Source organism: Rhinolophus ferrumequinum, chromosome 4, assembly GCF_004115265.2.
Source record: "Rhinolophus ferrumequinum isolate MPI-CBG mRhiFer1 chromosome 4, mRhiFer1_v1.p, whole genome shotgun sequence".
Taxonomy (NCBI): domain Eukaryota; kingdom Metazoa; phylum Chordata; class Mammalia; order Chiroptera; family Rhinolophidae; genus Rhinolophus; species Rhinolophus ferrumequinum.
The window spans coordinates 35,668,852-35,740,940 of NC_046287.1; the positions used below are offsets into that span (position 1 = coordinate 35,668,852).

General features: G+C 34.5%; 1 protein-coding gene across 3 annotated transcripts; it reads left to right on the forward strand.

Moving 5' to 3' along the window:
• The first annotated feature begins 25,350 nt into the window (after positions 1 to 25,350).
• SLITRK5 (SLIT and NTRK like family member 5) lies at positions 25,351 to 32,813 on the forward strand. Of its 3 annotated transcripts, none has more exons than XM_033105158.1 (2): positions 25,351 to 25,476; positions 28,572 to 32,812. In XM_033105158.1, exon 2 carries the CDS (start codon positions 28,580 to 28,582, stop codon positions 31,451 to 31,453), a length of 2,874 nt encoding a protein of 957 aa, XP_032961049.1. In that variant the 5' UTR covers positions 25,351 to 25,476; positions 28,572 to 28,579; the 3' UTR covers positions 31,454 to 32,812. The 3 variants fall into 3 exon arrangements, with proteins under 3 accessions (XP_032961049.1, XP_032961048.1, XP_032961050.1); XM_033105157.1 differs by lacking the exon at positions 25,351 to 25,476 and adding an exon at positions 25,783 to 26,060 and having other exon boundaries at positions 28,572 to 32,813; XM_033105159.1 differs by lacking the exon at positions 25,351 to 25,476 and adding an exon at positions 26,690 to 26,735 and having other exon boundaries at positions 28,572 to 32,813.
• Positions 32,814 to 72,089: the final 39,276 nt, after the last annotated feature.

The following is a 72,089-nucleotide window of genomic DNA, read 5'->3' on the forward strand; positions in this document are numbered from 1 at the left end:
TATAAATGTGTACAATTTTACATAAATTTTTAATCCAAAGAAACCTTAAATTAGGTGCAAGTTAAGTTACAGAAAATGTATCAAGTTTTAGAAAACATATCAGACACTTAGAATTTTCAAAATTACTAACGTTAATCATTTAAAAGAAGTCCTAAATCTAGCTGTCAATGTAATTCAATGACATAAATTTTAAGCCCAATGTGTATTTTAAAATAAGTCTTACATGATAGAATCCACTAAGAGTCACTAACCTCTAAAGATCCATCCAATTAAGACTGCTTGTACAACTTCCAGGTTCATTGCCATGGCTATTGTGGACATAATTGTCCAACATTCACGTACGACTTTATTTGCCAAAATCTTAATTCTCAAAATGGTTTCTTGTCTGTCATGATCTGTTCCTATGCCAATATCTGATGTGTGATCACTTGGTGTCATCTAATTAGCAAAGAGGAAAACATAACTTTGGGTTTGAACCATGGATAGAGCTTTGGGGTTAGAATACAAAAGAGTTAAGTTTGAGCCCTGACAGCATTATTGGGCAATAACTCAATATCCCTGAGTCTCCACTTTTCTCTTTTGTGAAATGGTGATAAACATATTTAACACTTGTAATTTATGCTCTGATTTATTGAATTTTCATCCAACAAATTTATTAATCCTTTATCATAAACTACTTATAAATTATTCTGATTTTCGAGACATGATTTTCAATAAACTTTAAAATTCAGAGAACTTATGTTAGAATAAGGCACTAAGACACATAAACCATTATGTCCTGGTGTGACAAGTGCAATCACAGAGGTATGCACAGTGTCTCTAAAGCAGATGAAAGACAGATGTAAATTTTATGGGAAGGTCAAAGAAAGTCTTCCCATGGTTGTTGATTAAGTTTTGAAGGACACTTGAATGGTAGAGTTAGCTAGGCAAAGATGTGGAAAAAAGGTACAGACAAAGCTGAAAGCATATGAAAAGACATGAAAACCTGTCCTTTGGAGCCTGAATATTAATTCCTAGCCTAGATTCAACTTCATTATATATTTTTATCATTCCAAGACACACATTTTTTTACATTTTCACACCTTGGAAATAAGGGTGCATTTACAGTGTTATAGTCACTATCAGATCACTATTTTTGGAAAGTTGTGTAAAAACTTCCATTGATGCTACTATTAAGATCAAGCAAGAACCAAGATCAATACAGATGGAGATGGAGATGGAGATGGAGATGGAGATGGAGATGGAGATGGAGATGGGAGAGAGTAAAGGAGAAGGAAAGGAAAGAGAGGAAGAGAGAGATGAGATATATGCTGTCTCACTATGAATTTCTAAGAATTTTATTTCTGCTATATTTCTCTTGTTCCTTGTTATTTACATTGGTTTACTTTTCTCCTATCATTCACAAATAACTTTTTAACACTTTCTGATGAACTTGTGTGCTATTTTCATCTTAAATTGCTCATGAAGAAGAATGTATTATACCCACAACAAAGTAACATGCTTCTCTACAAAACAAATGACAAATTAATTTAAAATGCAAGGTAAAACTTTGTTTCTTCCAGAATGCTGATTTATAAGTATGTGTATAATTAACAATTGACACATCCCCTGATGCTCACTGAGCCTCAAATCCTAGATGGTATAAACCCTGTTAAAAGTGAGGGCTTTGCTTCCCTAAAATACCCAACCCCAGAATTTCTTCTTCATTTAATTTATAGCAGAAAATGGAATATTCTGGTTCTTCTATTGGTTCATAAATTATTGGAACTTTTTTTTAATGATTGGAAAATGTCTAATCAAGATTTACTTTTAATTCACACTCTTGTCAAAAGTTTGTCTTTTTTATACTGTATTTCCCCGAAAATAAGACCTGGTCTTATATTAATTTTTGCTCCAAAAGATGCACTAAGGCTTATTTTCAGGGGATGTCTTATTTGTTCAAGCACAACAATATACATGTATTCATTTATTCATGTACAAAAATCTACATTTATTCAAATACAGTCATGTCATCTTCTTCTGGAACATCGTCATAACTCTCCAAACCCCAAATTCTGGCTTGAATTTCTTGTGGCTCTGTTTCCTGTAGAACCATTGGCCCCAATCTCTCATGTGCAGAAATAGAGTTCTCCTTAAATGAGCACTTCTTGGCCATGTAGCTTGCTCATAGTGCACTGGCAACACAGCTGTCGGTGATTTTATCCTATGAATTTTTTTTTTTAATTTATTGGGGTGACAATTGTTAGTAAAATTACATAGATTTCAGGTGTACAATTCTGTATCACATCATCTATAAATTACATTGTGTGTTCACCACCCAGAGTCAGTTCTCCTTCCATCACCATATATTTGAACCCCCTTACTCTCATCTCCCACCCCCCACCCCCCTTACCCTCTGGTAACCACTAAATTATGTTCCCTAGATTAATTTTCAAAACGCCGTGGCCATTTTGTGGTTACTGATTGTTTTCTAATCCCCTCACCTTCCCCCTTACCCCCACCCCCCCGCCCATCTAGCAACCCTCAGTTTTTCCTCTTTGTCTCCAAAACTGTTTCTGATTAGTTCATTCACTTATTCTTTTCTTTAGATTCCGCATATAAGTGAGATCATATGGTACTTATCTTTCTCTGTCTGACTTATTTCACTTAACATAATGTTCTCTAGGTCCATCCATGTTGTTGCAAATGGTAAGATTGGAGTAATACGCAGCTATCCTATGAATTTTTCACTCAAGTCACAACCTCTTGCAGGCTAGGCTTCACAAAGTTTCCATGCTGATTTCTCTCCATTATATTTTCAATGTAATCATTGATTTCCATGTGCAAAGGTTGTTGAATGGCTTGTTTATTGCAATATCAAGAGTCTGGAGATAAGCAGTCATTCCTGCGAGAATCGTTATTTGATCTATTCTTCTCTCTGCAAGGAAGTTCTTTATGTCTTTAGCGCAGTGAATGATGGCCGAATCCCAGACTAGCAGACCTCTTTGGACACCTCGCAAAACAAGTGACAGCATTAAATCGACCTACTTCCTTATAACTGCTTGTGAGCACCAGGCTTTTTTGGTTTCAAGAACATAAATGCTTGAAACACATTCAACCTTATCTTTCTTGCCCTTAGTGATGATGAGAGTTGGGGTTTTCTTTCCATCCAGATGAGTTGTCAAAATACAGGTAACATGTGCATTTTTGTAACCAGTGGAGGGAATGTAGATTGATGAGGCACCCCTCTGAACAATTGTCATTTGAAATCCTTGGCCCATAAACACTGTAGTTTCATCCATAGCAATCACGTTGGAGAGTTGGTATTTAGAAAAGTCAATGCTATCAACAAAGGACTTGAATGCAAGTGCACATTTAATAACTTCAGTATCTTCCAGCTTGAACAGTGTTGTCAATTTTAGAGACAGTTCATATCACTGAAGGAAGTCATCCAGCCAGTGTTATGATGCTTTGATTTCTTCTGGGGGTATTTCTAACTGTGGTGCCATTGCAAGGGCAAATGCTTGACTGTCAGCCCTGCATACAACCAAAGCCTTTGCTCTCCTGTCAGCAATCCATTCACAGATGATGTGTTCCAGCTCAGGAAGTAATGGTTGCCGACCCAATCCACACTTGCACGTCTTAGCATTTCCCTCATCTACCTGTTGCCTGAGGTTATCGTACTCTGCTCGCCATTTTCAGACCATTCGGAGATCCAACTTCTTCTCTGCAGAAAGGCACAAGATTCTTGCCCTGGGAGTCCTCCACAATTCCTTTCTTGTACTCAATGGAATAGCTCTTTCTTTTTGCACTCATCTTGTCTGGGGGTCAAAATATTATTCCCTTTAAATCTACCATTAAATCAAGTGTTAACTGAAGACTCATGAGACAGGAGTGGCAACAAAAATGATGACATTTAAGAATAACGGTCCACACAAAAGCGAAAAAAAAAAATTGCAAACACCAAAATTCAGAAAACGTTTTTTTATTTCACATGCGTGCATTAAGTACGTCCGTCACCACACACAACATATTGAATTATGAAGATTCATATTAGACATAACCAAGTCCATTCATTATCAATTGCACACGTTATTCGTGCGTTATGTCTGTACTCCAATTGGTCATTCAGCGATAAGTCTCGAGTCCATCTGTTTACATAGGCATTTGCCTCTCATCCAAAGGAGCCCGTTGGGTATTTACAAATAGTTAATTATAATTTATATTATCATTTAAGTATTAATGTCAATAATATTATTTATTTACATTTAATTATATACTAATATTTTGTAATTCAATATGTCCTTCATGTGTTGCAATGGACATACTAAATGGGTCCGTCTGGGTGACGATCTTAACTGGGGTTTATTTGGGGAGTAGGGCTTATATTACAATCATCCTAAAAAATCACGCCTTATTTTCTGGTTAGGTCTTATTTTCGGGGTAATAGTTGAACTATGAGTACACAATTCACTGTATTTTAAATATTTATTTTTGTGTATATTTCTCTAATAGACTGCAAACTCCCTGAAGGTGAGATTTTATCCTTCTTGACACCATTTGTTTCTGAAAATTGACAAAAGACCTTATGTATGTTAAGAGATTGATAAATGATTTTTAAATATTTAAGTATATTACAGAATTCAATTTTTGAGAATATTATTAAACATAAGCGGTATTACTTGATAAAGAATATATTAGAAATTCAGAGATTCCTAAGTTAAAACTGAGAATAAAGATATTTTTTCATTCATTTCACAAATAAACACACAATAACAGTATACATCTAATCAAATCACCTAAAACTGAAGATATCTAAAGATAACAGCTTTAATTTAGGTAGGAATCAGATGTGCAGATATTAAAATTTTACAAATTTCAATTACTTATTAAAAGGAGTAAAATAAAAAAATTAGAAAATAACACATGAACCATTGATAATGTAGATTTGACATTGTTCACATGAATAATTATACATAAAATCTACTTGTATTATTCACATAACACATAATTTAAAAGATAAATGACCTGATCATTTAACATTTTTATCGCATAAATAAAATAATTATACACGTAATAATGAAGTATTTTTATTTGTGGGGTCTATAAGTGTTATCTGATACTATTTCTTTATTTATTTTCTGTTTGGATGATTTATCCAAAGCTGTCAATGATGTATTTAAGACATACAAATGGCAAATAAACATATGAAAAAATGCTCAACATCACCAATCATCAGAGAAATGCAAATAAAAACCACAATAAGATATCAACTCATACCAGTTAGAATGGCTATCATCAGCAAGACAAATAGTAACAAGGGTTGGAGAGGCTGTGGAGAAAAAGGAAGCTTCATACACTGTTGGTGGGAATGCAGATTGGTGCAGCCACTATAGAATGTTGGAGGTTCCTCAAAAAATTACTAATAGAATTACCATATGACCCAGCAATCCCTCTCCTGGGTATCTACCCAAAAAATCTGAAAACATTTATCCATAAAAGACACCTGTGCTCCAATGTTTATTGCCACTTTATTTAGGGTGGCCAAGACATGGAAACAACCAAAGTGTCCTTCGATAGATGAATCCTTCGATAGAAAGAAGTTGTGGTATATATACACAATGGAATACTATTCGGCGGTAAGAAAAGATGAAAAAGGACCATTTGTGACAGCCTGGATGGATCTTGAGATTATTAAGCGAAATAAGTCAGACAGAAAAAACAGAGAACCATATGATTTCACTGATATGTGGTATATAAATTGAAAACAACAAAAGAACAAGACAAATAACTGAAAGAACAAAAATTCATAGGCATAGACAATAGTTTAGGGGTTACCAAAGGGTAAGGGGGGTGGGGGAGCAGGGCTCTAGAAGAGGATAAACGGGGTCTAATATATGGTGATGGAAAGAGAGCTGACTCTGGGTGGAAAGAGAACTGACTCTGGGTGGTGAACACACAATGTGAGATATAGATAATGTATTACAGAATTGTACACCTGAAATCTATGTAACTTTACTAACAATTGTCGCCCCAATAAACTTTAATTTAAAGAAAAAAAAAGCAAATTTAAGAAACGAGGTCAGATTAAGGGTGAGCTGTGGGGTTTTGTGAATATGCTTGAGAGGTTCATATTAAAATCAGAAGAGGCAAGAAGTAAAATCTCCACAGGACTTCCTCTTCTAAGTTAGGCAGTACCAGGTTTTAGAAATATCAGGTTAGAAAGATTAAACATTTATCATTCCTAAAGCAACTAATGTTTGAGCATATTTTGAATTTGACCATTGAATTTACGAAAATTTACTTCTTTTGTAATCATTTTTGTTCCTAAATTGCATTACTTTCGCTAATACAACAGACTTTATTAAAATAATAATAATATATTTGGCTACTGACTAAGCTTCCTCTTAAAGTGTAAATTTCTTTATATAGTTTGCATGTGTTGGCAGTCATCAAACTTATTTTGTATCACACAATCAAAACAAATCAAAACACACAATCACACAATCAAAACAAACAAACAAACAAACAAACAAACAAACAAACCAAAACCCATTTCAGAGTGTCTCATTTTCCAAAAACATTCATCAGACTCCCCTAACAGCTCACACTGGAAATTCAGGAACTCAGGAGGGCAGAATACTTTAGCATCACATATTGCTCTTAGCAGGCAAGGAAGAGTTTCTAGAACTAATTGCTCTAACAGATGCCAGAGTTTTCTGCACTCTTTTAAGCTAAAATAAAGTGAATTTAATGGTCAGCAACAACCTGCCTAGTCAACAGATCAGGATTTACATAGCTATACAATTCTGAAGGGTTTCTTCCTTTAGGAGCCTTCCTTCAGGATTATTGAAGGAGTTCTTGGGCCTCAAAAGCTACAGTTACTGTGACCCCAAACTCCCCCTCTTCAGTATGCTCAAGCTCTGACCCCTGGATTATTCTACATTCTGTAAAATTATGGCCGGGGGTGTAAGAAATAAAATTTTAAACAGAAGAAAAAAACAAAAAAAAACCACACACATCCTTCAACTCAGGTTTTAGGACGTAGCAAAGAATAGATGAAACATGCTTAGGAACTGTGACTAAACCTGCCATCTAAATAGTTCCGTTACATATGACCTTGGTATAGATCATCAAAGCAACAGAAATATTTTATAAACATATGAACCCCCCAAAATGCAGTAAAATCTAAATCATTGGATTTTTCCCAGCGAAAAGTGCCTATTAATCAACATTTGGACATAATAAAACATTATTTGAAATGAAAGGCAATGTAGCAGATCATAATCTTTATGTGAAAGTCATCAAGTAGCTTGACTGCTGAGAGATATAAGTATTAGTACAATATTGTTGCAACCTACCACCAATGTAATTTCAGATTAGTGAGAAGAGTTTATTTGCATACATGTGGTAAGTGTCTTTTGAAATTGGCAGCAAGAAAAGAACAAAAACAAAAACAACCAAAAGAACTGTTTTTAGGATGACATTCATGGTGAGTGCATTTATTATGCTCTGATATTTGAAAATTGGGTACTACACATATAATATATACATTTATCATTTTCACTCACTTTCTGCTAGCATGTGCATGTATGCATGTATGTATGTTTGTGTGTGTGTTTGTGTAGAAACTCCATCTTCACAGCTATGATAGCAAAGTTATTACACAGATTGATGTCATGTGCAAAGTAGTATCTGTAAGTTAAATGCACCAAAATTAATCTTAGTGGAATTTTTCTTCAAAATATTTTCTTCAAGAAGGAACACATTTTTTTCTTATATGTGACTTTCAAGGTCGTAAATTGCGCTATAACAAAAGTATGTCTTTAATAGGGGCTTTTAAAAAAATAAACATATTAAATAACAAAATTCGAAGTTAGTAAGGGTGTGTACTTAAAATACAAACTAAAGGAGGACAAAAATCATTCAAAATATACAAGCTACATATATATATATATATATATAATAACAATGAAAACAACATTTCTGATATATATTTGGATGCATACAGACAAAAATTAATGGATAATAGAGCAACGTAATAATTTGAATTAATGCTAAGCATATATAATGTTCTATATGCATGAAAAACTAAATAATTTACACTAATGTTTAATATTCCTAGTAATTTAAATTGGCTGTCCTATATTTCTCTATAAAATTAACCTTCACTTTTATATCTCAACATGAACTATGGTACTACAGACTTATTTTAAATATATCCAAATTATATATTCATCATGAAAACAGTTATAAAAATTGCTTTTTAATTTCTTTAGTGTATCAAAGTATATTTCACATTCAAACCTAACTTAACTTCCCATACAATTTCATTACAATTTTTCATTGTTTATGATGTCCTAAACTCAATATACAAAATTTTAGTATACTACTCTGTCCTCTAGACTTTTGAGAAAAAAGTACATGCATGAGTTTTATAAAATTCATCATAGGAAATGTGGTCTGGCAAGCACTCCCATTTTCTTTCTCCAGTAGCCAAAAGGAGATGGTGAAACCTGCAAGCCAGCAGCCACTTAATCTATGGCAGTCTTGGTGCTATAAACCCATAACTAATCAGAATCAGGTGATAATGAATGCAATTTGTCCTGAGCAACGTCTATTCTGAGGGAAAAACTCGGCTGCAATCCTGTGTGGCCTCCTCCAACTCTTTGCTTTAAAGCATTGACTTAAACTATGTTGGTGCCTGTAACACCTAACAATATAACAACAAAACAATAATGATAGCTAACACTTAACTAATGCTTACAATGTGCTGGGAAGTGTGCTAAACCTTTCATATGAATTATCTCATTGAATCCTCACAACAAATGTGGGATTTATCTGATATAAATCAATTAACCAATATTTTAAGCAGTCACTAAAAGGCAGAGATGGACTTGGGGTCCTAGGGAATGTTTATCTAACCTTCTGTTTTTACTCACTGAATTGTTTGTGGAAAAGACCATCACACAGTAAAAAGCAACAATGCAATAAAAAAGGACACGTATCTCTGAAAACATGAAATGGATATATTTTAATAAGGAATTATTGGATAAAAAAATGCAATGACAAACATGTCTTTTTAAACCTATTTTTTCCTAAACAATGATTAAAAACAAAACAAAACAACCACTATTCACTTCAGATTTTTGTCCAATCTCCTTAAATAATCTATCCTGAATGCTATTTGGAAAAGCATTCTGCATTTTAATTATGTCTTCTGTTAAAATGTTATCAAATTCACTCAAAAATCCAAAATATAAAGTCCTTATAGTCATTTAGATATTATCAGAAATGTACAGATATGAGTCCCTGATAAGAATAAGGGTCCCTAAGCATCACCTAACTAACGCGCATAACTTAACCAGTATTATAGGACACTTTCATCACAGGCTAACTTCATTTATCTCCACAAAGTTAACCGTCCTTGTGGCTTGATTTCTTTCTGTCAGTGAACATACATGGTAAGACTACAACTTAATAGCTTACCTATTGCTCATCTAATATGACGAAGTTCTTCTATAAACCAAATGGACTTTTTAGGATCATTCAATATATGAAGTTCTTAAGCAAAAGGCATAGAATGCTGCTGAAGTAGCATGGAACTAATGGTTGTTAGTGTTATATTTTTATTTTGTGCTTCTCGGAATAAGTCAATTATCAAGTTAACTCACACTTAGGTCCAGTCTAATGTACACTGTCTAAGGAATCAAAAAATTGGGGGACCTATCTAATTCTTCAATAACCAGAGGTGAACTTTGGTTAAAACATTCAAATTGTCTGGGTCCTTTAAATTAGGGTGTAGTAGTCCATGATTCCCTACAGCCACTGCCAATTTTTGAAATTAAATGAAATAAGCTTTCCATTTGTATTCATTATTTCTCATACTCACAATTACAAAAACATATTCAAAAACTGACATTTTAAAAAGCTTCTAATTGATTTTACTTTTAGATGTGATTAAAAAAAAATTTCCCTTCAATCTCCAATAAGTCACTAGATTTGAGGAACCAGATTTTTATATTTAGGTACTATTGATCTGCTAAGTGACTCAAAAATTAAAAACTGATACATTTTCAAATGGGTTTCTCCATTCAACCATAAAGTTGAATAGTTACCAAATGATGAGCTAATCCACTTACCTCCATTTGGACCTCACCTAATCTATTACAGAAACAAAGACTTATAACCTTTAAAATTTTTCAGATAATTTCTAAAAGTATATGAAGCTTTAAAACAAAAAAATGATTAAAAGTCTGAATAACTTGTTATCTCCATATGGACATATGGATAAACATTTTCAGCATAGTAATCATTTGTCCTGAAAACACCTGATAATAAATTGGGACAGATCATCCCAAATTGAAAACCTTGTTTGCAAATTTACCTTGCTTTTTCTATTACTCTGCTCAGTTACACGACACATTTCAGAAAAATAAAATCAGTTCATTCATTTTATCAAAAGTATACATGGAAACACAAAATACCTGTTCATGCGTGCATTTCCTCACTCACGCATGCTCTAACACACTCTGTCGTGTGGGGCGGCCTGCGGGGGGGTTCTCAGCTCCTGCTCCCCACATAAGGACGCAGCATGTGGCTAGGCCAAAAAGGAACACCCACGGAGCCATAGGTAGGGGAGTCATACCACTATAGTCTCACTGGAGGCTGGATTCACACAACGTGCAACCTGCTGTCCGCTTTTCTGCCTGCCAACCAACCAACTCCACTCCACTCGACTCACTCTCAACTCACCAACCAGCGCAGCTGTGGCAGCTATATCAGGGGCCAATTGGCTAACTGGCTACAGCTGACGGCCAACTAGCCACAGCCGATGGCCATCTACTACCCGAGTCAGCACCCGTCCACATGAGGCCGAGAGCCTGGAAACTGCTCTCTGGGGCTCTGTCCCCACACTCCTAGCCTACAGGGTCTTGCCTCACAATCTACATGACAAGCGTGTTCTGCACGGGTCCCTGTGCGAGGAGCCTGGAGGTGAATGCAGTATCCTGGACACAGCCAGGGCTCTCAGGGCACTGCCAGTCTCTCTGGGCACAGCCAGAGTTTCTCAGGGCACCACCAGTCCTTCAGGGCACAGCCAGACTTCCTGGACTTCTTAGGGTACCGCCAGTCTTCTCCTGCCCTCCTGGCAGGCGCTATTATTGTACTGTAACCACACTCCAGGGCTGTGGCAACACTTGAGGAGGGTGGTGAGCATGCCCGTGTGTCACCGCTTTCACCACCCAGATCCAGAGACGGAACTCTCCTACCGACGTCTGTAAGCTGAGGCCATGTAGCACGTCCACCCCTAGAATATACTCCGGAACGGGGGAGACATAAACCTTGTAGGTACCAGGGGGAAGCCTTCCTATACCCAGTGGTAGGGAAACAGCTTTCACAGTCACAGTCTTTCCCCCGTAGCCATCAATGCAGATTGCTGGTCCAGGGAACAGTTCTGGGTTCCCATATACAAGACTGCAGTCTGCGCCAGTGTCAACTAGGGCCAAAACCCTCTGCACATTAGAAGGGGACCAATGTATGGACAATTCCACGTGGGGCCTCTGGTCCCTGCTCGTCCCCTCTGACCGGGTACCTTGGCCCCACCCCTAATCAAGCTGGAAGGAGTCCGCATCAAGTGGCTGCGTGAAGTCCTGGAGGGACATGGGTCGCGCTTTCCCAGACTTCTCCTTTAGGCTTCTCCGGAATTGCTGTTCAGGATGCAGCTGTTTCCAAAGTTCCAGCAGGAGTGCATTGGGTTGTCGGTCTATTTTCTTCTGATCCACGGCTGCTGCCATGAGATCATGCCACATCTGTGCGTGTGTTACTCTCTGAGGCCCGCTACCTTTACCTTTGGTTTGGGCTTCCAGGTCTCAACTGCACGGACCTCCTGTCTTAACTTCCTTCGCCTCCGGCTTTCAACATCCCCTAGGGTGGCCATGGCAGTTGTAACTTCATGGATCCGCCACCCAACATAGGGCGTAAGAATGGCGACCAAGGATCCAAAAGGACTTGCAGATGCAGAGATCTCTCATGCTGGCTGTAAAAAGCTCGTCATCTGGCCCCTGCATGTTAAGGTTAAAAATAGAATGTCTGATACCCATTTCACGGATGATTTGGGTAAGTTCTGTATATGACTGCCATTGACTCACAGTGTCTGGCAGCTCTCCAGCCTGTCCCCATACTGTGCGTACTGCAGCAGTGAGCCACTCCATTAGAGAATGGTTGCCTTGGTCGTGGGCCAATTTATGGCAGTTCTGTAACCTTTGTTGCAAGGACGGATGCACTGTCACGAAGGCTAGCTTTTCCATCTCGCCTGTGGAGCAGAGAATGTTGTCTGCTCCCTCATCCCATAAACGTAGTAGCCAAGCCGAGACTGGCTCTCCAGGGCTCTGTCTGTACCCCCTCCACAGCTCCTGCAACTCAGTGGGAGTGTATGGGGTATAGGTTGTGAACTCAGTAACAGCTGGGTTGTCGGCAGCAACGCCCCTGGGGCCCAAAGGTTGCTCACATTTTACCCTTTGCTGCAAGATTGGCCGGGCTTGGGGTTTGGAAGCTACATTGTCTCCACTCCCTTCCTCCGCCTCTGCCTGAGTCTCCACTGTGGAGCCCCTCTTCTAACAGGAGGACCCGAACTTCCAGCATTTCCAACCGGGACACCTGGTCCGGCACCTGGGCCATTTCATTAAGCGCATTTTCCGTGTTGAGACTCAAGGCCGTGAGGAACATTCAGCCCATGTGGCCAGCTGTAGCCTTCTCCTCCTCCGGCAACCTCTCAGCCAGAGCCTGCAGGGCCCTCTCCACGCTGGCCGGAGAGCTGTCCATGTCCTCCCACCTCTCCTTGGGGGTCCAACTCCTAAAAACAGTGGCCACCGGGCCCCACACACTGTGTGGGGGCCACCTGTCCTCCTGCCCAGAGTCAGACTCCATTCCTACCTGGACGGAATCTTGCTCATCGTGCCAGGTGTCTGAGTGGGTGGAGGCCTCCTTGTAAGATGTCCACAACCCTCGGAACCCAAGGCCGCAGCAGATCACCAAAATGAAGGCAACGCCTTCCATGGCCAAGAAGGTGGTGTGCCAGCTGGAGGCTTGAGTCTCCCAGGCAGACCGCGCCTCCTGTTCCCTGTGTCGCTCCTCATGGGCCTCCCAAACCTGGGCTCTCACACGTACAAACCCTCCACCATGCTTTGGTAGGTTTTGGCTGGCACCGTACCCTGCTTACAAAACTGAGCTTTTATACGTATAAACTGCTCCAGTACATTCCGGAGGGTTTCGGCTGACACCACACCCTGCTCACTGCGCCATTTGTCATGCTGGGCGTCAGGCGGGGTCTCAGCTCCCGCTCCCCACACAAGAACGCAGGATATGGTGAGGCCAAAAAGGAACACCCACGGAGCCATAGGTAGGGGAGTCATGCCGCTATAGTCTCACTGGAGGCTGGATTCACACGACATGCGACCTGCTGTACACTTTTCTGCCAACCAACCGACTCTCCTAGACTTCCCTCCCGACTCCACTCCCCAACGCAGCTGTGGCAGTTCTATCAGTGGCCAATGGCTAACTGGCTACAGCAGACAGCCAACTAACCACAACCTATGGCCATCTACTACCCGAGTCAGCAGCCCCTCACGTGAGGGTGTTAAGCCTGGAAACTGCTCTCTGAGGCTCTGTCCCCACAGTAATGCAGGACAATGATGCTTCATCTGCTGCAAATACATAATTATTTATTACCGGTCAGGCAAAGATTAATCATTCTTCTGTGGTTTTTTTTTTTCATGGAAAAACTAGTTGTCAAATTCTAGTTTCCACCGATATTGTCAGTGTACTGGAAGGACTGCAGCTGTACTATGAGTCTCATGGACATTTAACTTCTGACAGCTGTGAATGCTTCTTTGTGAATGCAGACATTGCTCTTTGACAGAGTTTCTGGAAGAACTCCAAGATGCATTCTCAAGTGCTGCTGCAGGCTCTCCGAGTGCATATTAGGAGAAGGTGGTCAGAAACGTCATGAATTGCTAAAGAATACAAGGTACTTGTATTCTTTCTTTCTACACACATACTTATTTCAGCATAGTTATAAATAGATGAAGTGATAGTGATGAATCTGATATTTACAACTTGGAATGCTTGGAAATTCATAATTATGCCAAATCATTCCATGTATAACTTTCCTTATACTGAGGAAATATATACTGACAATTTCCACTGAAATATTTTCTTTGAGTTTGATGGCGATACCCATGTTGCATTTGTAATAAAATTCGACTCTTTAACTAGGACGATCAATAAGGTTAAGGTCAGATTTTTTAAAATAATAAAATAAAATGTAGCTATTTGGAGTGGATGTTAGTCAATTGTGATTAATATTTTCATGAACTAAAATGATTTATCAATTAAGAAATTTAGTCATGAGCTTGTCGTTGTGTGCATTCCTTTGAAAAAAATTAGAAAATATGTCACGTCAGTTTCAATATTAAATTATTTATATAACATCCATGTCACAAAGGGGTAAAGGGTTGTATCCCAAAATTTATGCATGTAAAGTTTGATATGATCCCTCCTCAAAGGAACCATTTTAATATTGATTTTTTTAGGAGGTATATAATGCTTGCTTTGCCTACTGTTTTATTAAATATAAAATAGTAATTTGTAACAAATTCAGAAATAGGAAAGAACTATTATTAGAGACATTTTCTACTTCAGGAAAAAGCATACTGTATATATTTAAAATGTATTGTTTTATGAACCATATGTATTCAAGTTACTATGACGACAATTTCTGAGAGTTAATAATGTTTATGATATTTAAGGTAGGTCAATATAGAAACAGTTTATTTATAAACATATCTTATAATCAGTTTAAGATATATATTATTGCTATAATAGTTAAAAGAGTAATATTATGTAGTATTAGTAATTTGAAATGTATTTCTACTGTTGACTTTCTCAGAATACATTTGATATTATATAAAGCATGAATCACTTAGAGTGTATCTTTATTGACCCTAATTACTAAGTATTGATATATACAATTTCCACTTTTCCTTTAAACTTTGGTAAAAGTCCAAAAGTGTGGATTTGAATTGGTATAGTTAATTCAAAAAGTGAATACTGAGAGTACTTTTCATTCATATCATAGTCTGGATTTTCTATATACTGTTTGTATGAAATATGGAATATCACCAACTACCTTAAAACTCAGTTTTCTCATCTGTAAGGAAAAATAACACCTCATGAAGTTGTAATAATTCCATGAAAGAATGAGACAATTTTATAAAATAGCTAGTAGAAGGAAATGATTATATGTGTGATGTTTTATGTATGCACACATTTTATTTACCTTTGATTTTGAATTATAAATAATGTGTAAATTGGCTGCTGATGCTTGTGTTAACTGTGGCTGGTAAATCACATTACAAAATGAAAAATCTCATCATTAGAGATCCAAGATGGCGGAGTAGACAAACTCTGTGTGCATGCTTCTGTGAACACATTCAAATTGCAACTAAATTATAGAATAACCAACCTGGAGAACCATCTCAAGTCTAGCTGAACAGAAGTCTTACAACTAAAAATATAAAGAAGCCACGGCGTGAATGGTAGGAGCGGTGGAGACACAGAATGGGCCCAAACCTCCCTGTGGCGTTGAGAATCAGGAGGGATATCTAGGCTGCAGAAGTTTCCCCTACAGAAGCAAGGGACCCCAGCTCCACACACCAGGCTCCCCAGCCTGGAGTACTGATGTCAGGAAGAGGAGACTCCACACTTCTAGCTGTAAAAAACAGTGGGGATTCCAACTGTTTGGGTGAGACAGAAGGCTGCAGAAAAAAAACAGATGTTCTCTTAAACAGCTCATGCACAGACTCACTCACTTGCAAGCACTCACCTTGGGCTCCAGCGAAGGGATTGTGACTGGGGTGGAGGGGGCTCGGAGACATATGGGGGGCAGACTGAAATATGTGGCTTCGTGGGGAGTACTGGAGGACAGTCACCATTTACCCTCTGTGAAACCCTACTCTGTGCAGCTGGCAGGCAGGAGGCACCTTTATTGTGTTTAGCCCTCCCCCACACAGCCAAATCTGAATCTGATTGGTCTGATGAGCTCTGCTGCTCTGCTCTGCTGACTCAGCTGGTACTCAGCCTTACCTAACTCACAAACCACTGGAGGTGCTTTCTCTGCGAGCAGACAGTCCCTCAAGAAAGAGCATTACACTCTTTCTTGGAAAATTGTCAGAGGAAAAATATATCAAAAATATGAATAATAAAATGGCAATAGCTACTTATGTATCAACAATTACTTTTAATATAAATGGATCAAATGTTCCAATCAAAAGACATAGGTGGGCTGAATGTATAAGAAAAGAATACCCTTACATATGCTGCCTACAAGAGACTTCAGATTGAAAGACACACACAAATGGGTGGAAATAGGTATTTCATGAAAATGGAAATGAAAAAAACAAAAAATCAGAGTAACAATACTTATACCAGGTAATATTGACTTTAAAACAAAGGCTATAATAGGAGACAGAGAAGGACCCAGTAATCTCACGTCAGGGTATTTATAAACACCACTTCAAGGAGTTATGTGTATCCATATGTTCATTGCAGCATTGTGTTCATGTGCAGCATGATGTGGAGGCAGTCTGGATGTCCATCAACGGAAGAATGGATAAAGAGGAGGTGGTCCATATATACAATGAATACTTCTCGGCCATGGAAGGGAATAGGTTCTTGCCATCTGCGATGGCATGGATGGACCTGAAGGGGGTTGTGCTGAGTGGAGTAGTATATCAGACAGAAAAAGACAGACGGTGATGTGATTTCACTTATATGTGGAATCTAAGAACAAAATAAACAAACAAAACAGAAACTCGTAGATACACAAAACGTTTTGATGGTTGCCAGATGGAAAGGGGTTTGCGGTGTGGGTAAAAGAAGGGGAAGGGATTAAGAAGTATAAATTGGTAGTTATAAAATAGTCATGAGGATATAGAGTAAAGTATAGGGAATATAGTCAATGATATGGTAATAACTACGTAGTGCCATGTGGGTACTAGACTAGTCAGGGGGATCATTTCTTATATAAATGTCTAACGACTATGCTGTATACCTGAGATTAACATAAAATAATGTTTAATGTCATCTGTAGTTGATCATTTTAAAAAGGGGGGGAAGGGGAAGGGAAATAACACAACCAAATTTCCAGGTATAAAACAAATAAGTCATGGGGATGTAACATACAGCATGAAGAATATAATATTGTGATAGCATAGTATGGTGTCAGATGGTTGCTGGACTTATGGTGATCACTTCTTTAGGTATGTAAATGTTGAATAACTATGGCATAACCCTGAAACTAATATAATATTGTATGTTAGCTATATTTTTAATAAAAATCTTATAAAGAAAAAAAGAAAAGTCTCATCAAATAGATTCCTATTCTTTGGGAAAATTCAATTTAGGTCTCCCTATCTATATGTACTAGATTACTTCTAAATGTTACCATTACAACATTATAATGAAATATTTTTAAACATAATAATACCTAGAAATAAATTCATGAGTATCTTCCTACCATTAAGTGGCAGTGTAGTCATTGATCAAAGTCTATCTGCAAAGAAGTCACTACTTACATAATATAGCAATTAAAGACATGGATTGATTGTACAATGAATTGTGCATATCATACTGATGATTCAAATTTGAACTGGTTATTTGTTCATTGGGATATGTCACAATCAATTAAAATTCCAGCAGACATTGTAATATGTCATATGACAATAACTACGGATCTAGTATCACTATAAAATCTTCATTAGATTGATGAAATGTTTTCGATCATGACATAAAAAATGCATCATGTAATATTAAACAAAAACTGAGTTGCCAGAGATTTGTTTTTCACAGAAGGTACACCATTCACAAGTTAGCATTCGGTTACCAATATTTGTGTAAATGAAGATACTTTACATTTCAGGATAAAGTAAATAATTTAAAATCTACAATTTAAGAGCAAAAATTCTATATTATTTTTCTTCCAAGGGGAATACATTTTAATACTTATCATTTGATTACCCAGTGTGGTAGTCATATGGTCCATTAAAGAGAAACTATAGTAACTTCTTTACATATAAAATATGTGATGGACCTAGAAAGGTGTCTCATAAATGTAAGTGCACAATTGATGCAAAACCAGAGTTAAGAATGGATTTGAGATCTCAGAGAGTTACTCTACTTCTCTGGATTGGGTAGCTTCCTATTTATTTTGGAGTTAAGCCCTTAAGCAATCAATGCTCCTTTATAAGCTATATTGATTTTGCCCATAGAAGAAGAGTAATAATGAAAATATAGGTCAATTTTATTACTAATATTTAAGATACATTGATTTTAAACAAACAAAACCTAATCTCAAAAATTACACTAATTTTCTCATAACTGGGACTGGTCCAAGCTATTAAACTTTGTTTCAAATCTATAAATTTGATTTTATTTAAACTGAGATTTATTTAGATGCTCATGGAAATTAGAGGCCATATTTGCAGTTTTTAAATTTATTAATTACAATTTGTTTTTTAAACTCTGCCCATTCTAATTGTACAAAGCTCCACTAAAATTCAACATAGAGCTTTTGTATTCAAATTGATGGAATGCGAGAGTTCAAGTTTTGTTACTGACTGAGAGACTTCTCTGCACAAAAAGGCTATTCTAGATAATTCTTGAAGCAAAGTACCCATTTAAGACTTTCTTTTCCAGTTCCACTAACATCCCACTGTGTGATCTGGAAAAACGTGCTTTAGAGAGCACTTCATCGTACATAAAAAGGCACTTATCTTCTAATAAAAGTCTATTGATAATAAAATAATCTACCTTTCCTTCTTAATAGGGGTGTAATGATGATGTAATAAAGAAATTTGAACTGACTTTAAATGCACTAAAATCTTTTTAAAAAACAGTAAAAGCCCTCAACCCAATGCAATTAAAAGAATTGACTAGAGACCCTTAGCAGAATGTAAATCAGTCCCCTTGCCAAATGTGAATCATAATTGTCCTTATTTATTGAGGGTGTTATAATTACCATCATTACTTACAAGTGTAGCAGTTCATATTGATTGAATTTCCAAGGTATCCCAGAAATTGCACAAGAAACATAGTTTTAGCATTTATAGTCTAAATCTGTGTTGACCAATATGGTAGCCACTAACCACATGTGGCTATTTAATTTGAAATAAATTTAATTTTTGTATTAAATTGTATTTCCTGTGTCACACCAGACACATTTCAATTGCTCAATAGTCATTTGGGGACAATGGTTATCAAATTGGACAACACAAATATAAATTACTCCCATCACCACAGAAAGTTCTATTGTAGAGCATTCATCTCAAGGCAAATATATGATACAAAAAAATATTATTCAAATATACAATTTATGCAATAGCATTTTTATATATTTTCCATTTGTTTTGACAAGAGAATGCAGGTGATTTGTCAGAAAGTCAAAACGTTTCCGAAATCATCCAACTACCCTGTCATGAATTAACTAATTATTTAATCTCAAGCATAATAGGGTTTACACAATACAGATATTAAGTAAATATTTGTTGAATGAATAAATTCATAAACAGACAAGCATTTCTTCTGTGTACAGAGTTTTTTGGAGCTCATTTTCTCACTATTGAGGGGTAACAAACACAATAAAAATATTTTCTCAATAAAGACTGATAATTTAGGCCAGAAGAAAATGATAACTTTACGCAGGAAGTGAAATACTGTGCTAGATCAAGTGCTAGATAATGAAGAGAATGTGTAAGATGAGGAAGTTCAACGTTGGTTAGTGGATAGGGAAGATTTTTCTATGAAAAGAGGATTTACGGTGAATACTCCAAAACAAGAGATAAAAGAAAAGTGAAAAGCCAGTTAGATGAAAGGGCAGTACAAACCAAAGTTTCGAATTAAGTGAAGGAATGATTTATTTTGAAGGGATAGATTATGGGAATCTCCTGTTGAAACAAGGATCCAGTTGATAAAAGTTGAATAAAGTATGGTCAATTTAGGCTTTCTCATATACACAATGCTCCTTCTGAAAATTCTATGATGAAACTGTGTTTTAGGATGATTGCTTTTCTTTGAAAAGCCAAAAAGGGTACAGATAATACAGGCATAATATGAAGCCTGTTTGAACTTGTTTCCTAAAAATGACTAAAGATGCAAGAATCAAGAACTGGTAAATCCCAAGAGACAAATCACAACTCTAATAGAAAGATACATACAAAAGTTAATCTAGATATATAAGGAAACTGCCTTTTTCCAGTGGAATATGCATATTTCAATGTAAGTATAAGCCAGATGGCAGAAGCCTTTGTTCTAACAGGGTCTAATGATAGTCTGTATATTTAAAATATGTCACAATTACACACTCACTTATTTTCCTGCAGATAGCAATAAAGATCTGCTGCTGACAATTTCAAGTATAATCACTTATCTTCTGTAGAGAACCATTTTGATCTTTTCTTTCACACACCAGAGTATCAAATAAAACTAATGTCACTACACAGCATGGTTCTGTATAGTGAAGATAATGGAATCTAGCTCCTAATAATTATTATTTCATTAATTAATATAGGCAGCTGGAATTAAATGTCACATATAAGAGCTATGAATTTTTTAAAACTAATCTATACTCATATATTTAGATATTCAGTGTCTCCATTGATAGCAATGTGTCATAAAAAATAAAATAGTTTTGAGAAATATGAGACAGAGATAAATTTGGTAAGGTCATCTTCAACTCTTCATCATCTTATCTATCTTTTTTCCAAATAATATCTTCATTTTTCCAGTACAAAACTTTCTCTTTATTTTTTTTATTGAAATGTGCATGTAAATTTAAATTTTAAAATAGTAAAAAATAAAATATATGATGAAAAATAAATCTCCATTGAACTGAAAACTTCCCAGTTTTCCCCCAAAAAGTAACCATCATTACTGAACTTATCTTTCCAAAATAGAGAGAGATTAGATATTAATGTAGATATAGATAGATATATAATGCTATAAACACTATTAGTAATGACAGAACCATATTCTTATATGCACTGTTATTAAGGCACAAGAGTATTCCAAGGTATACATGTATATGTACCACTTTTCATTATTCAGACATGTAAGCTGTTCTTAGCCATTTGAAAATGCAAACCACTGTTACAATGAATATCTTCTTACATGCTGTTTTATACATTTTAATTTGGTACACCTGTACACAACTTTCTGAAAATACAATTGTTCAAAAGATATATGCAGTTTAAATTTTGGTAGATATTTCTCATTGGCGCTCCAAACAGGATGTTTTAATATATAATTCTAGCAGAAGAATATCATTGTGTATTTAGAAGGAATTTTATGAGGCAAGGAAGAAAAATGTCTATTTTATGCACACTTTTCTCTTATGCCTCTGAGAACATATTTCTAAGACTATAAATAACTAATTAATTCTATAAGCAAATAAATAATCTTGTTGAAATTAGTCAGTTCAGCTGGCCATTTTGGATTTCATAAGGATCACTGAATGATATATATTTGATTGTTGTAATCCCAGATGGATCAGACTGATTAAAAACATATGTTATATGGTTATTTAATTTAGACATTGCATAGAGAAACAATCATAAATGATTCATGTTTTACCCTCCAGGAGAAACTTTTCTCCTTTTAGAGATATGTGGTATATAATTTCAATTTCAAAGACATTAAAAATAAAATTTAGTTCTGAAAATTAATGTTCAATAAATATGGTTTATATAAACCTCTTAGCTATTACTGTCACAAAAGTAGTCCAATAGAGCTAATTTTAGAGGAATCTAGCACTATATTTCTATAATCTTACCTTACCAATTAGGCTAACAAAAAGAAATACAAGGTCTACTGGCTTTAGATTTCAATGATGTTGACTAGTTCTCGTGAAATCTAAAAATTATTACCAAAGAATTCCTTGATTATAATCTCTGTTAGATTGCTTCATGAGGGACTATAATTCTTGACTAAGCATTTTAGTATTTTAAAGAAACCACACAATGATATGTAATATGGTGAGATATTTTAAGAAATGCATTTAATATACAAATTCCTCCAAAGAGTTCATAAAACACTAAAACAAGAATTTCAGATAACAAAGATGTATTCATATATTTCAATTTCCAGTGACAAGTATGCTGATTGTGGTTTGAATTCACATTTTAATATGCAAGTATCAAGTTATGTCCATAATTTGCACTAATTATTGCCAAATATATTAGCATATATGAAATAAATTATAATGATGCTACATCATGAGCTAATTACAATATGCATAAATATATTCACAAACATTTGGACAAAGAGTCTCAGCTTTTCATATCCAACTCAAATAATGTTTAATTTAGTATTAATGATTTTAATTCTGGAGAAATTTATTTGATCAATCATTTCAATTTCTAGTTTCCATATGTGTTTATGTAATCAGGGTGCATTCATTTGGGTTCTGTGTGAAAGCAGGTAGACATATCACACAACTGTATATTGTTTAGTATGGACTGAAACATAAATATGTTTTTCTTGTGGGTAAAGTCTTGGCTCAAATTTGATACCTGATACATGAGTTACATATTTCATTTCTAGGCAATAGTCAACATTTAAAGAAAATAGTAGTCTAAAGACTAATAAAATAGGCTTTTCCTTATTTCTAGGATGTGTTCCCTCCCAAGTTCTTCTGTGGTCTCTTCATTTCACAGTATTTTGTCAAAATTCACTTTCCTGCAGAGCAGCTTATAGAGACACCTAGTGGAAAATCATAATAGTGGTTTCCCAGGACATCCTTAATATTGAGTTAATAGTAGAAAGTTGTCATCATTTATTTATTTGAGCCACAAGAGGCAAACTGAAATATTTTTAGTGTCAGTGTTTCTGACAAAACTATAACCTCAATAAATTGCAAATATGTTTAATACATCTTAGCTTAACAAAATTTATTTTAATCAGGATAATATTTAAAATAAAAATAACAGGAACCATAAACTGAACTAAAATTTGATGTTGAATGCAATTGTGAAGATTTAGGAAAGTAATAAAATAATTAAATAAAGTAGCTATATTCAGCTATTTTGATAAGTCCAATAACTGATTAAGCCAAGTTACACCCTTTCAGAGCCTCTATAGCTTATCAACATTGAAAATTGTGTCTATGGTAGAACTTAATATCTATATACCCAAAGTTTCTAAGTGTAATTAATATGCGATTTTAAAATTATGGTACTTTAACACTGTCATTTTGAAAATATAGAGGTTATTTTATACTTGAAAAAATAAATTTTCTAAAATATTAAAATCGTTTTAGAAGATGATGACTAAATAAAACATACAGTAACAAGACGTCTGTGGGTGCAGTTTAAGTTGTGTGTTTATACCATGTACATGTAGCAAGTGTTATCATTCCTAAGCCAAATGAAATTTAACAGAACGTTCTATTATAAGATTTTATTTTCATTATCTGATATTACAGATTATTTCTTTTGTCTGTCTCCTACATGTCCAAATTAAAAAAAAATAAACAAAATTGTTTCCAAAGTATGTATGGCTTAAGAAAAAAATTGAAAAACATATTCAGAGGAAATTTCAAGAAACAATGCGAAACCTCAGGAGACTGCAATATTCACCTCCTCTAGAAAACTTCTAATTCAACATATATAAAGGATGTGGGAAGATATATTATTTTAATGCTATATTTAAACAGGATATTATAACCACAATATTATCCAAAATATTACCAAGAAAGAGACAATATCAATCAAACAATGTTTATCAAAGAGGCAATGTTTAAGATGATTCCAAAATATACTGTATAATTAATTCCAAAATAAAATGGGTAAAAAATATTTAAGTGGTAAAAGTACTCAGTTATCAAAGAAACAGGTACATGTGCACTCAGCCTGCATTGGGCCACTCATTATAATCAACTTTTTTTCCTATACCAGGAATGGACTGCAGGTCTAATATTACAAACACGGGAAATAAGCCTCATGAATGTAAAGACCCCCTTTAGGGGAGGGCAGTGTCTGGTTTCATGGAAACAGACAGGAATACTTACTGTAGAGATGACTCTAGTGGAGTTTAGCAGGTGACTCTTCAAGAAACTCGCTTTCTATCGATATTGCATGTATTTAGGGGTTTCCAGCTTTTTAGTACACACCAAATATATTCAGAAATATTCCCTCTGAAAGTCGTTCACATCCCTTTGTATCACCCTGACATATCTATGAAACGTAATTCTTAAACAAACAAACAAAAAAATAGCGTCCTTATTTTCAGCTAGGACGAACCACTCCCTCTTCCAGGGTCCTTTACAGTAAGTGAGACAGCAGCAGGAGCTGTATTATTCTAAATAGGAGGAAGGCAGGCGATCAGCACAAGGCTGCAATCAATCTGTCCCTGACCAGCAACAAGCCTGGCACCGTCGGGGTTATTTCCACTCCTCCCTTTTTCAATCCAAGGATCGCACAGTCCCACGTTTGTGTTACGCACATGGTCCAAGACTCCGCTGTCCCCCGCGAATGTGACATCCAAGGGGGGCTCCGGTCGTGCCGCCTGAGCCCAGCCAGGGAAGCCTTCGCTCTCGGCTGCCATCTATCGGTCGCCGAGCGCCCGCTTCGCCCCGGGCCCATCATGTCTGCTGCAGCTTGGCTCGCACCAGCGGCGCGACAATAAACAAGTGCACTGGACTGGGCCCTGCACCCGCACCGGAGCAGATGTCTCAGAGACCCCTGCGATGCTAACCGCGTTGCCACCTTCTCAGAGCCTGGGCGGGAAGACGCGACTTTCTCTGAGTTTTTAGTTTCCCTGCTGCCGGGACACGCCACAGGCATAGGACAACGCTGTTTCTGCCCCCTCCCCCCAAGACCCCCCAAATGATGTTGGAGATAGAGACTTCCAAATAATGACGATCGTGCGCCGCATCTAGGGAAGGGAAAGAAAAAAAAAAAAAAACCTGCAAACATCGGGAGCGATGAAACCGCCAAGAAGATGCGGGAGCCGTACAAATACTAATTAGGGGCCGCCGCGGCCGCAGCAGCGGGTTCTGTGAGGGGACAGCGGCGGTGGGATCCCAGTGCTGGGTGGCCGCTGCGCAGGGGGCGGAGGACCGTGCAGGAACCGCAGCCGCCGCGGGAGCAGCGGAAGAGCCGGTACCACCTTCGCTCACCCCCTCACTACCATGTACAGTGTGCGCTGCAAGAAGAAGGCGGGCGATGCACGCACACCCCCGCGCCCCGCTCCCTCTGGCTGGTCCCCGGGCGTGCGCCACTGACCAGGGGGGAATGTGGTGAAGACCGCAAGGAGGAGAGCCGAGGGGGGAGGGGAGGGCCGGCCGGCGCGAACCCAGGCCCGAGGGTGAGAGGAACCCGAGGCGGCTGGAGGGGGCGGCTGCTGCTGCTGGCTTGGAGAAAGTTGCCCCCTATGCAGATGGCAACTGTAAGTACCGGCCTCGGAGGGAGCCGGGTGTGCGGTGAAGGATGCCTGGGACCCACGGTCGCGCCGTGGCACGGGTGGGAGCGAGTGTGCGAGTGAGCGTGAGTGTGAGCGAGTGTGAGCGAGTGCGAGCGCTCGGCTGGGCTGACCGTCACGTTGGCGGAGCCGGCGATGCCAGGCAGCCTTCTCCGCGTCCCCCTCCTCCAACAGCTCCCTCCCCGCCCCGCCCGGTTCCTGCTCACAGCCCCTACCGCGAGGCTCCTCTACAGGGGGTCCTTCGCCGCCCCTTACCCCTCCCTTCTCAACCCGCCACTCACGATCGCCCCTCGTTCCCCCCAACCCGGGTGCCCGCTCCGACTACTGCGGAGAGCGCCGGGGAGAGCCGTTTGGGGAACCCCTGAACCCGCGGTCGCCACGGCGGCGGCGGCCGCGGGCAGGCGGCGTCCGGGCGCCTTTCCTCCAGCGGCTCGGACCGCGCTGCTCGCTGCCTCTTCGCCTTACTTGGGCTTCAGAAACCCAGAGCACACCCCAAAGAGGTATTTTTTAAGGGTGGCTACGATGAATGGGCCCTAGAGATGTGAGACGGGGTAAGTCGGCCGTTTACTTTGCAAAAGAGGCTCCAGTGTCTGTGCCTGTGCGTGTGGCGGCGGGGTGGCTTTCTTTCCCTCTCCTCCCTCCCCTTCCCTTCGGGGCGGGGTGGGGGAGGGGAGCCTCGCGTCCTGGTACTCCCGGTGCTTCTGCCTGGGCCACTGTGGGAGCAGCTGTGCCCGGAGCTCGCGGGTCCGGCCTGGGAGCTGGGCTCCAGCCGGCGCGGCCCCAAGCTGCTTAATGTGTATGTGCAGGGCGATGGTCCAAGGTCTAAATTCTTTGGGGGGAAACAAATACAGCTCCCCCACCCTTCAAAAAAAAATCTGAGTATATGCAGCGCACCCGCGAAATTACATCGGAGGTGCGTTTCCGAGTCAGAATGTCAGCCTTCTTCGGCTCAGTCAACTTTATTTTCTCAAATTTCGGGCTCCTTTGATGGCAAAGAGGAGGGGAAAGGGAGTCGGTGGAGAGGAGCTCTTTGACCCTGGCTAACCAGAACTGAATTAAAGTTGTAAATGCTCGAGTTTAATACCGGCTGGGCACAATTTGCAATGGACTGTCAGAGGGGTGGAAGGTGAATGGGGGCGGGGAAGCACTGGGAGGGAGGAGGAGGGGACCCAACCTCGGCTGAATGGATGTGCAGATTTGATCTAGTGGAGAACCGAAATTTCAAGGTAAACGTTTTGCTTTCATGGAGGGTGTTTTTGCCGCTTTTATGCCGGAGGTGTTTGCAGTTGCGTTGGGAGATCGAGGATACTTGCGAGATTTATACAGTGCGATTCCGATTCGTCTTGACACGTCTGGGTGGCCACACGTGAATGATTCGCAGGCACACTTGCACATGTGCATGCGAATACCGGGGCTCTTAATAATAACGCGGGCTGGATTCGGCTCGGGGGTCAAGATCGCGGTCTCTAGGCTTGAACCCTTGACTCAGAAACGTCTTGGCTTTAGTTTGGGCTGAGATTGGACATCCAACTTCGATGGTGGTGAGGCAAAGGCAAGGTTGACCAGAGAAAAGGCATTGGTTCCCCGAGCCCAGCATTTCTGCCAAATATTCCCTCCTCCCCGCTCCCCCCACCCCCAACCAAAGCCACACACACTCACACATTTACACACTCGCACCATTTAGGTCCTTTTCTTTATGAGTGCTGCTGTCGACCCGAAGTAAGAAGTCGAAGAAAGCCTTTAAGGGGTCAAAAAGAAAGAAAGAGAGAGGGAGGGAGAGACAGAGAAAGAAGGGGGGGGAGGGAGTCAGATTGATTTCTTGGGCAAATAAAATTCGGATATTAAAGCACTGACCTATGTCACTGTTTTTTCTCCCTTCCACCTTTCTGTTTTGCCTCTAATCAACCCAAGTGCCCTTTCCCCAAGGGGGGAAAAAAGAGGGGAGGGGAGTAAAGCATTGACAATTAAATATAATAAGCAACTCCAGAGATGGGGCTGCCAGCATGGTGGTAGTTCAGCTCAAATCTTGCTAATTCAATAAGGTTAGTTTTGCATACCATAGCAAACAGACGTGTAGCCCTTGTTAGGGAGGCTTTGGCGCTGGTCTTTGGTTTACTTTAAGCTGATTCCCGGTAAGCAGTTGGAACGTCCTTTTTAAACTCCAGGTATCGGAAGGTGTTCCGGGATTGCGGATGCCTTCGCAGAGTTCTTTGTAATCCATCGTGCACAACTATTTCAGTGGTTAAAAGATGTGGTTTGGTAGCGTCGCTGACATGATCAATGAGGAGAAGTGGACGCAAGGCGCTCTCTGGGAAGCGCTGCTAAGTGGTACCGTGCATGCAATTAGGACGCTGATATGCTTAATAGCGGTAGTGAAGTCCACCATCAAAGCGAACACGCTCTCCTTTTTCTCCACTCAAAGCTCCTGAAGACAATTGGTGATTTAAAAGCTTCTTCTGGGTCCTTTTGATGCATTATCTTACATCCTTTTTTGCCTCTGAAAAGTATTCTTTAGGTTCTCACCTTGGCATTTGGAGCGATGGTTTAAAATAGCCCAAGTATTGTGGCTCCTTCCTTTTCTGTGAAACTGGGAGACCTTCATAATGAATTGTTATATGAAGAGATTCTGAAAGAAAGGCAGAGGGGCTTGGTATAGGTGAGGTGGGGAACCTTGTAAAATGGTGTTTCTTTTCTCTTAAATTAGAACCATGAAACTGAACTGACAGCCATTTTATGTATATTTATGGATTGGTTTTGAAAAGGGGGGAGCAAGAAGAACACTAAAATGGGATTTTATCTAAACCTACCCTTATCTTGTAAAGAGTGTCACTTCCTGTTGTACTCATTAGGAAATGAAATCAGCCTTTTAATCAAAATGAATATCAGATTTTAATAAAGTCTGGAGAATGTCGATGTTCCCCAGGGGTGTGGGGGGGATGTCATTCATAGACCCTCCTTCTGGATTTCAGAGAAATAGTATTAAGGAAAATAGAGACTTTCTGATTGATCCCTTAAATTTTTGTCATATTCTGTTGTTTCCTTTTTCCCTTTCCCCCTTGCAGGAGGTAAAATGCACACTTGCTGTCCCCCAGTAACTTTGGAACAGGACCTTCACAGAAAAATGCATAGCTGGATGCTGCAGACTCTAGCGTTTGCTCTAACATCTCTCGTCCTTTCGTGTGCAGAAACCATCGATTATTATGGGGAAATCTGTGACAATGCATGTCCTTGTGAGGAAAAGGACGGCATTTTAACTGTGAGCTGTGAAAACCGAGGGATCATCAGCCTCTCTGAAATCAGCCCTCCCCGTTTCCCAGTGTACCATCTCTTGTTGTCTGGAAACCTTTTGAACCGCCTGTATCCCAATGAGTTTGTCAATTACACTGGGGCTTCAATTTTGCATCTGGGTAGCAACGTTATCCAGGACATTGAGACGGGGGCTTTCCATGGGCTTCGGGGTTTAAGGAGATTGCATTTAAACAATAATAAACTGGAACTTCTGCGTGATGATATATTCCTTGGCTTGGAGAGCCTGGAGTACCTACAGGTCGATTATAATTACATTAGTGTCATTGAACCCAATGCTTTTGGGAAACTGCATTTGTTGCAGGTGCTTATCCTCAATGACAATCTCTTGTCCAGTTTACCCAACAACCTTTTCCGTTTTGTGCCCTTAACGCACTTGGACCTGCGGGGGAACCGGCTGAAACTTCTGCCCTATGTGGGGCTGTTGCAACACATGGATAAAGTTGTGGAGTTACAGCTGGAGGAAAACCCCTGGAACTGCTCCTGTGAGCTGATCTCTCTGAAGGATTGGTTGGATAGTATCTCCTACTCGGCCCTGGTGGGGGATGTGGTTTGTGAGACCCCCTTCCGCTTACATGGCCGGGATTTGGACGAGGTGTCCAAGCAGGAACTTTGCCCAAGGAAACTTATTTCAGACTATGAGATGAGGCCGCAGACGCCTTTGAGCACCACGGGGTATTTACACACCACCCCGGCCTCAGTAAATTCCGTGGCCACTTCTTCCTCTGCTGTTTACAAACCCCCCTTGAAGCCCCCTAAGGGGACCCGCCAACCCAACAAGCCCAGGGTGCGCCCCACCTCTAGGCAACCCACTAAGGACTTGAGCTACAGCAACTATGGCCCCAGCATCGCCTACCAGACCAAATCTCCGGTGCCTTTGGAGTGCCCCACCGAGTGCTCTTGCAACCTGCAAATCTCAGATCTAGGCCTCAACGTCAACTGCCAGGAGCGCAAGATCGAGAGCATCGCAGAGCTGCAACCTAAACCCTACAACCCCAAGAAAATGTATCTGACGGAGAATTACATCGCCGTGGTGCGCAGGAGCGACTTCCTGGAGGCCACGGGGCTGGACCTCCTACATCTGGGTAACAACCGCATCTCCATGATCCAGGACCATGCCTTTGGGGATCTCACCAACCTGAGGCGCCTCTACCTAAATGGCAACCGGATTGAGAGGCTGAGCCCAGAGTTGTTCTTTGGCCTGCAGAGCCTGCAGTATCTCTTCCTCCAATATAATCTCATTCGAGAGATTCAGTCTGGGACTTTCGATCCCGTCCCAAACCTCCAGCTGCTATTCCTGAATAACAATCTCCTGCAGACCATGCCCTCAGGCGTCTTCTCAGGCCTGACCCTCCTCAGGCTCAACCTGAGAAGTAACCACTTCACCTCCTTGCCAGTGAGTGGAGTTCTGGACCAGCTGAAGTCACTCATCCAAATCGACCTGCACGACAACCCTTGGGATTGTACCTGCGCCGTGGTGGGCATGAAACTGTGGGTCGAGCAGCTCAAAGTGGGTGTCTTGGTGGACGAGGTCATCTGCAAGGCGCCGAAGAAATTTGCTGAGACAGATATGCGCTCCATTAAGTCGGAGCTACTCTGCCCAGACTACTCGGACGTTGGGGTTTCCACGCCCACGCCCTCCTCCATCCAGGTCCCGGCGAGAACCAGCGCAGTGACGCCCGCCTTGCGGTTGAACAGCACTGGAACCCCCGCGGGCTTGGGCACCGGTGGAGGGGCGTCGTCTGTGCCCTTGTCGGTGTTGATCCTTAGCCTGCTGCTGGTTTTCATCATGTCGGTCTTCGTGGCCGCCGGGCTCTTCGTGCTGGTTATGAAGCGCAGGAAGAAGAACCCGAGCGACCACACCAGCACCAACAATTCCGACGTGAGCTCCTTCAACATGCAGTACAGCGTGTACAGCGGCGGCGGCAGCACTGGCGGCCACCCGCACGCGCACGTGCACCACCGCGGGCCCGCGCTGCCCAAGGTGAAGACCCCCGCGGGCCACGTGTATGAGTACATCCCCCATCCGCTGGGCCACATGTGCAAAAACCCCATCTACCGCTCCCGAGAGGGCAACTCCGTGGAGGATTACAAAGACCTGCACGAGCTCAAGGTCACCTACAGCAGCAACCACCACCTGCAGCAGCAGCAGCAGCCGCCGCCGCCGCCGCAGCCCCAGCAGCAGCCCCCGCCCCAGCTGCAGCTGCAGCCGGGGGAGGAGGAGAGGCGGGAAAGCCACCACTTGCGGAGTCCTGCCTATAGCGTTAGCACCATCGAGCCCCGGGAGGACCTGCTGTCGCCGGTGCAGGACGCCGACCGCTTTTACAGGGGCATTTTAGAACCAGACAAACACTGCTCCACCACCCCCGCCGGCAATAGCCTCCCGGAATATCCTAAATTCCCGTGCAGCCCTGCTGCTTATACGTTCTCCCCCAACTATGACCTGAGACGCCCCCATCAGTATTTGCATCCGGGGGCAGGGGACAGCAGGCTGCGGGAACCGGTGCTTTACAGCCCCCCCAGTGCTGTCTTTGTAGAACCCAACCGGAACGAATATCTGGAGTTAAAAGCAAAACTAAACGTTGAGCCGGACTACCTCGAAGTGCTGGAAAAACAGACCACTTTTAGCCAGTTCTGAAAGCAAAGAAACTCCCTTGGAGCTTTTGCATTTAAAACAAACAAGCAAGCAGATACACACGGTGAACACGTTTGATTAATTGTGTTGTTTCAACGTTCAGAGTGAAGTGCCTTGGCACGAGATTCTCAACTTCAGCGGAAGATACTGAAAGGGTGTGCAATTTCCTTTTAATTTTACACGTGGGGAAACATTTGTGTAAACTGGGAACATCGCTTTTTCTTGCGTGTAGGGGAGAGAGGAGAAGGGCTTTTTGAAAGGTAATTGGCTGCGCGGGTGACTTGTTAAAGGTCGCAGTCATTTTTGTAGTGGTTGGAAGTGCTAAGAATGGTGAAGATGGATAGATTCTACTCTTCCTTTTTTGCTCCCTTCCCCCCGCCCCTTTTCCCCCTTTAAGCCATGGGTGGGTATAAATGGCTTTTGTGGAGAGATTAGCACACCCCAACTTCAATAGAAAGTTAATTCTCTTACTTTTCCCCTTCGTTTTACCCCTTCCTCTCTCTGTCTCCTTGCCTCCCTCCTCTCTCATTCCTTTACTTTCTTTTTAAAGGATGTATTTGTATGCATTCTGGACATTTGAATTAAAAACAAAAGTATTGTGATCTCGGAAAGGATCACCATAGATGTGGACAAATCATTAAAATTACAGAGCTATATGATCCATAATTGATTAGTCAAAATAACTTATTGATGAAATATACAAATATTTTATTGTAGCACCTATTTTTATATGCACATTTAGCATTTCTCTTTCATTCACTATTTAGCCTATGATTTTCACAGAGGTGTCGCACTATATTAGGAGCTGCATTTCCAAAACTGAAGTGATATCAGGAAAGCATTTTAAATCATTAAAAATATGGAGAACTTAATGGCAAAGTTTTAAAGCCAATGCAACCCACCCAATTGGATCTGTAATTAAAAAAAAAAAAAACTGTATCCCAATGTATAAAAGAAAAAAAATTTAGGGCAATTAATTGGGCCATTCGAGTGAGAATCGTGTGCAAGTTTCTGGTTTTATTAGAAAAGATTTAAAAGTATTTTTATTAGTCAACCAAAATGATGTATTGATTTGACTACTATTGTAGCCGATTTTTGATTGTTTAACCAAACCCAGTTGCATTTGTACAGATCCACGTGTATTAGCACCTCAGAAGACCAAATGATGGACTGTACAAATCTCTATACAATGTCTTTATCCCTCTGGGCAGTAAGCAATGATGATAACCACAAACAGGATTTCTGTAAGATGGGGCTACTGTTGTTACAGTCTTATATGTATCCCAGCACATGTAATTTTTTAAATAGTTTCTGAATAAACACTTGATAACTATCTCAAATGAGGGATTGAAGTAATGATTACTTAAGGTGCAAAAGAATTAGCTATGTGTGATTGACTGAGTCTCCATTATTAACAATTTAGGACATAGTAGGTAACGTTCCTAATAGAAAAATGTTCCTCATAATTATCAAATTAAATATATATGTATAAGATATATATACATATATACACATATATATGTATATATATGTGTGTATATATATATATGGCTATGTTGGTTCAGGGAATTATGTTTTTCTAAATGTGTCTTTTAATGTGTTTATTAATGAAATTGTAGTTGTATACTTCTTTTCCTTACGGAATTATTCATCTAATAATACATGGAGCATGGTAAGTAATATATTTCATATTCATTTTTCCCAAATATTATGTATTTTGTCATGTCAATATTATTTATTCAGTCTACAAATTTCCATATTTTTACTTGTGTAAAACTACCTTCAACAATAGTTATGGATAGTTTATCTCAAGTTGATCTATATCCTAAATGTTCAAAATGCTGGTGGGAATAAGCTGTTCATCTCTGAATAAGGTTTGGCATTGAATTTAGATTAGTATTTAAAGGTAGGAAATGTTCAAACTAATCAAACTTAAAGAGCCAGGTGCTTCATTGCTATTGGTGGGTTTTCCCATAATCTCACCTGAAATGTGTACCATATCAAGGGCTGTTCATAAACTTTATGTTTAAGGAACGCTTTCCATGGCATTCTGCCACAAAGAGGCAGCATTTACCCATGAGTAAATTGACAGTAACTATTTGAATTTAGGTTGAACAGGTGGTAATAGTTTCACTGAGGAATTATAAAAATTATATATAGTAATGCTGTATTGGCCAAGGGAAGTAAACTATCCCCATTCTGTGCAACATTTTCCCTTTTGATTTTTTTAAAGGGAAAAGAACAAGATGAACAATGCCATGTGATAATATCATGAAAAAATAAAAATGTATCTCCTACTTTTCATCTACCTCCTCCATATTAGATACAGGATTAGAAAGGGAAAATAAATACTAGCATTTGATTTCACAATTGGGGTTATTAATTTCCACAGTGGGAGTCATTTTTCTTTTAAAAATGTCAAAATCACTTCACCAATATTATTATATGTAGATATGGTAGTATTGTGTAAATTATAAAATATTTATGCAAAGTGGAATCCTCCATGTAACTAAGTTTTGTTTCTTAATTGACTCATACAAAAGTAGGAGATAAGAATTACATGAAATTAAAGATGTATTTCTGAACAATATAAATAGCTTCCAAAGAAAGTTGATGTACTTTTCAAAGATTTACAAAATAATATTTTCAGAACTAGCACTATTGCACATAATCTTGTCACATACACTCGCTTTAGGTGTCTCATTTATATTTCCACTCTTACTAAGGTGTCCAACATATTTTTAAATCTCAAAAATAACAATTATATGATTTATGGAAAGAGGTTACTTCTAATTTCTAAATTATATTTTTCCCAACTGTATTAAGAGGATAAAAGTAAGCTCATCATTTTGCTAATAAACTTGAAAAAAATTTAACATGTAGAGTCATAAAACTGGATACAATTAAAAATGAATATTTTTCTCCTTATACATGGTTTCCTATCAATACAGTAACATACAATAGAACGTAAGTTGTGTAGTTTTCAATGTTTGATTTTTGGTTTTTCAGGTTGTTCACTGAATAAATAATTAAATTGGGCATATCAGTGGTATATGATTGGATTAAGGGACCCTGCAAATTTTCTCCATAGAATTTTGGAGAACAATATGTAATGTTTCAGGCATCAATTAAAATTTGGATGCATACTAAGCTTACTCTTTGTGCTTGTTCTATTTGATATGTTGCATAATCTTATACAAATATATTTCCAGGTAGATATTACAAAATCTTATTTTCATCTATGTATGATGATAGTGTAAGTACTTAAATTATCTAAGAGAAAGTAAATATATTACGTGTAAATGTGGATAGTTTGTATGCTAATATTCAAAATCATTTACAGCTAAACTATTGATTGAAGTTATGAGTTAATCAATCTTTAGCACAAATATCACACTTGGAACACATCTTTTGTTTAGGCATTATCACCTTTATACATGTGAAGTGGAACATTTGGGTGAATGTTTTGGGTACTCAAGTCTGTCCCACTACTGTTCCCTCAACCTCAATAGGAAAATCAAACTAGTGTGTACTGAAAAGATCCACAGATAGTGTGGAAAAGGTTAGAATTGAAGACCTTAATCTAATATACCAGTTTCTTGCCCTATATCATTAATTATATTCTTGTTACTGTTATGTTATTGGCAGATTATTCAAATTAAATGTGTAATTTTCTTTCCATACTCTTAACTTTTTGGACTCCCTTCCTTTTTCCTTACATCTCCCCATTTCTTCCTTCCTGCCCTTTTCTTATCCATTCTCTTCATTATTTTTCAGTAGGGCAAGGCAAAGAGTGGGAATACTCCTTGTTTAAAATGCCAAAAACTGGCTACTTAAATTTCAAGAGCTCAATAGATTGTTTCCAAGGTCACACAACTCCAAAATAAGGAAAATAAAGCAGACGACAAATATTCTTCTATTTCATTCCAAAACGTGCATTTGTACTTTTCAGTTGGCTCTAATTTAAGATATTTCTAGGGATGGCAAAATATTTATTATAACTAATTTTAAGAATAAATTTTACACTGGAAAAAGGTCCTAAAAACAACAAAGAACCAATTGAAATGCTAGAACACAGAAACATTTAATTAATTGACTTTCAAAGGGAATGAAATATTGTGAAAGTGGTAATTAAACTGCTGTTAAATTAACTATTTAACTTACGGATAATGTTCCTTAAACCCCTTGAAGTTCTCTTCTTTTTGCAAATACAAATAAATGACAAAAAAAATCAAAGCAGTTTGATGACCATTAGTCATGTACATAAAAATAATTATCTAACATCTGTATTCAAAGGAACCTTATACAATTAATATTTCATTTGACAACTGTGCATTTTATCATTAATTTTATTTCATTCAATTAAATGCCTATCTCTAAATATCCATATATATTTCCATCACTATATGTAGCATGTATATGGCATACAAAAATAAGTATTATCAAAGAGAGCATTCCATACTCAGTTTTCATCTAGCCTTCTTTATATTTCAAATTTTACATCGATTTTAAATTAGACTTCCATGTTCTATGGTTTAGGCATGTTAGATTGTGGTAAAGAAAATAATTTTATGTAGAATAATGTTTGATTGTGAAAATAATATAATACCATATTCTTCTTCTGTTTATAGCAGACCATTTGGCTTAAAAGATGCAAGTCAAATATTTCTCATGGTAATTCTGCCAATATTATAAAATGAATAGCTTTAGTACTCATTTTTTAAAAGACAAACATTTAACCTTAATTAAATTTTAGAGTAATGTAAATTATTTCTTATTAAAAACATCTTTTGAAGATCAAAACAAATATTTCATAGAGAATTGATGTAATGTAAATATGAAATGATTTGCTTTCTCATTTTCTATTTATGTAAAAATAAAAATGTAATGATATATTGAATAATGCTAAGAATATGAGATATATTTTTATTAGACATTAGGAAAGTCATTTTGTAGGAGAAAATTAATATTGATAGTGATATGTTCAACGGAAGCCTTCCAAATAATTTTCTTCTTAATTAGGTATCTTTTTCAGTGATCATGAAGGAATATTGTACAGTTCTAAAATAAAATAAACATATACATATTTCAAAATTACATATGTTTCTAAAACTAAATTATGAAACAATGTTTTCAAGGATTTTTTCTATTTAACATATGCAGAAATGGAATTGTGGCTTGACTGAACTCCAGACTCATTAATATCATAGTCTACTTTCGACAAAATTCTTTGCAGATCATTACATTTTAAGAAATGTGTCAACATATAATGAAATAAATTTGAATTTAATTGTAATGCTGCAATATTAAATCATATATATGCAAGTAGCAAAATTTGGTTGCTTTTCAGCATTCTGGAATACACATATTTTAGATTTTTCTTATACATTTATTTCTACCACCAGTAATAATGTCTACTCTCTCCAAGTCACACATTTTTAAATCTTATTGCATAATTCATTTTTCAAAAACCTAATTCTGTGTATTGAAACCCAAATTTGTGTGTATTTTCAATTTGGAATTAGGTATGTAACTATACATGAAGGGTGGTAGTAACCCCATGTTATTTCATTAGAAAGTTCTTTGCCAGGTACTACGATAGAGACTGATCAGAATGCTTTATTTATGAGAGGTTCGTTAGGCTCATGTAGACAAAAATTTAAATTTTAAATATAAAATTTATATGTAAGAATGAATACTTGATCAATAAATATATTTTACCTGTAATGTTGTCTACATAAATTATCTGTACAGAATCATGCTTATAACATTACAACAATAGAATATTTTTGCTGTATTTAAGTCCAAAGTCAAAGGATGTTTCACTTCTGAAAACCCTAATAATAATGGGAAGTTCATAGCTATCAAATTTATTTAAATCCTGAGTTTTAACATCAACTTTATCTACAATCCTAAGAATAAAGTTAACAGTACATGTTTTTCTTTATTTTACTGAACTCTGCCCTTTCTGAAGTCTCCTTAAAGTATATAAATACACATAACATTTTTTTCTTCATGTTTTTATTTTTGTTTGACATTTAGGTAGCAAATAGTAAAATAAAGAGTTATGAATTAGCACTTGCTAAATTGTAAATTATTTTTTTTTCCTGAAACCAATCCTTCAATTTTATAATTATCCCCCAAATTTTAAATCTAGTAAATAATATATTTACATGGGTGCCTCCAAATATGAATATTCACATCCCGAAATTACTCATATATGTCAGAGAATATTCAAAATCATTTACCATACCATCATTTACGTGTAAATAAGTACAATGGTATTTTTGTTACTGGTTATCATTAAAGAACCCTGAGTCTTAGAAGAAAATTAGGTATCCTATCAGAAATTTTAATAAGAAAAAAGGTAAAAGATAGATATTGAGTATTCAGATTCTAAATTTAAAATATCTTCTCCAAAGCTAACAAAATTGTATATACTGAAAACCATTTACAAAGGGTCTTTGAATAAAATTATACATTTTATGATGTGGCTAATTCTATAAAGCTTGAATAATCTTTTGAATTTTAACAATGAACTCTCTTCATTTAGGAATTTTTATCTTCGAGAAGTTTTTGTTTTGTTTTGTTTTGTTTTTTGTATAGGACGAACTTGAGTCATCTAGTTGTTATTATGGCTTTGGTTTACACTTTCATTTTAAAGCTCTGTGCCCAATTTTAAACATATTGAAAATGCTCTCTATTTTTATGTTTGATTCTTGCAACTCAAATCATTTCCCTCCCCCAAAAAAATTGAAATTAAAAATTTGGTTTATTTCTCCTCAGGTTGTTAAATTAAAAATATTATTAACTTACATTATACCTAGTGTAACAATCCAAGTACTATTTAAGCATGATAATGTGTGAGGATGTGGGTATGAAATTGTCACTGTGGACTTGTCACACATTAATAGTCATCTTTATCACAGAGCATCTAAATATAAAGGTGAAAATTTCTTTGAATGTTAACATACCTAAAATTATACACTTTGATTAACTGGGTAGCTCATATAATTTACAAAATGCCTCTACTATGTGCTTATAAGCACTAAAGCAATGCTCACCAACTGGCAACCCACAACTGAATCCTGAAAAAAATCTGTGTTTTATTTGATCAGAATATTTTTATTTCCTTTAAAAAAAAATTTGAATTTGAATGCCTTTAGACACCCTCAATATTGTCTTAACCTAGGAGCTTCGTATAATATTATATTATGTGCTGGACCATGGCATTTGCACTTTCAACCATGTTTAAATAAAATTTGTTCCTCCAATATTAAAATTTATGTATCATAATCATGTATTTTCAGGCATTGTTCTCTAGGAGCTCACAGTTTATAAATGCTTTATATATAATAGTTGAAGTAGCAGATTCTATGTTGGTTTACGTTATAAAGAAATCAAAGTAAATATAAGAGAAAATAAGAATGAATTATTTTACAACCATAGGAAACTGGTTTACTATAAATGATTATTCTATTAGAAACGTAAATGTGTTAAAGATTTAAAGTGACTTAGAGTCTCCCAGAGCAGAATTTGTAAACTGCCCTGACTCTGACAGGCCCCTGGATATCCTAAGGGAGCTGCAGTAGTAACTTAAGAAGCATGTTATTACAGAGGGAAAATTATAATCACAGGTAACAACAGAAGCTTTTCTCCGAATGTGTAACTGCGGATGTACTTGGAAACTTGAAAAAGGTCAAGTCAATGAAAATGTATCAAACATCAAATATGAGAATCGCTGGATGGAAGATATAACTTGGAAAGTCTGATCCAATAAATGTAGGACCAAAAATGTTTAAAAGGGAGACACAGAATTGTCAAAACATTTTTTTCAGTGTATTAGAACAAAATAATGAGTAAATATATTCTTCAGTATTGCTGTGTTAGTGATAAGCTGTTTGTAATTTGAGGTATATCTAGAGGAAGTAAGATAGGACATGGTAAGATTCCCAAACTCTTCAAATCTGTTTTAAGGTTTTTTTTCTTTCTTTTTTTTTTTTTTTGAGACTAAATACTAATATACTTTGTAAAGAAATTTTGGATTTCATCTTCTCTATTATTTTTCTAACAAAATGTGAATTAGATTTGCTATACAAATATACTGTCAGTTGGGTTTTTATTTTTACTGTTGATCTGGTTTAGTGATCATGTAATCTTAACTTTTTCCTTCATTGAAAGTTGTTTAATAAGTTGGGTCTGAAATAACAAAATAATAGTTGCATAACATTTGCTGTTATTTTATACCAAATGATAGCCAACGGCAACAAGACAGAAGGATGATTCTAAAATTCCAAATTATGTTCCTTTTTTCGTTACAGATGATGTGTACTTTGGCAACTACTTTGGGTCTCTGCCTTTTCAGTTTTTAAAAGTTAATACAATACACAATCAAATGAAGAGCTTAAAAATTTTAGATTTCCATTTTCTCTACTGGTTGTATGTCACTTGTAATTCTTTCTAAAATTAACGTGGTAATTAATTATTGCTATTTACACTACATACATACGAAAGATATGATTATGTCTTTCAGATGAAAACCTCTCTCTCTCACACTCCATACACACACACACAGACACACACACACACACACACACACATACACACACGATATCATAGCTTTAGATGTATTTTAACCGATTGTTGTTTACAAAATTAAATGGTCATTTGTAAATACTTCACAGTAAATTTAAAGGTACAACTTCTTTGAAAAGGAAGAAACTTAGTATAGTTTCATTGACATTACATATTCTCACCCTATGAAATGATTACATTGAGCTTTTAGTATATTTCAAAAATATATGATAAGACTTTCTAAAAAATTGAGTGTTATTTCTAAATTATTGGTAAATTTTTCTTACATTTCCTTTTTTAGTTTGCATTTAACACATGTTAAAATTATGTATGAGGTAATTTTTTTCCATTATTTTGGTTTTAATTTAAACAATCTTGGGCATACTTATTTTTATTAGATAAGATTTGATAATAAATATCGTACAAATACTCTGTACTATATATAATATTTAAGGATCTTTGGCTTATTTTTTCAGTTAATTACAAAAGGCAGAATAACTATGTGATACATCATTTATCAATTTAATATTCTATATTTAACAACTCTTCTGCATAATTAATAATATAGGTAGTACTAATTTTCTCTTAATCTGGTGGTATAAATTTGGTTGTTAATTCAATAATGAAATCATATCCATTCTCAATGTTTTCAAATATCACTAGAAGTACTATTTACCAGTCTCAGTAAGGATCTGAGCTCCCCCTCAAATGATGAAAGGAATCTTTATAGATTGTTATAAAGAGAGAGCTGTAATGTTTGGAATTTAAAATGGTAGCAATGATAAATCCACTGTAAACATAATAATTAAATCACTATCTTCTCTAATAAGAAGAGAACAGAAACTCAAATACATTAAATATCTTGAAAGACATTGGAATTGTAGCAAGCTGACATTGATACTTAATAAAAAGGTCTTATTAATATCATCTTACCACACATTGTTCTATACAAATGTGTTTCTATTCAGTGTAATAGATAATTAATTCAGAATTATTTTGAACATAAGTGTTTCTACTTACCTTGCCAAAATTCAACTAAATAAAGGTATAATAGGAAAAAGAGATATTTGGGATAATGGCTGTTATCATAAGATCCTAAAACTATACCTTGTGTGTAGGAGTCACTCCCCTAATGAATGAACAAATATGCAACCATAGATGGCTATAGATTAAGGTGAATTCAGTGTATGTTATAAACTTCCTAAGTTGTCCATCACACCATTTACCTTGGCATTAACTTCAAGGAAGTCCAAAATATCAATATGAGTATTAGTTGACTGTTTATAGTATCTTATAATGCAAATTTTTATTTGAAAACCATTGGGGACGCTACTAGTGCATTTAAAATATATCTATAAAAAATGCAGGAAATCTTTTCCAAATAACTCCACTTTTAGTCCACTTTTCAAACAAACAAAAAAAATCAAATAGTTAAGGAAAACGGAAATATAATTTGAGCACTTAAGACATAAAAGTCATCTCAATTTTTAATTTTAATTGTTAATTTTACTTTGTTGGCACAATTGGCTAAGTTTTTTAAACAATTAAGGAAAATAATGATTAATGTTCTGCATTTATGTTACTGTTCAGAGCCTGCCTTACTCAAGATACTGGTGAAATTTTCAGGCATTTCACAGATATACTCCTGGTGTTTTAAGCCTGGCGAGGTGTTTATCTATTTAGAAAGCTTTTTTGGACACTGTGTGCTTTCCCCTGGGTATAAGAAAATTAGTTCATCCTTTTAATGAGAATGTTACCTCTAGAGAAAAAGCAATCCAGAAGGAATAATACATTACTCAGGGCAGTTTCCTACACAGGAACACGTTTTTCTCTGAGGCCGACTCATGTATATTTCAGTTGGAGAGTTTTAATATTTTAAAAAATCATTGCATTTAGTCACAAGGTACCATGACTATAGGATATTTTTTGAATATATATTGACATTTTTTCTAAGCATTTTTTTACATCAATTATAATTTAGGAAATTTTATTGTTAAAATTTCAGTGTCTTCATATTTGAGATACAATAAAATGCTTATTAATATGTACTTTACATATTTTGTTAAACTTGGAGAACAATAGGCTTAAATAAAATGGCTTTAGAATTTCACTTATGAACCCCAAACAGCACAGTTTTAGAAGGATGTAAGCTGTTCTGAGACCAAAAAATAAATTATTTCTTTCCATCCAAGCTTGCTTCATTTTAACCTAGATGAACACCTGGAGGATGAAGTAATTACTTCTTATGGTGACTTCAAATATTTTGGAGAGTTGAGAATGTGAAACTGTTTGATATTATAGCCACATGTTTTAATTCCTCAACATTATATTTAATATTCATATATTTCAACATTCTGTTCAGTCATTATTTTTGCCCACTAAAGAATATTGGAGTACAATGATATAACTTTTTGAATTTTAAATAGTTAGCTATTTTATCTTTTATAAACTCATAATTTCCTTTACAAAATAAGAACCAATGATATAATATGTAATATCAAAACATCAAGGTATGTTGTTGTACTTAGTTTGTAAAATACACTTTCAAAACAAATATAGTAAATAACACTTTGTTTCATAAGGTGTATCAATATTATCAAAATATTTCAATAGAAATCTGATGCTAAATATGAAAATGTATTTTATTTTATGGATACTAACATGTGTCATAATGAGGGATACAAATCAAAGAAGCATATTTTCAAAATATTTAGCAGAATCAAAATGAAAGCTAGATTTTCATATTTGGGAAAGATCTTATCCTCCCTCTATTTTTCTCATTTCATAATAGCAAATCAGTTTCCTGTTATTGATATTCATTAAAAATTGCCTAATTTGAATTACTATTTATTATGCAAAATAAAATCACTATTTTTTATTTAAAATAAAAATAACACATTGACTAATTCATAAATTTGATGTAGCTATTTCTTTGTGCATTTAAATGACATAATTAATTAAAATTAATTCAGATTAGTTGTTTTTTAAATGAATTTCACAAATTAGAAATGTAAAACCTACTACATATGTTGGGTTTTGGGGCCATTTTATCATATGCTAGATCACAGTGAATACTTTTAAATATAAAAAATATATATTATTTTTCTGTAATTTGAATTTCTTTAAATATTTGAACTGTGATTCTATAAACAATCCTGACATACAGATTTCTGTTTACATGTATTTCTAAATAGAAATGTGGGTATTCATATGAAAGGTTTACAAACTGTCTTAGTAGTTTTAATTACATTTTTGTTTGTTTAATTGGAGACAAATGATATAACATTTAGACAACTAATTTAGAAAACTTAAGGACATTATATTGATAAAATACTACATCATATTCTATGTCATTGTGCATTTTTGTATAGTAACTTGAAAATTAAAACCACATATTGGCAGAATTGAATATTTGTATTAAACAATGTGTAGATATTTTATTCAAATTTTACATGGTTACATTTCTATTTGCAAATATTTTAAAATAAGATTACATTAAAAGTGATTCTATTATATGTGGTATGAATAACACTAATGAAAACATCACTTATAATACCAGAGAATGAAGACAAACATAGTTTAAAGAATATAAGTAATTTTTATTTAAAACTAATTAGAAAAAATAAATTTATGTAGCAAATTTTAACCTAAGTCTGATCTCTAGATGTTTTGCATGGTGATTCAATTAGTAGTATGTATTTTCATATATCTTTTCTATTCACTTATTTTAACTAATGCCAATATTTGACACACATGATAACCCCTTTAAAATGTTATTTCAAAATAGAAAAAAAATTATATTAGACAATTATTTATGCACAATCTGTATCACAACTATGACAAATTTGTAAATATTTTGGAAGAGTAACATTTGGTTTAGTTTTGCTTCCCATGTACTCTATGTATATGTTAGATTTCTCTCCATTTGAAAATCTTTCTGTGAAACAGGAAATTTCTCATGTGAATGGAATGTGGCTACAATGACTCACAGGAAAATAAGAATGGGGCTATGATCAAACCAAGACATTGTTTAAAATAATAAACCTTAAATTATGTTTAAAGAGTTCTGAATTTAGTATCTATCAGGTAGTAAATAAGTAAATACATAAATACGATAATTACATTGGAATTTTGGATAATTTTAAAATAATTCTTAATTCCACTACATTATAATCCGTTGCAACATTGTTATTAGATTCATATTTGAAATATTAGAAGTATTGGACAAAAATTCCATTTGAGGTGATTTTCTTCAAATAGATCTCGTTGTTATTGCTGCTGCTATGTTTTCCCCTTAGAATCATGCCCTACTGAAATCTATGTAGGTCTTATCATCTGGAACTGTTGTTGCACTAGATATATGAGTGTTATATGTTTGGCACATATGTTTTCTCATATTTGGGTAGCACCATTGTTTTATAACTGGAATGGTGCATGTATTAACTAGGATTGAGGGTTTGGGATCTCACATTTTCCTCTTTATTTTCCCCCACAATGAATATAGAATTTTGGTGCAAGAGTAGCTATATAATGCATTATTCACATTAACCAGATTCATGTTTACATTACTGTTAGACTACATTTCGTAGTATATTATTATGGTTTCTGTTGTTTTAACTGAATGTATTTCATGGATCTTTAAAGTTTTTACCCCTGTGTCAAGACTAGCCTATTCTTTTCTTTAATTGTATATATAAAATCACTTTTTTGTCTGATAATTTTTTTGTAATGCAATGAGCCAGATAGGGTAGGTAACTAAATCCAATAAAGTGTAAGGATATGGCATCTGTGTATATATGGAAATAAAAGGTGTTATAAGTGATTATTGATCTTTTTATACTTTGACAACTTTAATTCAGTGAAATGCTAGACATTGTGATTCCTTTTTAAATAGTTGATTTACATTACTTTGAATTTTGAAAAATGTCTATACTTACATTTTTCTAGTAGCTCACAACATTATGAATTGGTTCAATCTGGTTGGACTTAATCTAGGAAAACTGTATAGTAGATAAATCATACTTCCCTTACAGTCTTGTTTTTCCTATTTTGGCTTTCTTTTAACCTGCAGTTGACGAGGAAAGTTATAAACATATTGTTTCCAATTTATTCTTTCTAAAATGTTAATTTGTTCATGACATTCTGTTTCATGAAAGTGATATTGTGATGAAGGTGCCTCAAAGATCAAAAAGGATTTCAAGCTATTAAACATAGACTTACCTATGGAACCCCAGGTTCCATGACTGTAGTGATAGTAGGCAATGTGAGACAGGAAACCAAGCTCAGCACCAAAGACAGAAACTATGCAGATTAGTTCACTCATCTTATTGGAAGGCCAAGCCTACCGATTATGTAAAAATGTAGCTACCTAAGATAATAAACTTTTTTGTGGAATACATTTTCCATCTTGGGTAAATAAACAAATTGGGGTATAGATGGGACATAATCAAGGAAAGGTATTTTAATCACCAAATCTAATTATTTCTAACTATTATGTGTCACTTTCCTAAAAACGATCTTTTAAACTGTATTTGCCACATTTTTCATGTGGTATATTAAATGGGAAAAAATGGAGTGCATGTACAATAGTTACTAGTTTTTCCACATATCAACAAAATTTATTCTGATATAAATCTAGAAGTTTAAAAATTATCAGCAAAAGATATGTAACTTTTTCATTAATTGGCTGATATAGCGATGATGTATAGTTACTGAATAAATTACAGACTTGGGTGAAATACATTTTGGTACTATACTATTCAGTTATACTTTATTTACTAGTAAAATGAAATCTTTTATTTCTACCTCTACAAATATAATGTGATTTCATAAAAGCTATGTTCAAATGAACTAGTAATTTTTTCCTTTAAAATTTCCCTTTTCATTCTAATTTAAATAGCTTCTTAAGTAAAAGCATAACTCCTCAATAGTAACACAATTCCGTGATTCTTTCTTGAATAAAACAAAAATTTTGTGCTTATCCTTTTGAAATGTAAACAAGTGATTTTGGTCTTACAATTTAAAAAAAAAAAAACCTAAACTCAGTGCATTAAATATATTTTCTATAAGATAGTATAACTAAGCATGATCAAATGATTAGGTAATCCTCTATTTTCAATATTTCAACATCATAAGTATCTTTAAAATATCTTAAAACACTCCAGTGGATAACAGATAGAGAGGAATTTGCATGGCCAGCAATTTTAAACTGGTGCAATAACCTTATTTTTTTGTGTCTGTCAAATATGAGAACTGAAGAAACAAACAGTGATTCCTTGCAGTATGTTTTTCAGGTTATGATATGTGAATGCGTGTTTGTGTTATGCAAGTTTTACAGGAGGGGTTACTTGTTTCTCAGTTTTTGTTTGTTTGTTTTTTATATTTTGTAAGCCATCGTGAACATTTTCATTATAGGCTGTATACACAAGAACATGCTGAAAATTTGAAGGAATGGGCAGCACAATCTTTTAGCAATGCTTTTATCCCATCAATTACCAGCAGGAAATTATGCCAAGATTTATGAGATATAATCGCCATTGATCATGTTCTCAATATAGAGTGGGCTCACTAATGTAGCATCGGTAGGTTATACTTCGTTAACTGCATATATGTTTGGTATCTGATTTGTGGGATGTTAACAAGATGTTAGTAATAGCCACTCATCTTCAAATTTCAGTGTCAAATATACGAGTATTTCAAACAACAGTTTTGGTTCAGAAAAAAATCAATCAGATTTTCAGTGAGAAAATATAACCAATGCACATCTGCCTTAAGTAGATTTTTTTTAAATCTCTTTATCCTTTTTACAAATAATGTATAATCAGATATGTAACTGAGACAAAAGAGCAAAACCATGTAAAATATTGACCTCTTACTGTGAAGTAGTCTCCCTTTACTCTTTGTTTTGCCTACTTTGATATATTTCTAGTGTGCCACGGCAGGATTATTTTTTATAGTCTTCCTTAGAATCATTTATTTACATATTTCTCATTTTCTCTACTATTTACTTGACAGAAAAAAAATATTGAAGCATTGAAAAATAATCCTTATTATATAATTCTGGATCATTATTTGTTTAACTTTATACTTTATGTGGATAATGATTCAATGTACAAAATATAGGTCTTCTTTTTTTTCCTGTTTTTCATTCCAGTGCCCTATTTGTTATGTAATATTTCAGCTTTCCTTTTCCTTGATATTTTGCTTAAATTGGATTCCATTTTATTACAAGATTTATATGATGATGTGAAAGTCCTTACTGAGTTAAAAAATTGAAAAATCATTTTTTTGAACCATGAATTAAAATTTTTATTACTTTGTTTTATTCATGTGTGTGTTTGTGTGAAACTAAAATTTTGAAAATTGGGAAATTTTATTTTTAATTTAAGTTTATTGGTTTGAGTACAAATGAAGCTTGAAAATACTTAGGGAAATAATATGAAACCTATTGTGTACAAGTGAAAGTTGCCTTATATATTATGCAAGAATAATAATTCATCTGTGCTTTTTTTTCCTGGGTCCTTTGCTGTTATTTTATTCCCCTAAACTCCTAAAATTAGTTAGGTTTGGACTACAAATGGCTATTTGGTTAGATAATTGATTTTTAAAACTACACTATTATGAACTATTGAAGATGATATACCCTGACAATTTCAGTAATCTGAATCACTCTAAGATTTTCTTTTAAATAGCCACCTAAGAAAAGTCACCACAGTTCAGTGTTTCTTGAATCCAAGAATTTTTCTACTTTTGCACTCGAAATTTCCTGTCCCTTTCACTGTCCATTCTCAACTGCTGTCTAGGATTCTTCTTTTACCTCCTATACACTCACAGACTCCTTGGGTTGGTACAAGGTAGAGCCATTGGTGGTAAAATGGAGTTAACAGAAAAAAAGAAAAAGAGTAAAGAGAAAGAATTGGAGAAAGGAACTCTTTCTACCACTATGTTCACTAGCCCTAGGACTCTGAACATGCCTGGAGCTTTCTAGGGCCTATTCCATTTCTTCATTCACAGTTCCTAGAAAGTATCCCAAGCATGAGTGCGTAGCTCTGGGCCAAGTTTCGGTGATGATATTTCTTTCTGACATATAGATAGTTTTTATTTCTCTATTTCTTTGTTTTTTTGTTTGTTTTGAGCCCATGCATTCAGAATTGTGTGTGTGTGTGTGTGTGTGTCTGTGTGTGTGTGTGTTGTTTGTTTTTACTACTCTCTGTCTATATACAAAAAGAGACTGGTAGGTGAAGAAGAAAAGGAAACAGTTAACCCTATGTCTGTTTTCCTAACACTAACAACAACAGATAGATACATAGACAGATAGATGATAGATAGATAGATAGATAGATAGATAGATAGATAGATAGATAGATAGATAGATAGATAGATATCATCTAACGATAGATGATAGATAGAATAATGGACTGTGGATTTGTTTTAGGTGGGGGAGATACTGTGTACTTGTAACTCTATTCTATTATTTGGTGGATTAGGGAGGAAAGGAACCCTGATTAGAAGTAAAGAGTAGTGGCAGGAGAAAGCATTAGTAAAAGAAAAGAAATTGGATGAATGTTAGTTGGCCTAAAATGTGCTGTCTTCTAGAGTCTCATTTTATTCTCTACTACCTGGAGCTGCTGATCTAACCCTAGTCCCTGAGCTGAATATTCATCTTATAGGATTTTCATCTCCACTTCTCCATATTCACCCAATCTTACTTACCTTGAATTCTTTCTGCAGTCCTTGAAATGTCTAATTACTTTCTTAGAATTGGAGAAATCCTTGTGCCTTTACATTTGGAGAAGACAGAAGTTAATAACCTGTAATCTGGCTGGAAATATGTTCCCGGTAACTTAGACTATTGAATTATTTTGAACATTGTCACATATGGTTGTCTGTAATAGTCACACAATATAATAAATATTTAAGGAGCATTAATAATTAGATTATCTTTGTTGACGGTTACAAAAATGCTTTTATAGTTTGATTATATCAGAAAAAGACTTCAAAAAGGGATTATGTTTGATAATGTTTTAAAATAACATATTTGTAAATTCATTGTTGTGTGTTTCTTAACTACTTCACAACTTTACATTTAATCTATTAGTGACAGAAATACATAAGAATATATGCATGTAGAATTAAAATTGCTAATACTTTTTATTTAGTATTTGAAATGCTGAGGTTTTCTTTTTTTTAATATCATTGGTGACCAGGTAAAGTAAATGATATATTTAAGAATGTATATCCTAGAAGATACTCGATCATTGTAAAAAGGCATAGCCAAAAAAAAAAAAAAAAAAAAAAAAAAAAAAAAAAGGCATAGCCACAACGCGTTATGCAGCTATATGTAAATTCCAATAGAGTAATCTGGACACTTGCCATAGGTATCTTTATCTTTGTAAGAGCACAATATGAAAATTTGTGTGAATTTTGTTCTGTTCAGGCTAACACATCTAAATCTAAAAAGTACTGTATCTTTTAGAATGGCTTTAATTTTTAAATGAAGAATATATTATTAAGCATTCATTAAAGTAAGCTTTGCCTCATTAGTCCTTAAGAAACCGTCATGGCCTTGGACATTTCTAGGAAGGGGACATTAACTTCATTTGGACATCCATATTATCTAATGACTTCGTCAAGTCATCAATAAGACGACCTGCCTTAATAATTGATTTAGACTGTGAGTGGATTTCTAACTAATTATTTAATAATACTATGAAATTCTATTGTTTCTATCATGTGAGTCAGATAATTTTTATATGAACATTTTTCAGCCTGATGTGAAGCAGAATATTTATGCCTATGAAATGACAGCAGCAGACAGATTTTGCTGACAAGAATGAATAGATGTATTTGCCAAAAAATCATGGTATGAAGACTACAAGGCAAAAAGAAAAAGTGGAGAGTCAAATGCTTTCTGAAAATGAGAAGACAGCTATCAAAAAGTAGCAAACCAAGTAAAGCAAAAAACCATATACATGTGACAAGTAGGTGACTGTCATTCTGAAGAAGAAGCAGTATGTTAAGCAATTCTAAGGTATATTTTGTTCTTCTTACTGTTAAAAATATGCAGGTTTTCATATTCAGCTGGGAAGTGAGGTCGCTGTGGGGTAAAGTAACCAGGGACATTACATTTATTTCCATTTATTTCTTGACAACTGACAGTAGTCCTTGTTAGAGATTGGCCAATTTTGGTTGCTCTTTTAATATAGTGGCCAGATTTTATATATATACATACAATATATAAATATTATATAATATATAAATATATATATAGTGAATATATATGTTATATATTATATATTATGTATATTATATATATGCAAATGAGTGAACAGCTCTTGTCTTATTAAATTAATAGTCACATATCAAGCATCAAGCAGACACTCTGTAGGCAATGCATAATAAAAAACAATAAAATAGAATCAGTCATTACTCTCAATACACTAACTATCTAGAAAGAGAAACATACAGAAAAATAGATAATTTCAATACACCAGAATATAAATTTATATTATAATTTCTTATTACTTTAATTTTGGAATTTGGCCAAAATATTTACTTTTAAAATATTCATCAAATATTGATTTGGAGATTGATCACTTTGAATTATTTTTTATTTTAATGATTCTGTTTGTCATATTTATATCAGTACATATCGCTGAAACCATACTATGTAGGTATCTCTAAATTTTCTTCCCATCCCCTCTTAGAATTCATCTTTGCTAAATATTTGAGTAGTGTGATTAGTGCTACTATTAAAACCGTTAAAGAAAATACTGTTTTTATTTATTTGAATTCATTATTTAGCTTAGGAATCATGGTTCTTGTACACAATTTAATTTTCTTTCTTTTACTCACAAAAAATTCAATTGATTGGGAATGTGGTGTGTTTGGGTACTTAAAAAGTGATTATTGAAAACAGAAATGATCATAATAATTGTGACCTGGACCTCATGCTAAGTTAACTACTATTTGGGAATCAACTAATTATCTGAGTGAAAGAAATTCATTTCTGAGACATACTAAAGTATTCATTCTTCTCTATCTCTTCTCCTTCTACTTCTTTATCTTTATCTTCATACACTAATTGTTTGCAAATAATTAATTGATTCCAGTTACAGAAACTGTTTGTAACCAGGTAAGACTTCACCAATGAGGTATCAAGCTTAATAACTATGATTTATCATTTTATTGTAGATAAACTATTCAAACTAAAGATATTCTAGGTTCTTTGGAATGTTTTGTTTGAGCTACATGAATATAGCTGATACATATATCTTAAAGAAAATTTAACAAAAATCTGTTAATTAAAGTATATGATTATACTATTCAATTCAATGAACACTAAAATAGAAAATTGTCAATTCTCTTCAAACCTGAGAAAAACTTTGAATTTCATTTCTGTAAATTCGGATAGATTCAGCCTAAGTCTATATCAAAATTCGAAATGGTTAAAATTCAAGTAACCTTGGGAATCTTATTTAATAATAGATGGTGAACTGTTCAAAATATATTAACGGAATTGACAGAATTTTGTAATTGTTCTCTATATGTGTTTGGTATTTAGAGAGAGATGAACTTCATATATAAAATAGTCAATATTTTTATTTTGATTGAACTCTTAAAATAAGCACATTTTTTTGAGAATTATGAGTTACCAGGAACTGTGCTAAGTTATCTATTTTGATACTTTGTATTCAGAATTGTGTATGTTTATAAGTGCACACTATAGTGTTCTTGTAGATATTATTAGAACACTTTGCTTTCTTTTGCCACAAAAAATGTTCATTCTCTTTACTCTCCTTGATAATACACATTAATGCACTTGTTTGCAGTGAAAATCAGTAGAGTAACATAAAATGATATTGCAGTAAGTTGAATTTTTATATTTATTATCGTTCCTCTATACTCAAAGTCTTATTTCCTTTGGATTTGGACAATTTCGTTTTATGAGATTAAAGAAAATGTGCCATAAAGTTAATTTCCACATCTAAATTGTAGGACTGTTGGTCCCTGAAAAATAAGATTCTTTTCATAGGAAATTTACCTATAGTAATAAAGCCTTAAGGCTTTAATTGCAGCTAATTTTTGGAAAGTCAGCACTGAAAAAAAAAATTGTAGGACAGCAGTAATAATATATACTGTATAGAATTAGTCAATATATAATGCACTATGATCTAGCTTACTTATTTTTCCTGGATTGATATAATGGATCCCTTCCTAGGAAGGGGAAACCTGAGGAAGAAATGGAGAAAAAAATTAATGAAAGCAAAATTACAAGCATCTAGATTCCAAATTTTAGGTAGATTTGTGCTTGAGGTCTATAGGTTTTATTTTAATACCTAGATTTTGATAGTAATGATGTACATTGGAAATAAGCATAAGTATAAATCAATACATTTTACAAAGATGTATTACATACCTGAGCCAGAAACTGTGAATACAGCCATGAAATAAATACCCCAGCATTGTATCTATTCTCCTAGTGTACACAGCCATTATTTCTCAAAATATAGTCGACATGTGGATACAAATGCCTTTTAGATTTCTATAAGCATGATCTATCCAAAGTGATCTATTTTTACTTTGCAGTGGGAAATTAAATGATAGAGAGGTTAAAATTTTAAAGATCACCTAGTAAGTGATGAAGTCAGAATTAAGAGGTCATCCCCTCTGCCTCCAAATTCTTTTCTATTCCATCTCATGAATGTTAAAACCTAAAAATAAGTAGAAAAGTAGATATATGAAAATAAATAAATAAATAAAAACCTGAGATTTATTTTAGAAATGCAAAGGGAGTTTGTGAGAATTCAAATGGGGGAAGAAACACTACCATGGGGATTTGGAAAAGGTGTCATGAAAGAGGTGTTATTCTTAACTGACTCAAAAATGTAAAATTTTGATAAGGAAAAGTGGGAAATTCTGATGTACAGCAGCAGGCAAGGCAGGAAAGTTGTAAATCGCAGGGACAGACCTGAGAGTAGGAATCAGTCCTATTTAACATTAGTATTAGTCATAGTACAGTGGCGTAATTTCAGAACATTCTGGAAAATCAATTATTTTTCAAAAACGAAGAGCCTTAAATAAATACTGGGAAATTTCCAGGAACTGGGGAGCAATTAAATATTTTTTTTTTTTTGCGCAGGGTTCTGACATAATTAAAATTTTATTTTAGAAAAAAAAAAACTCTTATAGAAGAAGGTAGATTGGCTACAAAAGGAGAAACATTGGAAAGAAGAACACTGCTTGGGCAGGCATTTTAGTAGCGCAAGTGTGAAATAGAGAAAGAGACAGACAGTACAAAAGAAAATTACATAGCATTTAACAAAGACATAACATAGAAAAAATTGTCAAGTATAGGCAATAGAGTGCATTTACTAGAACTTAAAGTCCAAGAACATAGTGTATTTTATTTTCTTTGTCACTTTTGTATCCCTAGCACTTAGATAAGAATCTGGCACAAAGGAAGCAATCAGGAAATATTTTTGAATTAATAAATACGTGGGTGAAGGAGAGAAACTAGTCAAATGTAAATAAACTTAGATGACAATGTTTGCTATAAGGGAGTGAGATGTTTTTGAAGTATATTTTTATGATTCTAAATTTTGATTTCAGAAATATTACTCTCATCACTCTATTTGCTGATTAGCTTTTAAAACTGCCTTTGAATCTTGCTGAGTATGTATATCTCTACCAAAGACAAAGAATTAAGATTGGTAAATACTTTTTGTGTTACATTTATAGTTCTTACATAATTAAATACTAACTGAAATATTCCATTACCGTAGAACACCACAGTGGATTTTTAAAATATTTGTTGGATATGCTTGTAGTCATACAGCCGGTATAGACACATAACTGATTTTTTCATGCATTTACAATGGAGAAAAACAGATTAAAAAATTAGTATTTTCCAGTGAGTGGAAAATACACTAAACAAGTTCAAAATCAGGGCCATTTTGATAAACCACTCTTGCTTTTGTGTGTGTGCATGTTAGTGTCCTTATAGAAAATGCATATTTTATTTTGTTATTCACAGTAATTAGTTTACTTACTTGAATCTATCAGTCCTCTAGTTGTATTAGCCTGAATAAGATTCCCATTTTTCATACGGAAGAAATCATTTCTAAATTTCTCTAAGGCTGTCAAAAATGTTAACATACAACCTTGGGTCTGCAAGATTCCTTCAGTGTTCTTTTGTGACTTACAGATTTAATGGTTTCATTCCCCAGAAGAGTTCAGGTAAGATAATCCATGTTTTTCTAGTAACTTAATAGATTTCTTGCATCAAATTTTCAAAAACGAATTTCCCAGAGCATATTTTATAGCCTAAGTTGAATGGGTCCTTCCTTCAGCTGCTCCTTTTCCTGAAGAGCAAATGGACACACAGTGGCATAATTTTTTCATGGTTCTGGAAGTGAGATTTTCCTTTCAGGGTGCTCTTTCCCGTTTCTATTATCACTGAAGCACTCCTTAATCTCTTGTGCAACTTGTGTGTTACAAATGAAATGACAGTGGGATCAGGATTCAGTGCCTGAAAATGAAGCTATCTCTGCAAGGACCTTATGATTTCTTGTAGGAGATATTGCTATAATAGCTGTGCTCTGGCCAGCTGGCCCCGTTTTAACTCCTCACTTGGAGTAGAGCCACATATGCAACGTTTCTTTTCTAAGTGCATGTATAGATGTGCCCCTAGGCACTCATCCTGAGAGGAAGCAAAATTAAAAATGGAATATAAACTTTCCCAGGCTTCTATTTGAGTCTCAAACAGAGGCAGAAAAGACACCAAACTCTGGGATGATTAGAAATGTTCAGATTATGAATATCTGGAACATCGACCTAAAACTTGAAGCATGATGTATGTGTTGTCATAGTTCTGGGGAAGAAAAATAGCTACAAGCTGAAAGTTTTTCATTTTGACTGAAGAAATCTGTGGCTTGGTACATACTTGCACAATACACAGGATTTGGATATCCAAGAGACGCATTTGTTCAACTGAACACTTGCAGGTCAAGGTCATTGAGTCTGCCTTGTTTCTTGGCGGGAATCCTAAACTTTCATCTCTCTTCTTTCTCTTCTGTGTGTCTCTTCACTCTTTCTACTGGATCCCTACTTTCATTCTATAAACATGCTTATATTATTTGTCCATGAATAAAAAATAGATTAATTTTATTTAATGACTTCTTCAGCTATTGTATCACTTCTGTCCCTCTCTTCTCCTAATTAAACTTTGTGTTTAAACCATGAGCTGCCATTCACTTCTTGATTTCTTGTCAACTGATTTGAATTCATCTTCAACCCATCAACTGGATTTATGTTCCTACAATTGTTTTGATAATGTCCCTGCTAATGTCACCTAGTTTTAATCCAGTAAATATGGCTTTTATCTAGTGGACTTTCTTGATGCATTCGACACAGTTAATTACTCTGGAATTTCACGAATATGTCTGGTTAGCTTCCAACAACCTCTAATGATTCATCTTGCATCTGTTTGGTCATTTCTTCTCTCTCCATATTGAATATAATTTGACCTTCTTTCCCTTAATGTTGGTGTTCTCCAGATGTCCAAATTCATTCTTCTAATCTTTCTTCTCAAGCTTTACGGTTCTAAAACTTTGACGTGCTTTTGAGTCATCCAAGGAGCTTATTAAAACTTGAGATGCTTTGGAGATCTCCCACCACACACTCTCATTCTGATTCAGCTGGTCTGCAGATTCTACCATTTGAAAGAGAATGCTACATACACTCTCTGGTATATATAGACCACTTCTGTTGAAAATTTCCAAGGAGAAAGGTAAAATAGAACCTACCCATATAGATACTTTTGTTTACCCTTTTCTTTCCTCAAATGCTGCCATTTTATCTTTTGGATTTTCTAAAATCATTCTATGTTATCCCTGACAGTACTGTTCATATTTAAAACATCAATTTTGTTTTAATTGTGGTAAAATATGCATAATGTAAAATTTACCATTTTAACCACTTTTAAATATAGAGTTCACTGGCATTAAGTACATTTACATTGTTGTGCAGTCTCAGCACAATCTGTCTCCAGAACATTTTTCATCATTCCAAACTTAAACGCTATACCCATTAAACATAAATCTCTATTCTCTTTTACCCCCAACACCTGACAATCACCATTCTGTTTTCTGTCTCCATGAATCTGACTAATCAAGGTAAGTCACACAAGTGGAATCATATAATATTTGTCCTTTTGTGGCTGGCTTATTTCACTTAGCACCGTGTCTTCACAGTTCATTCTTGCTATAGCATATGTCAGAATTCCCTTCCTTTTTAAGACTGAAATATATATTATATATATTTTCTTTATCTATCAATGGAAACTTGATTTGCTTCCACCTTTTTAGCTATGGTAAATAATGTTACTATGCACGTGGGTGTACAGGTATCTGTTTGGGTCAGTACTTTTAATTTTTGGGGGTACATACCAAGCAGTGGGATTGCTGGTATTCTATATGGTAATTGTATTTTTAATATTTTTAATTTTTTTTTTTTTTTTTTTTTTTTTTTTAGGAAATGCCATACTGTTTTCAATATCAGCTACACCATTTTATATTCCCACCAGGATTGCAGAAGCATTCGAATTTCTTCACATCATCACCAATAGTTGTTATTTTCTGGTTTTGTTTTTATTTTTAATAGTAGCCATCTTATGAGTGTGAAAACTTATATCATTGTGGTTTTAATTTGTATTTCTCTAATGATTAATGGTGTTGAACATATTTTCATGTGCTTATTGGTCATCTGTATATTTTTAAAAGAAATATCTATTCAATCCTTTGCCCATTTTTATATTGCTTTTTATTGTATTTTAGGAGTTCTTTATATATTCTGGATACTAATCCTTTATCTAATATATGTTTTGCAAATATTTTTTTCCCATTCGCCTGTTTACCCTGGTGATAGTGTACCATGATGCACAAAATTTTTAAATTTTTATGTAATCCAATTTATCTATTTGTTGTTGTTGCCTGTGGTTTTGGTGTCATATCCAAGAAATAACTGCCAAATCCAAGGTCATGAGCTTTCCCTCATGCTTTCTTTTAAGGGAGTTTTATAGTTATAGCTGCTACATTTAGGTCTTTGATCCATGTTGAGATTCATTTTATTTTATTTATTTAATTTTATGTTTTATATAGTATAAGGTAAAAATCCAATTTCAACATTTTTTGACATTTTGTTGAACTATTACCTATCTCCATTCATCCTTCATTTTTATCAGAGTCATTTGTATAAATTAAAAATCTGACCATGATTAAAACCCTTCTGCTATATCCCCTTTTCCTGTGGGAAAAAGGCTAAAGTTTTTATGATGGTAAATATGATTTCCAGTGTTATAGTCCTTGCCTTACTCTCTACACACTCTAGTAGTTTATCGCCTCCCTGCCTTTGGTGATACTGTTCCTTTCCCTAGAATGCCATCTCTCTCTTCTAGTCAATATGTTAGGCAGAAGTCCTTACTTATAACTTATCACTTTCTGAGCATCATCATATTCAAATAGAGTCCATTCCATGTGCACCATTAAATCTAATGCCTATTTTTCACAATGACTTTATCAGTTGCTATATAATAATAATGTTTGTCTCTTTTCCTGCTAGACCATGAGCTTTCCTAGGGAGAGGATTATGCTTTATTTATCTTTATATCCCCTTAGCATAATGTTAGGCTTAATATTAAATTAGTGGGTAATTAAGTAGAAACTTGACAAGCATGTAGTTTTTGAGATGAGCTGAGGTAAAGTAGGTTAGAAAAGGGGTTATGGAGGATCTATTGGCAGGACAGGAATCTCTTAGAAAGGCAAAGTTTAAAAGTAAAGCGCATTTGAGAGTAGGTCAGTGCCTACGAGTGAGGAATCTGGATAAAGGTAAAAAAAAGAAAAATGGATATGTATGTGGGACCAGAGATTTGAGGAGGATCATCTGACATTGGAGGTTATGAACATCTAGAAAACTAAAGTATTTATTTCTGGGCTAAATGACAAGTAGAAAACGTGTTCAAATAGAGGTATAGTTACCTCTCTATTAGGAAACAAAAATTGCTGTGAGCAGCAGTTGGTCAGCAGCAGCCACTGGAGATGTATTACCTATAAGAGAATGAAATTATGACCATACGGAAAGAAATAAATCCTGACTCAGCCTTGAAAATACCCAGAAGAAAGGACACACTGCCATTTGGCCACTCACCACCCATTTGGGTTGAGGCCCGTTCCTTATTATACACATTAGGATTAAAATAATAGGGGAAGCGGAACATGATGATGGAGATTCTTGGTTTTGCAGGTGATTTAATCCACTACTAATTTCAGTCTACAATTATTTGAATAAATCTCCCTATTTTGGAAATTATGAATCAAATATTATTCTGATAAAACCATTGAAATATAATGTCACAATTCAGATCATATATATATATATATACACACATATATATATACATATATATGTGTATATATATATATATTTCTGATTTATTGAAATGGCAGTTATTTTGAACTGCTTTATGCTGAGATTTGAAATAATTATCTACGAGGTCTGAGAATTAAGTACGCAAACTTATTGCAACGACTTGCTAACATTTTTTATATCAGAGGGATTATTCATTATGAATTTGTACCAACTGGACAAACAGTTAATGAAGTTTACTATTTAGAAGTGTTGAAAAGGCTGTGTGAAAAAGTTAGATGACCTGAACTTTTTGCCAACAATTCACGGCTCTTGCATCACGAAAATGCACCAGCTCACACGGCACTGTCTGTGAGGGAGTTTTTAGCCAGTAAACAACTGTATTGGAACACCCTCCCTACTTACCTGATTTGGCCCCCAATAACTTCTTTCTTTACCAGAAGATAAAGGAAATATTGAAAGGAAGACATTTTGATGACATTCAGGATATTAAGTATAATATGATGGCAGCTCTGATGGCCATTCCAGAAAAGAGTTCCAAAATTGCTTTGAAGGATGAACTAGGCATGGCGTTGGTGCATAGCTTCCCAAGGGGAGTACTTGGAAGGTGACTGTAATGATATTCAGCAATGAGTTATGTACGTAGCACTATTTCTAAGATGAGTTCGTGAACTTAATTGTCAGACTCGTATTTCATTTCAGATGGTTTATAATACAATATACACTAGTTTTGTTCTAATTTGTGTTTTTAGCTTTGACTTTGAAATTTTATGTGGTTCTATCTAGGAATAGCATCTCCTTCTATACCTTTCCTAACTTATAAAAGTATATATATTATTATTATTATTATTGGGTCAGGAACTGACTAGAACCTACAATTATTCATTATACATATAATCTGGTTCTAAAATGAACTAAAGTACTAAAAAATAAGAAAAAATGCTATAACCTTCATCATACATTTGATTTGAAAGATAAAATCACATAAAGTAATATTATTGAATATAAGGTCAAATATCCAATCCTCCTTCATTTATCAAACCCTATAAAAACTTCAAGAAGTATCATTCTTCATTAGACTATCTCCTTTGTACTTCACTTCTGACTTGGCAGATCTGTAGAAAATCATGTTAATCTATCATTAGTCTTCTAAAAATATAGAACTATAGCACTGACATGTCTAATATATTTATGATAACATAATAATATGACTATATCTACATATCCCTTATTTTTTTTACTGATTTCAATCTGCAACATTTATTTAATAACATGTATTTATTGTAGTTGTCAAAGCAGTGTCATATTTTAAGAATTGGTCATGTATTCATGCTATATCCCTTTTTACCATGAGCATTATTTGGTTTATGCAATGTGTCATGCAGTGTATTAGGAATAAGGAAAAATAATAATAAATGGTGATTTGAGAATCTAAGAAGCTTGCCTATTAATACTATAAGATATTGGCAAAAAAAAACCCCAATTTTTTCTTCTTTTGTCTTTTGATTAATACTATGGGAACCCAGTCTACTGGGGGTAAAGAAAAAAGTTGAGAGAAGAAGGCAAGATAAACTTTGCAGAATCACTATCTTCTAAGATACATCTTGAATAAATAGTAAATTTTAGTAGTTTGAGAATTTGTTAAGAATTTTGTGCTTTCTAAAACTTAAATCTCTCTCTCTATCTCTCTCTCTCTCTCTCTCTCTCTCTCTCTCTCTCTCTCTCTCTCTCTCTCTGGTTTGGAGACATCAATGATATTCTTTTAGCCACTTTATTTCCAGGCTGAAAAAATATATAATCATTTTAGTGTCTTATCATTAAATACTCCATTTATTATTTTAATTGCTTTCTTTAAAATTCCTTTAAATGGGTTTTATTTTTACTGTTTTCTAAAAATGTGTTAAGAACATCCAAATTCTAAGGTATCAGTTGAACAAACAGATATCACAATCAAGTACATGAAATAATAGAACCTGTTATGAGCTGCCTGACCTCTACAGCTGGATGGTCTCGGAAAGTCTGGGCCAACTATAATTACTCTCATCCACCTATCTGTCTGCTCACCTACCTATTTCTATGCTTAGCTATTCAACATAACATAAATTCCATTGTAATGTTTGCCATATGATATTCTAAAATTTAATAATGTAAAGTTATTCATTTTTACATTATATGTTTTAGCATAGCAGCAATGCAGAACATTGACACTAATCAAAAACTAACATACGTATGTGTCAACGTATTTTTATTTAGTTTTATGTGCAGATGACAGAGTGGAAGAAGAGTATCATAACAATTTTAAGAATGCTGCATCATTAAACAAATTTCATATCTTGTATTTATCATACAATCTTTTCATATCTTACACAGAAAGGCTTTGAGCATTTCTCAGATGCCAGAAAACAAGCTATATGTCTTGCAAAACTATTTCATTTTATTCTTTCACAAACACCTGGAGAATTATCTATTATCCCTGTTTTGTAAAAGAGGAAACTGAGGTTTAGAGAAATTAAGCAACCAGAGAATCATGGTCATAATGTGAATTAAGTTTGTTTGGCTGTAAAGCTCATAATGACTTTGATATATCATATAACACTCAATTATAAAATTGATGTTTCTAATTAATATGAAACTACCTAACATACTATAAATAAATGAGAAAATTTTATATTTAAATTTTTAGATTTAAATAAATTCAGAATAATTCTGAAACTAAAGAAAGTATCATGGAATCTTTCACTTTTGTTCTGGAAAACCCTATTGTATCTTGTAGCATTGAGTACATAATGCACACTCAATAAACATTGCAATAGGATACCAATTTTCATTAATAGCTGTATTCATAGAATGCCAGTTAATTTTTTTATGCTAGTGATATCCCACATACTTTAGGCTTTAAGTAATATTGACTATTGCTCATCCCAGGCCCACCAAAGATATCTACTCCTAATCCTTGGAATTTGGGAACTGTGAATGAATTCTTACATGGTAAAGGGGACATCAAGCTAAAATGTTTAAGATTAGGAGATTATCCTGGATTACCTAGGTAGGCTTAAATGTAATCATAAAGTCCTTACAATAGGGAGGTAAGAATAGTCAAGGGAGGAATGAGGCAATATAAGGAGGGAAGTAGAGATGGCAGCAATGTAGCCAAAGAATTGCAGTAGTTTCTAGAAGCTGGAAGATGCACAAAATGGGTTCTCTCCTGGAAACTCGAGCTGGAATTGGCCATATCAAAAACTTGATTTAAGCCCATAAGATCTTTTTGGACTTCTGATATCCAGAACTGAAAGAGAATACATTTGTATTGTATTGTTACACCAGCCATAGGAAATGAATACATATTTGGAATGTTATCTCATTTCTAGTTGTTTTCTGATGTTAAATACTGAATAGTCTTCATGAATTAAATCAAAGTCCAATTGTTTTATTATAATTTAAAGAAGATGCAATAATCAAATCTGCAAGGGTTAAAAATTAAATCAAACTGTAAAAAATAAGTGGGATGTTTTTGTATTTAAGTAACACTCTTGTCAAAGACTAATTATGCTGCTGCAAGTATCAATTCCAAAGTATGGAGGTAACATTAATGGAACTGTCCATTGGAATAGTTACCCGGTACATTAAGGAATTAATTGAGATTTTTATATGTGACTTTATTAGAAGGGCTCCAAAAAGGATCCTAATTTTTTGCTAGGAAAACTTCAAGACTATGCAGAGTAATTTAATTGAAACATAAAAATTAGTAGAAATTTAACATAGTTGCATAAGAATAAATTGTTTTTAATAAAATAGAATTCTTTGAAAATGTAAATTAACATGTATACCTTTGGTACCTTATATGATAATATAATTTCAATTAAAAATCCTGTTTTGGACAATGTTTTTAAAAGCTGTTTCACTAGTAATGATTCACCTTATAAGTGAGAAAAAATTTTGTATTTGTTGTTTTAAAAATGGAAAACTTATGGTAAGGAAGGAAATAAAGGTGGTTAGGGGATATGGAATAGTCAGATTTTCAGAGTGTATAAAGTGACCACTTTACAAGACACAAAACTACAAGAAGAGGTATACCATGGAATTTTCAAATTTGAAGCAGACAGTAGTGAAACACCAAGTCAATAGATCAAAATTAAAATCAATCAATCAATCAATAAATAAATACCGAATAAATTCTACCAGGCAATGCATAAAGTACCAGAAACATTATAAATTTAAGTGAAATCTTTACTATAACTGAGTTATTTATTAAACTGACTTGAGAAACATTGGAAGATGTAAAGAGAAGCAGTGTCTCAGATATGTGAAACCCATTTATAAGTGGAAAGGAAACGGGATTTTTTTCGTTTTTTTAAAAAGAGTAAAGACTAGTTAAATGTACCGAAGATATCCACTAAAACTAAACAGAAGCAAAATAATCAAATCTGCAAGTAGTAAATTATTATTATATATGCAAATACAAAATAAGTCAGGAAAGGCCCAAGTGTTTATTAGGAAAAATACATTTCAATTTATAATCTATACCCCCCATGTACTTTTAACTTACTGTGAGTCGCACTTATATTTTCGCATTGCATGGTAAGTAATCCTTTACATAACTAATTTAAATGATTAATACAAAGAGTTGCATCTTGAAAAGATTACATAACAAAACGCCTCATCAATTCTCTTTAAAAACTAGGCATTAATTCAAACTGAAAGGGTTAAAAGAAGGAAGACAATTAACAAAGATGGTACCAGAGGACTTTGGTGACAAGCCACTCAATCATCCTCATTTTCCCTGTGGGATCATATTAAAAAAAAGATCTCCCAAATCAAGAAAGGTGATTTGTATTAGGTAAGTTTTGTTAATAAGGTTGTCATCTATTCCATACCTTCTCCAAACAATTGTCAGAAATTGGTTGATATTATTAAATGCTGTGAAAGCAGCAATTTAGGAATTGAACATCATATTAAGTTATAATGCTCCACAAAAATCACACCTAGCAGTAATGCATTTTTTAAATTTTTAATATTTAAAGTATATTTATAACATATTATGACAAAATATGTTTAGAAAATAATACCTTAAAACAATTTGGGAAACATTACAGCGAATAATTTGTTTATCCGTCTATGAGGAAAACCAGTGACTTAAATATTTAAAATTTATATATGTGAGATTTAATTGTCTATATTTTTTCAAAAGGTAAAACTCTAAGAATGATTAAAACACACTCACTCAACAAATATGTAGATCTCACCTATAATACACTAAGCATTTTGCAAGGTATAAGGATTTTGAAATTAATAAACTACCCAAAACAGCTTTTAATCCTAGGCTCTCAGTATAGTGAGGATTTTTAAGTCTATTGATATATCAGTACAACTTATAATAATAATTAATGTATTGATATGTTATTTCTTTTCCTTATTGAATGGCATTGTGTTTTTATCAAAGTGCACACAAATAAATTTGAAAACATTTAAAGCACTTTTGAATATAAGTACTAATTTAGTTAATAGTTATTGTTTGCCAAGTGCCAAACAGCATACTAAGCATTTAAATTAACTATACATAAGAAAACAATCCAATAACAAAAAGAGCTATTATTATCCTCATTTACCATTAAACATCTTGCAGACAGTAAATAATTTTCTCAAGTTCACAAAGAAATTAATTGGCAGAGCCAATGCTGGAACCCACATCTGCCTGCCCCAAATGTTCTGCTTTTAAATGCTTCCTTATGTTGATGTCAGTTTTTTTGTTGTATTTATCATCTTGCCTACATAACTATTTACTTTAAATGGCTACCTTTCTGAAACATAAAATTTCATTTTATATATATGAAGGCAATAGAATTGATGAACTGCCAACATAGATGGATTATGCCTGAACATATTTTCTCCCCTAACGTGTATAAATTTGTACTGCTCTTCCCTGTGTCATTAGCGAGTGTGCTTGTGATCAAGGGAATAAGTTGGAAGTAGTCTGCACCATATCATACTGAGGTTAATTATTCTGTCAATGGCTATTGATCAATGAAAAGTTAACCATTCTAGAGATCAAACATAAGACTTTATATTAACATCATACTGTAGTCTACAGGAATTTTTTTTTTTTTACTATAAGCATTCATTATAAATAAAGAGATAAAGAATTGATTCTAAAACTGACTTAATCTGATTCTATTTGAATCATAAAATGTACATATTTTAGCATACTCAAAAAGTTATCAGATCACTTAATAAAACAAGGATAACGTGTGTGGGGTATACACTACAGAGCATTATCATCTATGGATAATTATTTCCCATATATTAATTTTTCAAATACTGGATACATTTTGAGGATTTGTGTAATTTTTATATCAGATGTCTATACAAAGGAAAGTTTGATACATTTTCAAAGCTCTTAAAATTTATACTCATTTATATAAGTATGTTTTATTTAAGACTGTAAGATTGGCAGAAAAATATTTTAAAAATTCAGATATTTTTAGTGGTTTAAATATTCATGACTTAAAATTAAATGTTCAGTTTAATTGCTTTAGACTCCATAGAGACTTTAATAATCCATACATTGTTTATTATGTTTCTGCATTGCATAAGACAGTCATAAAGAAAACAACATGAATACATCTTGGTCCTGTATCCAAATAATTCACAATCTTGCTAGAAATATTTATGCCTCTAAATAGTCAATGAGTTATAACAGAAAACATTGAAGTTTTCCTTAATCTGTTAGAGAACCACCATACTGAAGGTTTCCAAACCTTTTAATTTTATTTTGAATAGTTAATTTCAACCACTCTGCATGGAAACAAGTTTTATAATTTACTACCTACTCTGTTAGATAATATTTGTGGTTTCCCTTCTTTAAAACGGCAAGAAATTTTCATTATTTTCAATGTAATTCTCCACAGTATGTTACTTTCTTGTTAGCCAGTTTTTTTAGGTTCTGCAATTTACATGAAGTATTTATATATTCTGTCATGACTTGTCTGTATCTTCCCACACCTGTCACTTGTTTGATTAGGTTAATAGATGACTTTGTCTTCTCCATTACCTTCTAGAACACTCCTAGAATAACTGAGTGGGTTTGCATCAATCTTAACCGTGTACTGTTCTGCACTCTGAGGCTTTCCCCCAGTTTTCTACTTTACCATCTATTTCCATTTGTGTGTTCTCTGTATGGAGTCTATTCTTTCTATAAGATATTAGTTACTTCCTGAAAATGGCTTAGGTCTTCGTAATTTAAAACCTTCCTTCTTTTCTTCTAAAATTGAAACTCCAAAACTAAGGGAAAGAAATAAGATTCTCTTGAAAAACAATATTCTATGTCTAATTCATATGAGAAAGGAAGGAGAGAAAGAGGGAATTCAGGGCAGAGAAATTTCTTCTATGATTTGATACAAAAAGAAAAAAAAAGATCTCAGATACCGGGGGTTGCCAAAAATATGTATACACATTTTAAGAGATGTTATCTATGTTCAAGCAGTAGTTCGCTGTAATCTGAAGTGTCTGGACACTGATGGTAACCACTCTGAGCACCTCTTGTAGTTGCAGAAGTCAAATGTGACTTGTATTAATCTTTGTTTTATCAGTATATATTATTACAATTAATATAGTTTTTTCCTCATTTAAAATGCGTATACATTTTTTTGGTACCCTCTGTAAAAACGTTTTACAAATAATATTCCCAACTAACCTTTATGACTAAAATACAAATATATAAATTTTTAACATGCATTAGTAGAAAAAAATAATTTCAAAACTAGGAACTTACTGTCTAATGATTTTACCATTTTTATTGGATTAACTTATCATAAAATATAAATTTACCTTTAATATTTTATTTTACATGTAATATGAGACTATGAAGAAAATTTTCATGTAATTAAAATTTATAATCTTGTGACTATTTTTCTAAATAGATATACATTATACGATTATTATAATTTATAAAGCTTATTAACTCCTATATGAAAAAAGTCAATATTTGACCAGATTTAGAAATACATATGCTTTCAAAAACTATATCATGCTCATATTTATGCCAAGAATTTTCCTAAAGCATTTAACTAAAGTATTAATACTAACCATGGTCTGCGATTAGACAAACATTGTTTGCACTTTGAATTGCTCACAGTCTACCAGAGAAATATTTTTATATTAATTCTGCCATGATATCGACTCTCTTCCCTCAGCTTCCATAACATACATCACCTGATTTTTATCTGAGCTAAATATTTTTCAGCATAAGGTCAATTGCCAAAGGAATTGGCAATGATTATACTTCTTCTTGCCAAGGGAAAAAGAAATAGGATACAAATAAGAAGGGAAAGAAGATTGAATGCTGGATAGGTTTTAGTCATCTGAGAACACTCTCAATTGATATGGCTGCTAACATAGTAGCAGATGGCTAAAGTGAGTATCGGAAATCTGTGGGTATCAGCAATGCACAATGCTGAGTACCTGTGAGCTAAATACTTTTGGCATCAAAGTCTATTGCTTGTGTTGATCTCTTATTTTAATGTGCTGCTATTTCATCTTAAAATGATGGATGTTCATGTCAGGAGCTCAACTGATCTGGGAAAGAGAGAACTGAGCTACCAGGTATTGAAGTAGCCAATTAAAGCAACAAGTCAAAAAAAAAAAAAAAAAAAAAAAAGAGTTAAGCCTTTAATCACGTACTGCAATGGTATAAATAAAAGTCTAAAACTGAGGAACTCCCACTGGTCCATTTTCTCCCCATGGAACACCATTATAGGTTAAGGGTCAGGTGGATCAGCAGAGATATGGGGGTCATCCTGCTATTGAGGGAGTCTAAAACAAAAGCTTTGGGCAATCTTATGGACCCTGGGGTAGTGGGAGGCAGAAGGTCCAGGGGGCAGGGCTACGAGTGAAAAAGTACCTAAAAAAGTACCTACTGAGTGAGGGTGGGAAAAAGTGTTTTCAAGATTTCCCTCACTTTCCCCATAGAGAGGCCTCACCAGAGCTGCATGAAAATAACCTCTGCCCAAGGCCTCAGATGAAGAGACTTAGGAATGAGGGCACAATGGCTAGAAAGGCAAAAAACATGCTAGAAGCATGACTGGTGGAGGGCCTGAGTCCTTGATTGCAGCTCCCAAGAGATTGCAAATGCATTAGCTGTGCACAAGCCTGGTGTGAGGAGGACAGCTTCTCCCTCTGAGGACTGACAGGTAAAAGTTGACATTCAATATTATTTATGTTAATTTCAGGTGTACAGCATAGTTCTTAGGCATTTATATAATTTATGAAGTGCTCCCCTCAAAAAATCTAGGACCCATCTGACACTATGCATAGTTTTTACAATATTATTGACTATATTCCCCATCCTGTATTTCACATTCCTGTGACTATTTTGTAACTACCAATTTGTGTTTCCTAATCCACCTCATTAATTGTGAGAATCATTATGGAGAATCACTGTTAGCTTTATAGAGAATGTGGTCAAAGAGTGCTTTAGAAGCTTATCCAAAAAATTCTTTACAAATGTGGGCCAAGATTCAATTCCTGCAAATAAAAAACAACTAAAAAGAAGGTTAATGATATCAAGTAAGTTGCACATTTTTATGTTCCTGGATACACAGGCCTGTCTTTCAGTATTCTGAAAAACCTAGGACTCTCAGTAATTATTATACTACACATTGCTTCCCAATTTTTTAGAAAAAGATGAGAGAAGGAGGAGGGAAAGGGTACATACCAAGGGGATGTGAAAATGGAAGGCTGCTTAGTGGTAATATTAAGATTATGTAACAAATTATTTCAAGTTTATCTGAAGAGAGGACAGAAAGGGCCATGGCATGCTAGATTAGATGGAAATTATTCTAACGATAGATGATAATGTAAAGAGGCTTCTGTACTGATAAAAAATAAATTTCAAACGTGTGCCCCTGAATGCAAGACAGGTAGTATAGAATTGCTTCCCCCTGCTCCCCCGCTTTTATAATAACTTTTTGAGGCCCAGGGGAAATTCATTAAACACTGGTTCAATTGTTTATGTCTTATGTTCAGGCTCTTGGTCATTTTATAGTTGAGTGACAGTTGGAGAATCATTCATCCAAACATAAGAATCCTACAGAATGAGAATAATTATAAATGCTTATTATATATTTAAGTTTATAATTACATATCCTGGTTTCAATAGCTTCACACACGGGATGACTAAAACAAAACTGGGGAGCTTCTGGCTCTTGTTGGAGGGATGTGGATTCTAGGAGAAAAGAGCTAAAAAGTTGCCAGGGCATCCTTTGAGGCAGGCCAATGCACATTTGAATGATAAACTCTTGTTTTGAGGAAATGGGGGCATGGAAATAGTCTGTAACAGCCAATGCAATTTAATCCCACTTTGGAGGACATTGTCCACCTGCATCCCACTGTTGCCTAGGTGAATGACTCAGGATTGCGAAGCAGCTTCTCTTCCCTGGGGATTCTTCACTGACAGATGTTACTAAGTTACAGAGAAAAGACAACCAGAAAGGAAATGAGCCTGAGGGAATTTTTTAAAAATAAGGTTTCCACAGAAAATCAGCCTAAAATATGAATTTATTTTGTATTATATTTATAATAATTGGAACAACATTTTTAAGCCTCATTGACTGTAACATAAATGCATATATAAAAGTACTTAAAACTTTTTTTATGAAATAATTTAAATGGTTTTAAAAGACTAGAATGTATCTTATATTTTGTTTGATAGGTGTTTCATGCTATGAAAGAGAATCTTCAAATAATGGTTTCAAAAGGTATAATTCCAACATATTGAGTCTCTGTCCCATCAGCATTATGAATAACTTCAAGAGATGAACACTGATGTTTCACAGATTTATATACTTAAGCACCCTTAAATATTCTTACCATGAGTCTCAGTCCTATTCACCGTCTCTACAGAAATGTGTCTGCCTGATTGCAGCCATTCCCTAAGTTGATCTTAAAACCGTTCATGTAATATAATCTTTTATCTCATTCTCTATTTTACTTTCTTTTTGTACCCTATATCATGCAAAGTTGAAGTACATTGGGTATGATAGAAAAATATGGAACAGATCATATGTACTAATCAGTGACTTGAAATTTTTTTGAAGAATTTGCTTGTATAATGTACAGAGAACATTTAAAGTGTAAGATACCTGAAACAATATATGGAAAATTGTATGCAAGTACATTACAAAAATAGGTGGAGCTTATGAACTCAACAATTCCAGGAATGGCTCTAAACCTGACTAAAACAGATGCAGTAGATATACCAAAATGAATTTCAAACTGGTGAATGACCTAAATTTTAATTGTAAAATCATTAGAATAATAGAGGGATACAACGTAAGTATTGCTCTAGTTTCTATGAGCATGAGTCCAAAAGTAGATAGCATGAAGAAGATAAACTATTATACATAAAAATAAAAAAAAATAAATTTCAATATATCTGAGGAATGGTAAACTAAACTTAAAAGCAGATGAAGAAACCCATGATTGCAACATACATTAAAGGTAAAGTGTGTATTTTCTTAATAAGTAAAGGATTTCTGCAAATTAGTAAAAAATGAGCACCCCAATAACAAAATACATAAATTACATGAATAGGCCATTCCTAAAGAAGAATATATAAAACAATATAAAAATTAATTGCTCAACAAAATAAAACAAACAATAGAGACATCCTTTTATCTTCCTATTATAGTACCAAATATTAAATACATATATAAGTAATCGTACATACAAAAATGTGCAAACTTATTTTTTGCTTATGTTGATATTCACATTTTGATACCTGTATATATGCAAATCCCAACATAGGCAAAAAAAAAAAATTTGAACATTTTTGTATGTACAATTTTAAAAATATATTATAAAAATATAGATTAAATGTGGACAAAAACTTAATTCTAAAGATTTTCTTCTCTTAATGTCCCTTATCTAGCAAAGAATTGAAAGTATCAAACAAATTTGGGGTAGCTTGTTAAACAAATGGTGGTATTTCAGAATAATAAGAATATTAAAATTAATATATTTACATGGAGTATTTTAACTTATTTTATATATATTTTGAGTTAAAAACATTACAAAAACTTATGATAATTTTTTGATATAAGTATGACAACACAGTGTGGATTATCCTTATAAATACTTTGAAAATTATTGAATAAATATGAATTGAATTGTTTTAAAAACGAGTGATATCAGAGAAATAAATTTTCAAATTATGTAACAGGAGAAACATTATACTTATAATTTAAGCTTTTAAACTCTAGGCATTTGATATCTATTAAATGACATGGGAAATGGCTAATATATTACAGTCCATTACATTACTTACATTCAGTATATACATACAGTTGCATAGAACACACATGTTATCACTCTTCAATGGAAAAGTGAAGATGAGTCTACCACAAATGTTGGTAATCTGGCTAAGACAATTTTTCTGGAATAGATAATTGTGAATATTAATTATCTTCAACAGATAGTTTTCAAATTTGACACTGGCTTTTAGTGTACCAATGGAAGGGAAAAAGGAAGAAATGCCTGTTAAGATAAATTATAATTAGATATAATAAAAGAAGATTGATTATTGAGTTCGTTGAAATAAACTAAATGAGATAGTATGGTTTCAATATATGGTTTTAATATTAATCATATTTTACCATTTATAAAAATATTTTATCAAAATTCAACTTTTCCCATGAATAAAAGATAGAGATTAAAATGTATTGTTTTAACAAAGAAGTTTTTGACCGATTTAGTACTTTTTAATTTTATATAGGATATTACATAGAAAAGTTTTTTAAATGAATCAAAAAAGAATAGCTTAAGTGCTCATTTAAGAAAAAACAGCACATTGCATAATAAAACCTTGAAAATTATTTCTTAATGTGCTTTTGGTCTACTTGTTATGATTAGGAATATTTCAAATATATATTCACTTATTCATTTATACCAAAATTTTACCTTTCAGAGAATAGGAAAATTTCTTCTCTGTAATGTAAATATGTCATTTTCTATGTAGTTACTGGGTGCATATAAATCCAAGTTTAGCCCTTTTATATCTGTTGGAGTAGTCTGGATCATACAATTTAGCATTTATCCTTTTTGTTTTCATTTTTTAATTGTCTTAGTATTAATAGTTGCATTAAAATAAGCCAACTTAGATTTGGAAGAACTCGACTTTGTAAAACTAGCTTCTTCCAAGGTCTTTTCTCATAGTCCCAATTTAAAACTTTGTTATTATCTGTGGGATTACCTGGGACCACAATTTTCTCCCTACATGACCCTTTCCATAGAAATATTATCAACACCTCTCTTTGAAATATGACCTGTTTTGTTGTCCAATGGGAAAACAAAGTGTGGATATGTAGAAAGGAAAAATATTTTTGGTACTAATTTGTTTACTCAAATATATTATGTTAATCAATATAAATAAATGCATTCAAGACATAAATATTTCATACTAATATCTTATAAGATATTTTCAAAACTTTGCTGGCTGATAATAAATTATATAGTCAACCTACCTATTACCATCATCAAAAAAGTACTGACTTCTTACATTCCCAAAGTTCTGTGTTAAAAATGTCTCATAAATCTCTAACCACTTTTCAACAATTAAATATCAAAATTTATTTAACTCTTTCTATTATCA

Excerpts from the sequence above, each read along its gene's own strand:
- SLITRK5 (XM_033105157.1), top strand. The coding sequence starts at position 26,036 with ATGGGCCCTAGAGATGTGAGACGGG. Across the intron at positions 26,061-28,571 it reads CCCTAGAGATGTGAGACGGG|GAGGTAAAATGCACACTTGC; the intron begins GTAAGTCGGCCG and ends TCCCCCTTGCAG.